This window comes from Ranitomeya imitator, chromosome 2, assembly GCF_032444005.1.
Source record: "Ranitomeya imitator isolate aRanImi1 chromosome 2, aRanImi1.pri, whole genome shotgun sequence".
Taxonomy (NCBI): domain Eukaryota; kingdom Metazoa; phylum Chordata; class Amphibia; order Anura; family Dendrobatidae; genus Ranitomeya; species Ranitomeya imitator.
In genome coordinates this window covers 492,617,386-492,689,474 of record NC_091283.1, presented here as the reverse complement: position 1 = coordinate 492,689,474, position 72,089 = coordinate 492,617,386, and the positions used below count along the sequence as shown (strand labels likewise).

General features: G+C 45.7%; 1 protein-coding gene across 1 annotated transcript; it reads left to right on the top strand.

Moving 5' to 3' along the window:
• The first annotated feature begins 36,168 nt into the window (after nucleotides 1–36,168).
• On the top strand, nucleotides 36,169–60,844 carry LSM12 (LSM12 homolog). Its single transcript, XM_069751458.1, has 5 exons — nucleotides 36,169–36,353; nucleotides 43,236–43,369; nucleotides 51,537–51,646; nucleotides 59,492–59,618; nucleotides 60,119–60,844. The coding sequence occupies exons 1-5, from the start codon at nucleotides 36,233–36,235 to the stop codon at nucleotides 60,209–60,211; spliced, it is 585 nt and encodes a 194-aa protein (XP_069607559.1). The 5' UTR covers nucleotides 36,169–36,232; the 3' UTR covers nucleotides 60,212–60,844.
• The last annotated feature ends 11,245 nt before the right edge of the window (nucleotides 60,845–72,089 follow it).

Here is a 72,089-nt window from a genome sequence, read left to right as displayed (position 1 = left end):
TTGGAGCGGGGAGAGTTTTGCAAGAGGGAGACCGATTAGTAGAGAGTTACAATAGTCCAGACGAGAATGAATAAGTGAAACAGTCAGAGTTTTTGCAGAGTCGAAATTAAGAAAAGGGCGAATTCTAGAAATGTTTTTGAGATGCAGGTAAGAAGAGCGAGCCAGTGATCGGATGTAGGGGGTGAATGAAAGGTCAGAATCAAGGATGACCCCAAGGCAGCGGGCATGTTGCTTTGGAGTAATGGTGGAACCGCACACGGAGATGGCAATGTCAGGCAAAGGTAGGTTAGTAGAGGGAGAGAACACGAGGAGTTCAGTTTTTGACAGGTTTAGTTTCAGATAGAGGGAGGACATGATGTTAGAGACAGCGGTAAGACAATCACTGGTGTTTTCTAAAAAGGTCGGTGTGATATCGGGAGCAGAAGTGTATAATTGGGTGTCGTCAGCATAGAGATGGTACTGGAAACCAAATCTACTGATTGTTTGTCCAATAGGGGCAGTATACAACGAGAAGAGTAGGGGGCCTAGGACTGATCCTTGAGGAACCCCAACAGTAAGGGGAAGGTGAGAGGAGGAGGAACCAGCAAAACATACAGTGAAGGATCGGTCAGAGAGATAGGAGGAGAACCAGGAGAGAACGGTGTCCTTGAGGCCGATGGAGCGGAGCATAGTGAGGAGGAGCTGATGATCCACAGTGTCAAATGCTGCAGAGAGATCCAAGAGAATTAGCATGGAGTAGTGACCATTAGATTTAGCTGTTAGTAGGTCATTAGAGACTTTAATGAGGGCAGTTTCAGTAGAGTGTAAAGAGCGGAAGCCAGATTGAAGAGGGTCGAGAAGAGAGTTATCTGAGAGATAGCGGGTAAGACGGGAGTGGACCAGGCGTTCGAGGAGTTTAGAGATGAAGGGAAGATTAGAGACAGGTCTATAATTAGCGGCACAGTTTTGATCGAGGGATGGTTTTTTAAGTAATGGATGTATGATGGCATGCTTAAATGAGGAGGGAAAAATACCGGAAGTGAGGGAAAGGTTGAATATTTTTGTTAGGTGAGAGGTGATAGCCGGGGAAAGGGACTGGAGGAGATGTGACGGAATGGGGTCACTGGTGCAAGTGGTCGGGCGCGAAGATGCAAGGAGCCTGCTTACTTCTTCTTCTGTAACTGCTTCAAAGTCAGAGAGTGAACTAGATGCAGTGGGGGAGGGAGGACAGTGCATGGTATGAAGAGATTGGGAGATGATTTCCTGTCGAATGTGGTCAATTTTTTCTTTGAAGTAATTGGCCAGATCGTCAGCACGGAGATCCGTGGTTGGGGCCTGCTCTCTTGGGTTGAGTAGGGACTGGAACGTGTCAAAGAGACGTTTAGGGTTATTGGACAGGGAGGTGATGAGGGTGTTGAAGTAGGTTTGTTTGGAGAGGTGAAGGGCAGAATTGTATGTCTTTAGCATGAACTTATAATGTATGAAATCTTCGGGTAGATTAGATTTTCTCCACAGACGTTCTGCGCACCTGGAGCACCGCTGCAGGAAACGTGTTTGCAGCGTGTGCCACGGTTGTTGCCGTCTGTGCCGAGTTGTTTTATGTATAGGAGGAGCAGCTTCATCCAGAGCACTTTGCAGGGTTTCATTGTAATGCTTCAATGCAGAATCAGGACATAAGATGGAGGAAATAGGGGCCAATGAGGACTGCAAGTTCATCATAAGTTTCTGGGTGTTAATGGCCTGTATGTTTCTATAGGTGTGGAAAGTGGGGGTGACCTGAGCGGGATGGCAGTTCTTGATAGAGAATGAAAGAAGGTTGTGGTCAGAGAGCGGGAGAGGGGAGTTTGTGAAGTCATCCACTGAGCAAAGTCGGGAGAAGACCAAGTCAAGGGAGTTTCCATCTTCATGTGTTGGAGAGTTAGTATGCTGCGAGAGGCCAAAAGAGGAGGATAGAGATAAAAGGTGAGAAGCAGATGGGGAGAGGGGAGAGGCAATGGGGATGTTGAAATCACCCATGATAAGGGTAGGGGTGTCACAGGAGAGAAAGTGTGGAAGCCAGGTGGCAAAGTGATCCAGGAACTGATGAGAGGGGCCGGGAGGACGATACACCACCGCCACTCGCATGGAGAAGGGGACGTAGAGTCTGACCACATGGACCTCAAAGGAAGGGAAGACAAGTGAGGGTACTTGGGGGATAACTTGGAAAGTACATTTGGGTGAAAGGAGCAGACCAACGCCTCCACCTGCTCTGTTGTCTGATCTTGGGGTATGAGAAAAGTGCAGTCCACCATATGAAAGAGCAGCAGCAGCGGTGGTGTCTGACTGCTGGATCCAGGTTTCAGTAAGAGCCAGGAGATTAAGAGAATTAGAAAGGAAGAAGTCATGAATGAAGGAGAGTTTATTACACACAGAGCGAGAATTCCAAAGGGCACAATTGAAAGAGACAGCAGGCATGCAGGGAATATTAATAAGGTTAGAGGGGTTTCTGGGTGTAGCAATTGGGAGGTTTGACTGGCTATAACATGGGGGGCCGGGGTTTGGAGATATAAAGAGCAAAGTGCATAAACATAGAATAGATTGGGTGCCTGGATAGAAAATTTCTGAACAAGTTGTGACAAATTGCATATATTAAAGTACAGGTAATGAGAAGATGAATGTCCCAAAACAGAGTGCATTATGCACAAGGTATATATATCCTATGTAAAGTGCATTGCATATATATCTATGGGCCAATTAATACAAAAGATGACCAAGTGGTATGCCTGAGTCCCATATAGGTAAGCATCCAATGTAAAGTGCATGTGCATAAGCAAATATATCTTTATAGGCTAGTTGGTACCAAAGATAACCAAGTGGTATGCACAAGCCCCATATAAGGAAATATCCTATGAAAGATGCATATAAATATGCATATACTGTACACTGCACAAAAAAATAAAGGGAACACTTAAATAACAGACTATAACTTCAAGTAAATCAAACTTCTGTGAAATCAAACTGTCCACTTAGGAAGCAACACTGTTTGACAATCAATTTCACATGCTGTTGTGCAAAAGGAATAGACAACAGATGGGAAGTATTGGTAATTATCAAGACACCCTCAATAAAGGGGTGGTTCTGCAGGTGGGGACCAGAGACCACATCTCAGTACCAATGCTTTCTGGCTGATGTTTTGGTTACTTTTGAATGTTGGTTGTGCTTTCACACTCGTGGTGGCATGAGACGGACTCTATAACCCACACAAGTGGCTCAGGTAGTGCAGGTCATTCAGGATGGCACATCAATGCGAGCTGTGACAAGAAGGTTCGCTGTGTCTGTCAGCGTAGTGTCCAGAGGCTGGAGGCGCTACCAGGAGACAGGCCAGTACACCAGCAGACGTGGAGGAGGCTGTACGGGGGCAACAAACCAGGAGCAGGACCGCTACCTCAGCCTTTATGCAAGGAGGAACAGGAGGAGCACTGCCAGAGCCCTGCAAAATGACCTCCAGCAGGCCACAAATGTGCATGTGTCTGCGCAAACGGTTAGAAACCGACTCCATGAGGATGGTCTTTGTGCCCGACGTCCACAGATGGGGCTTGTGCTCACAGCCCAACACCGTGCAGGATGCTTGGCATTTGCCACAGAACACCAGGATTGGCAAATTCGCCACTGGCGCCCTGTGCTCTTCACAGATGAAAGCAGGTTCACACTGAGCACATGTGACAGATGTGACAGAGTCTGGAGACGCAGTGGAGAACGATCTGCTGCCTGCAACATCCTTCAGCATGACCGGTTTGGCAGTGGGTCAGTAATGGTGTGGGGTGGCATTTCTTTGGAGGGACGTACAACCCTCCATGTGCTCAACAGAGGTAGCCTGACTGCCATTATGTACCGAGATGAGATCCTCAGACCCCTTGTGAGACCATATGCTGGTGCGGTTGGCCCTGGGTTCCTCCTAATGCAGGACAATGCTAGACCTCATGTGGCTGGAGTGTGTCAGCAGCTCCTGCAAGATGAAGGCATTGAAGTTATGGACTGGCCCACCAGTTCCCCAGACCTGAATCCGATTGAACACATCTGGGACATCATGTCTCGCACCATCCACCAATGTCACGTTGCACCACAGACTGTCCAGGAGTTGGCGGATGCTTTAGTCCAGGTCTTGGAGGAGATTCCTCAGGAGACCATCTGCCGCCTCATCAAGAACAGCAGTGTATGAAATACTTATTTTCCCCACTCTATAAGAAAAACGTCAATTTCTCTACTGTAGAATAAAACATTGTATCGCAGATATCAAGGTATTATGTTATTCAGCTTCCTATGACCTCCAAGCCCATATAGACGGCTTCAGAGTTTACCCCATTGTGATTCCCTTTTAGGCTAGGTTCACATTGCGTCAAGTACATGGCGTTAAACGGATCCGTTAAACGCATGTACAGAAAAGGAGCCAAATTTGTGTAAAAATCGTCATCACGGTAACGCTTGCGTTAACGCATGTGATCGCGTTTTTCTCATTTGGATGTCCGTTAGCGAAGTATCCGTTTGTCTGCGTTTGTCACTGTCAATAAAGTTGTTCTTTTTTTTTTTTCTTTTGTCAGCGTCGGGTGTGGGTGCATACACATTCTCCATTTTGAAAGCATTGAGTGAACTTTTGCTAGCAAGATGTTTGTGTCTGAGCTCGTTAGATTTTGCTTGATGCGGTTGCGACTTCGGCAGAGAAAGCGTAGTTCGCAAAGGAGATATTGGATCCACGAAGTGAATTTCTTGCGGAATACATATGGTGCCTTTCACACCCTGTATGTTCAGCTAGTGGGATAGTCCTCCTTTAATGGCCGAAATCAGATTTCCTGTCACATGACCACATGGACCACCCTCAAACGCTAATAAAACGTGTGGTTCTATTTGGAAATTTTTCATGATTTGCGTCTGGCTGCGTTTTCCATAGCCTTCTATGGCAGAATGAATGCTTCCGTTAGTATTGCGTTAGCTTGGCTGGACCCGAAAACGCTGCAAGCCGCGTTCCAAGGTCCGTCAGAAAAAAAACGTTTTGTGACAAACACATGCCAATTTTGGCGTGCGTCACGATGCGTCAGACAATGCAAGTCTATGGGCGCGTTAGTATGTGCGTTATATTGCGTTTTCAGTACTTAAAAACGTGTCCGTTAGACGGACTCACCTAGCGCAATGTGAACCTAGCCTTAGCTGCACTGGGTTTGTCTTGTGACATACAGGAGTCTGGAAGGAAGTAGCCAGCGTGGACTCAAAACTACCTGAATACTCAGGTTGTGTAAAATCTTGAGCTGGTCTAAAAAATCCTAGAGAAGTGACATCAGAGGTAAGTTCTGTGTTGCCTGTGTTTAATAGCTTCAGTTCTCTGTGAAAGTCAATGCATAGCAAGAAAATTAGCTAGTTTACCTATTGAAATTAGTAATTAATTAGCCATCCGTTTCACCTACAGCTATCTTCCAGCAGGATATAAGGCTAATGCAAAGACAAAGGAATCCGGCACTCCAAATATACAAAGAATGGTGATTTATTTGTAGTGCAATACAAATATGTAAAATTTCAGTCTTAAACTCCAGACCTTCATCAAACAGGATGCTGTAATAGAAGGGGTGAATAAGTTAACCCCATCATGACCCAGCCTATTTTGACCTTAAAGACCTGGCCATTTTTTGCAATTCTGACCAGTGTCCCTTTATGAGGTAATAACTCAAGAACGCTTCAACGGATCCTAGCAATTCTGAGATTGTTTTTTCGTGACATATTGAGCTTCATGTTAGTGGTAAATTTAGGTCGATAATTTTTGCGTTTATTTGTGAAAAAAATGGAAATTTGGCGAATTGTTAGAAAATTTTGCAATTTTAAAATTTTGAATTTTTATTCTGTTAAACCAGAGAGTTATGTCACACAAAATAGTTAATAAATAACATTTCCCACATGTCTACTTTACATCAGCATACTGTAATTTTGGAAACAAATTTTTTTTTTGCTAGGAAGTTATAAGGGTTAAAATTTGACCAGCGATTTCTCGTTTTTACAACAAAATTTACAAAACCATTTTTTTAGGGGCCACCTCACATTTGAAGTCAGTTTGAGGGGTCTATATGGCTGAAAATACCCAAAAGTGACACTATTCTAAAAACTGCACCCCTCAAGATGCTCAAAACCACATTGAAGAAGTTTATTAAGCCTTAAGGTGTTTCAGAGCAGCAGAATCAACATGGATGGAAAAAATGAACATTTAACTTTTTAGTCACAAAAATGAACTTTAGCCAACAATTTTTTTATTTTCCCAAGGGTAAAAGGAGAAACTGGACCCAGGAAGTTGTTGTACAATTTGTCCTGAGTATGCCGATACCCCATATGTGGGGGGGAATCACTGTTTGGGCGCACGACAGGAAGGGAAGGAGAGCCATTTGACTTTTTGAATGAAAAATTGGCTCCAATCTTTAGCGGACACCATGTCGCGTTTGGAGAGCCCCTGTGTGCCTAAAGATTGGAGCTCCCCCACAATTGACCCCATTTTGGAAACTAGACCCCCCCGAAGGAACTTATCTAGATGCATAGTGAGCACTTTCAACCCCCAGGTGCTTCACAAATTGATCCGTAAAAATGAAAAAGTACTTTTTTCACACAAAAAATATTTTAGCCTCAATTTTTTCATTTTGACATGGATAACAGGATAAAATGGATCCTAAAATTTGTTTGACGATTTCTCCTGAGTACACAGATACCTCACATGTGGGAGTAAACCACTGTTTGGGCACACGGCAAGGCTCGGGAGGGAAGGAGCGCCATTTGACTTTTTGAATGAAAAATTAGCTCCAATCGTTAGCGGTCCCCATGTCGCATTTGGAGAGCCCCTGTGTGCCTAAACATTTGAACCCCCCACAAGTGACACCATTTTGGAAACTAGAAGCCCCAAGGAACTCATCTAGATTTGTGGTGAGCACTTTGAACCCCCAAGTGCTTCACAGAAGTTTATAACGCAGTGCCATGAAAATAAAAAAATAATTTTTCTTTCCTCAAAAATTATTTTTTAGCCCGCAATTTTTTATTTTCACAAGAGTAACAGGAGAAATTGGACCCCAAAAGTTGTTGTCCAGTTTGTCCTGAGAACGCTGATACCCCATATGTGGGGGTAAACCACTGTTTGGGTGCATGGCAGAGCTCAGAAGGGAAGTAATGACGTTTTGAAATGCAGACTTTGATGAAATGGTCTGTGGGTGTCATGTTACGTTTGCAGAGCCCGATGTGCCTAAACAGTAGAAACCCCCCACAAGTGACCCCATTTTGGAAACTAGACCCCCCAAGGAACTCATCTAGATGTGTGTTGAACTTGAACCCCCAAGTGCTTCACAGAAGTGTATGACGCAGAGGCGTGAAAATAAAAAATCATTTTTTTCCTCAAAAATGATTTTTTAGCCCGCAATTTTATTTTCACAAGGGTAACAGGAGAAACTGAACCCCAATAGTTGTTGTCCAGTTTGTCCTGAGTACGCTGATACAGTATATGTGGGCATAAACCACTGTTTGGGCACACGTCGGTGCTCGGAAAAGAAGTAGTGACGTTTTGAAATGCAGACTTTGATGGAATGGTCTGTGGGTGTCACATTGCGTTTGCAGAGCCCCTTATGTACCTGAACAGTAGAAACCCACCACAAGTGACCCGATTTTGGAAACTAGACCCCCCAAGGAGCTTATCTAGATGTGTGGTGAGCACTTTGAACCCCCAAGTGCTTCACAGAATTTTATTACGCAGAGCCGTGAAAATAAAAAATCATTTTTTTCCCACAAAAATAATTTTTTAGTCCCCATTTTTTTATTTTTCCAAGGGTAACAGGAGAAATTAAACCCCCAAAATTGTTGTACAACTTTTCCTTACGCTTATGTCCCATATGTTTGGGTAAACCACTGTTTGGGCGCACGTCAGGGCTCGGAAGGGAGGGAGCACCATTTGACTTTTTGAATGCAAGATGGGCTGGAATCAATGGTGGCGCCATGTCGTGATTGGAGACCCCCTGATGTGCCTACACAGTGGAAAACCCTAAATTCTAAGTCCAACACTAACCCCAACATACCCCAAACCCTAACTCTAACCATAACGGTAATCACAAACCTAACCCCAACACACCCCTAACCAAAACCCTAACCCCAACACACCCCTAACCCTAATCCCAACCCTAACCACAAACCTAACCCCAACACACAACCAACCCTAATCCCAACCATAACCCTAACCACAAGCCTAACCTCAACACACCCCTAACCCTAATCTTAACCCTAACTCCAACCCTAATTCCAACCTTAACTCTAGTTCCAGCCCTAACCCTAAGGCTATGTGCCCACATTGTGGATTCGTGTGCGGATTTTTCCGCACCATTTTTGAAAAATCCGCAGGTAAAACGCACTGCGTTTTTCCTCGCGGATTTACAGTGTTTTTTGTGCGGATTTCACCCGCAGATTCCTATTGAGGAACAGGTGTAAAACGATGCGGATTCCACACAAAGAATTGACATGCTGTGGAAAATACAATGCAGCATTTCCGCACGGTATTTTCTGCACCATGGGCACAGCGGATTTGGTTTTCCATAGGTTTACATGGTACTGTAAATGTGATGGAAAACTGCCACGAATCTGCAGCGGCCAATTCATAGCCTAATTCTAACCCTAATTGCAACCCTATCCCTAATTCTAACCCTAATTGCAACCCTAACCCTAGTGGAAAAATAAAAATATATTTTATTTATTCCATTTTTTCCCTACCTATGGGGGTGATAAGGGGGGGCTTTATTTACTATTTTTTTTATTTTGATCACTGTAATATAACCTATCCCAGTGATCAAAACCTGGAATTAATCTGCCAGCCAGCAGATTCAGCGGGCATACTGCGCATGCGCTCGCCATTTTGGAAGATGGCGGTGCCCATCGCTGGAGACGGATGGACACCGGGACTTGGTAAGTATGGGGGGGGGGTGGGATTGGACAGCGGGGGGGCGAGAGGAGACCGGGGGCCGGCGGAGGGGAGGGCAGCGGCGCACAGAACGGAGGGGAGGAAAGACTGACAGCGGCGGCAGATCGCCGCTGTCAGACCGTGGAGGGGGCAGATCGCGGTCTCCAGCCATGGCCGATGATATTACAGCATCGGCCATGGCTGGATTGTAATATTTCACCAAGTTTCATAGGTGAAATATTACAGATTGCTCGGATTGGCTGTTTCACTTTCAACAGCCAATCAGAGCGATTGTAGCAGGTCGGGTGAAATTTTAGTTAACCCTTTCACCCGATCTGCAGGAACGCGATCCTGCCATGACACCACATAGGCTTCACAGGTCAGATTGGCACCGACTTTTATGACGTCTACGTGGCGTCACAGGTCGAGAAGGGGTTAAAGAAAAGCACTATGCAGAGAATGGGTAGTTGCCCTGATGACTGGCAGGATGTTACTTTTTGTTGAATTGTTGCAGGGAGATGTACCAACCAAAAATTTTATCATTTCAGTTTTTATTTTATCATGCTTACCATACTGATTAATATTATATTTTCAGAGATTGGACTTTTCTGGACATGGAGATCCCAATTTTTATTTTTCCTTAATATTTGAACTTAGAAAAGGAGGGTGGTTGAAAACTTTATACTTTTTAAATAAACATTTTACTTCATTTTCCTTTTTTTAGTCCCCATGAAGGACTTAAGCTGCGATCTCTTAGTTTATTTACTGCAATACATCGTTAGAAGTTATGCCGAGTTTTATGGGAGTACATGGGCGGCAGCAATGACAGGGGCCTTCAGTAGACCCTCGGCTGTCACAACACTCCATTGGCACCAGACCATGTCACAGCTTGGGGACGATGGGTGCCAGAATGGTCATGTCATGCGATTATTCCACTTAAATGCTACTGTCATGGCACCCACCATGTATGAGCCCGCTCCATACACCAACACCTGACATAGGACATACATGTAAGGCGAGCGTCACACTCAGCGTAGTGAAATACGGTCCGTTTTTTACGGCCGTAATACGCAGAAAAAATCCAAAAACAGTGTTCCGTGTGTAATCCGTTGGCAAGGTGTGGTCACGTATTTTGCGCATGTAATGTTGCGTATGTAATCCATATGACATCCTTAATGCGTTTTTTCCACGCAACCTGACAAAATGGACATTTAACGGTTTTGGAGCATTGAACAATAAAATACACTGGCGCTAAAACTCTATGTGTAGGCTCCACAAGTGCCGCTTGTATCCCAATCGGATAATGTGCCCAATCCGACAGAAAGAACCAAAAAGAACCAATATACAACAGTGGGAATACCGCGCTACAAGTGGCTAAAGCTGATGGACGTGCAGGATACTGCTATATCATATAGGAACTGCTAAAGTTCCTGCGCGGCAGTTGCTATTGACTATACAGGTGACTGCTTAGGCTCTATACTTGTATGTATTAGATCGCACCCATTAATAGCAACTGCTAATGATCTATACCTTACTTGGTGTAGCCGTGTAGATGTCGATGCACTGGTGAGCTGTTAGCTTCAGACCCAGATGCCGAACCTGCGCTCCACCGGAGAGAAGTCACGTCCTTGTAGAAGGTGAATGTGCAGGTGTCAGCAACAGCCGTTAGTGGTGGCTGTGAGTATAGCAGGCGAAGACTGCTTGGATAGCGTGTAGAGCCAGAGTGCGTGACACTTCATAACGCGTAGGTTAGGATTGACCCTACTGAGTCTCACTAGGCCAAGTGACGTCACTCACTGCTCGGCGGTGTCGGCCATCTTCCGCGTGTATCCAGGGACGCCTCCGGCCATGACGTCTCTGGCTCTACACGCTATCCAAGCAGTCTTCGCCTGCTATACACTCCTGGATCGTTCTTGTGACCTGTCTTCCCATCAGAAGCTAAGTTCCTGTTTTTCTTTGGTTTGCTATTTTTCTGTCCCGCTTGCTATTTTTATTATTGTCTTGCTTGCTGGAAGCTCTGGGACGCAGAGGGAGCGCCTCCGCACCGTGAGTCGGTGCGGAGGGTCTTTTTGCGCCCTCTGCGTGGTCTTTTTGTAGGTTTTTTGTGCTGACCGCAAAGCAACCTTTCCTATCCTCAGTCTGTTCAGTAAGTCGGGCCTCACTTTGCTAAATCTATTTCATCTCTGTGTTTGTATTTTCATCTTTACTCACAGTCATTATATGTGGGGGGCTGCCTTTTCCTTTGGGGAATTTCTCTGAGGCAAGGTAGGCTTTATTTTTCTATCTTCAGGGCTAGCTAGTTCCTTAGGCTGTGCCGAGTTGCATAGGGAGCGTTAGGCGCAATCCACGGCTATTTCTAGTGTGTGTTATAGGATTAGGGATTGCGGTCAGCAGAGTTCCCACGTCCCAGAGCTCGTCCTTAATTATCAGTGACTATCAGGTCATTCTGTGTGCTCTTAACCACCAGGTCCATTATAGTCCTGACCACTAGGTCATAACAGTACAGGTGGCCCAAAGTACTAATGCATCTCAATAGAGGGATAAGAGAAGTTCTGAGACCATTTTTTTTCTTTGCAGTGTGTTTTGTCTCTCTTTTCCCCTTTACCTCTGGGTGGTTCTGGACACAGGTGTAAACATGGACATTCAAGGTATATCCTCTTGGATGGATAATCTCACTACAAGGGTACAAAACATTCAAGATTTTGTGGTTCAGAATCCGATGTCAGAGCCTAGGATTCCTATTCCTGATTTGTTTTTTGGAGATAGATCTAAGTTCTTGAATTTCAAAAATAATTGTAAATTGTTTCTTGCCTTGAAGCCTCGCTCCTCAGGTGACCCTGTTCAACAAGTAAAGATCATTATTTCTTTGTTACGTGGTGACCCTCAAGACTGGGCATTTTCCCTTGCGCCAGGAGATCCGGCATTGCGTGATGTTGATGCGTTTTTTCCTGGCGCTTGGATTGCTTTATGACGAACCTAAGTCAGTGGATCAGGCAGAGAAAATCTTGCTGGCTCTGTGTCAGGGTCAGGATGAAGCGGAGATATATTGTCAGAAGTTTAGAAAGTGGTCTGTGCTCACTCAGTGGAATGAATGTGCCCTGGCAGCAATCTTCAGAAAGGGTCTCTCTGAAGCCCTTAAGGATGTCATGGTGGGATTTCCCATGCCTGCTGGTCTGAATGAGTCTATGTCTTTGGCCATTCAGATCGATCGACGCTTGCGTGAGCGTAAAGCTGTGCACCATTTGGCGGTACTATCTGAGCATGGGCCTGAGCCTATGCAATGTGATAGGACTTTGACCAGAGCTGAACGGCAAGAACACAGACGTCGGAATGGGCTATGTTTTTACTGTGGTGATTCCACTCATGCGATCTCCGATTGTCTTAAGCGCACTAATCGGTTCGCTAGGTCTGCCACCATTGGTACTGTACAGTCTAAATTTCTATTGTCCGTTACTCTGATTTGCTCTTTGTCATCCTATTCTGTTATGGCATTTGTGGATTCAGGCGCTGCCCTGAATTTGATGGACTTGGAGTATGCTAGGCGCTGTGGTTTTTTCTTGGAACCCTTGCAATATCCTATTCCATTGAGAGGACTTGATGCTACGCCTTTGGCCAAGAATAAGCCTCAGTACTGGACCCAATTGACCATGTGCATGGCTCCTGCACATCAGGAGGATATCCGCTTTCTGGTGTTGCATAATCTGCATGATGTGGTCGTTTTGGGGTTGCCATGGCTACAGGTTCATAATCCAGTATTGGACTGGAAATCTATGTCTGTGTCCAGCTGGGGTTGCCAGGGGGTACATGGTGATGTTCCATTTTTGTCTATTCCGTCTTCCACTCCTTCTGAAGTTCCAGAGTTTTTGTTGGATTATCGGGATGCATTTGATGAGCCCAAATCCAGTGCCCTACCTCCTCATAGGGATTGCGATTGCGCAATTAATTTGATTCCTGGTAGTAAGTTTCCTAAGGGCCGATTGTTCAATTTATCTGTGCCAGAACACGCCACTATGCGGAGTTATATAAAGGAATCCTTGGAGAAAGGCCATATTCGCCCGTCGTCATCACCATTAGGAGCAGGGTTCTTTTTTGTGGCCAAGAAGGATGGTTCTTTGAGACCTTGTATTGATTACCGCCTTCTTAATAAAATTACAGTCAAATTTCAGTATCCTTTGCCGTTGCTGTCAGATTTGTTTGCTCGTATTAAAGGGGCTAGCTGGTTCACCAAGATAGATCTTCGAGGGGCGTATAATCTTGTGCATATTAAACAAGGCGATGAATGGAAAACAGCATTTAATACGCCCGAGGGCCATTTTGAGTACCTGGTTATGCCATTCGGGCTTTCCAATGCTCCATCGGTATTTCAGTCCTTTATGCATGACATCTTCCGAGAGTACCTGGATAAATTCCTGATTGTGTATTTGGATGATATTTTGGTCTTTTCGGATGATTGGGAGTCTCATGTGAAGGTCAGAATGGTGTTCAAGGTCCTTCGTGCGAATTCCTTGTTTGTGAAGGGGTCAAAGTGTCTCTTTGGAGTTCAGAAGGTTTCATTTTTGGGGTTCATTTTTTCCCCTTCTATCGAGATGGACCCTGTTAAAGTCCAGGCCATTTATGATTGGACTCAGCCGACATCTGTGAAGAGCTTGCAAAAGTTCCTGGGCTTTGCTAATTTTTATCGGCGCTTCATCGCTAATTTTTCTAGTGTTGCTAAACCGTTGACTGATTTGACCAAGAAGGGTGCTGATGTGGTCAATTGGTCTTCTGCAGCTGTGGAGGCTTTTCAGGAGTTGAAGCGTCATTTTTCTTCTGCCCCTGTGTTGTGCCAGCCAGATGTTTCGCTCCCATATCAGGTTGAGGTTGATGCTTCTGAGATTGGAGCAGGGGCTGTTTTGTCGCAAAGAAGTTCTGATGGCTCGGTGATGAAGCCATGTGCTTTCTTTTCTAGAAAGTTTTCGCCTGCTGAGCGTAATTATGATGTTGGTAATCGAGAGTTGTTGGCCATGAAGTGGGCATTCGAGGAGTGGCGTCATTGGCTTGAAGGAGCCAAGCATCGCGTGGTGGTCTTGACAGATCACAAGAATTTGACTTATCTTGAGTCTGCCAAACGGTTGAATCCGAGACAGGCTCGATGGTCGTTATTTTTCTCCCGTTTTGATTTTGTGGTTTCGTACCTTCCGGGCTCTAACAATGTGAAGGCTGATGCCCCGTCAAGGAGTTTTGTGCCTGACTCTCCGGGTGTTCCTGAGCCGGCGGGTATTCTCAAAGAGGGGGTAATTTTGTCTGCCATCTCCCCTGATTTGCGGCGGGTGCTGCAAAAATTTCAGGCTGATAGACCTGACTGTTGCCCAGCGGAGAAACTGTTTGTCCCTGATAGATGGACTAGTAGAGTTATCTCTGAGATTCATTGTTCAGTGTTGGCTGGGCATCCTGGAATCTTTGGTACCAGAGATTTGGTGGCCAGATCCTTTTGGTGGCCATCTTTGTCACGGGATGTGCGTTCTTTTGTGCAGTCCTGTGGGACTTGTGCTCGGGCTAAGCCCTGCTGTTCTCGTGCCAGTGGGTTGCTTTTGCCCTTGCCGGTCCCGAAGAGGCCCTGGACGCATATTTCTATGGATTTTATTTCGGATCTCCCCGTCTCTCAAAAGATGTCGGTCATTTGGATGGTTTGTGATCGCTTTTCTAAGATGGTCCATTTGGTACCTTTGTCTAAATTGCCTTCCTCCTCTGATTTGGTGCCCTTATTTTTCCAGCATGTGGTTCGTTTACATGGTATCCCTGAGAACATAGTTTCTGACAGAGGTTCCCAGTTTGTTTCGAGGTTTTGGCGATCCTTTTGTGCTAGGATGGGCATTGATTTGTCTTTTTCCTCGGCTTTCCATCCTCAGACAAATGGCCAAACCGAACGAACTAATTAAACTTTGGAAACATATCTGAGATGCTTTGTTTCTGCTGATCAGGATGATTGGGTGTCCTTTTTGCCGTTGGCTGAGTTCGCCCTTAATAATCGGGCCAGCTCGGCTACTTTGGTTTCGCCGTTTTTCTGCAATTCTGGTTTCCATCCTCGTTTCTCTTCAGGGCAGGTTGAGTCTTCGGACTGTCCTGGTGTAGATACTGTGGTGGATAGGTTGCAGCAGATTTGGACTCATGTGGTGGACAATTTGACATTGTCCCAGGAGAAGGCTCAACGTTTCGCTAACCGCCGGCGCTGTGTGGGTCCCCGACTTCGTGTTGGTGATTTGGTTTGGTTGTCGTCTCGTTATGTTCCTATGAAGGTTTCCTCTCCTAAGTTTAAGCCTCGTTTCATTGGTCCGTATAAGATTTCTGAGGTTATCAATCCTGTGTCATTTCGTTTGGCCCTTCCTGCTTCTTTTGCCATCCATAATGTGTTCCATAGGTCGTTATTGCGGAGATACGTGGTGCCTGTGGTTCCATCCGTTGATCCTCCTGCCCCGGTGTTGGTTGAGGGGGAGTTGGAGTATGTGGTGGAGAAGATTTTGGATTCTCGTATTTCGAGACGGAAACTCCAGTACCTGGTCAAGTGGAAGGGTTATGGTCAGGAAGATAATTCCTGGGTTTTTGCCTCTGATGTTCATGCTGCCGATCTGGTTCATGCCTTTCATTTGGCTCATCCTGGTCGGCCTGGGGGCTCTGGTGAGGGTTCGGTGACCCCTCCTCAAGGGGGGGGTACTGTTGTGAATTCTGTTGTCGGGCTCCCTCCTGTTGTCATGAATGGTACTTCGGCTGGTTCTGTCCATGGACTTCCTCTGGGTGTTTCTGAGTTTCCTTCCACAGGTGACGAGGCTAAGTTGTTAGTGGGCTGCTCTATTTAACTCCACTTAGATCTTTGCTCCATGCCACCTGTCAATGTTCCAGTATTGGTCTAGTTCACTCCTGGATCGTTCTTGTGACCTGTCTTCCCATCAGAAGCTAAGTTCCTGTTTGTTTTTCTTTGGTTTGCTATTTTTCTGTCCAGCTTGCTATTTTTATTATTGTCTTGCTTGCTGAAAGCTCTGGGACGCAGAGGGAGCGCCTCCGCACCGTGAGTCGGTGCGGAGTGTCTTTTTGCGCCCTCTGCGTGGTCTTATTGTAGGTTTTTGTGCTGACCGCAAAGCAACCTTTCCTATCCTCAGTCTGTTCAGTAAGTCGGGCCTCGCTTTGCTAAATCTATTTAATCTCTGTGTTTGTATTTTCATCTTTACTCACAGTCATTATATGTGGGGGGCTGCCTTTTCCTTTGGGGAATTTCTCTGAGGCAAGGTAGGCTTTATTTTTCTATCTTCAGGGCTAGCTAGTTCCTTAGGCTGTGCCGAGTTGCATAGGGAGCGTTAGGCGCAATCCACGGCTATTTCTAGTGTGTGTTATAGGATTAGGGATTGCGGTCAGCAGAGTTCCCACGTCCCAGAGCTCGTCCTTAATTATCAGTGACTATCAGGTCATTCTGTGTGCTCTTAACCACCAGGTCCATTATAGTCCTGACCACCAGGTCATAACACTTATGTACACTAGGCAAATCTTGATTAATTTCAATGATATTCCTGTGTTTTTTATTAAACATACTTGCGCTTTCTCATGTTTTATCAACACTATTGTTACATAATTACCGTATATTCTCGAGTATAAGCCGAGATATTCAGCCCAAATTTTTGGGCTGAAAGTGCCCCTCTCGGCTTATACTCGAGTCATGGTGGGCGGCAGGGTCGGCGGGTGAGGGGGAGAGGGCGCTGAGGCATACTTACCTGCTTCCGGGGCTCCTGGCGCTGTCCCTGCAGTCCCACGGTCTCCGGGTGCCGCAGCTCTTCTCCTGTTCAGCGGTCACGTGGGACCGCTCATTAGATAAATGAATATGGACTCCACTCCCATAGGGGTGGAGCCGCATATTCATTTCTCTAATGAGCGGTAACGGTAACCGCTGATAGAGGAAGAGGCTGCGGCACCCGGAGACCAGCTGTCCGGGAGGAGCGGGACGCCAAGAGCAGGTAAGTATTTCATATTCACCTGTCCGTGTTCCACACGCTGGGCGCCGCTCCATCTTCCCGGCGTCTCTGCACACTGACTGTGCAGGTCAGAGGGCGCGATGACGCATATAGTGTGCGCGCCGCCCTCTGCCTGATCAGTCAGTGCAGAGAGACGCCGAGACGGGATGCTGAGGAGCTGCAAGAGAGGTGTGTATGGCATTTTTTTGTATTATTGCAGCAGCAGCACCAATGGCACAGCTTTATATGGTACATCTATGGGGCAATAATGAAAGGTGCAGAGCACTATATGGCACAGCTATGGGGCAATAATTAACGGTGCAGAGCACTATATGGCACAGCTATGGGGCAATAATGAACGGTGCAGAGCACTATATGGCACAGCTATGGGGCAATAATGAACGGTGCAGAGCACTATATGGCACAGCTTTCTATGGTACATCTATGGGGCAATAATGAACGGTGCAGAGCACTATATGGCACAGCTATGGGGCCATAATGAACGGTATGGAGCATCTATTTTTATTTTTGAAATTCACCGGTAGCTGCTGGATTTTCAACCCTAGGCTTATACTCGAGTCAATAAGTTTTCCCAGTTTTTTGTGGCAAAATTAAGGGGGTCGGCTTATACTCAAGTATATACGGTAATATGATTTTTGGTGTCCTTTCAGGTTCCTGTCAACTGGATTGTCTTATGCGGGACTACACCTGGAGTTTCTCATTGGTCGCTCCACAATTTCTGGCATTGTGCGCTCAACATGTAGTGAAATATGGTCGAGACTACATGAACTTGTCATGCCTGAGCCAAAAATGGCAGATTGGCTCAAAATAGCCCGTGGGTTCAATGACACTTGTGACTTCCCACACTGCATTGGAGCCCTGGATGGGAAACATATCAGGGTGCGTAAGCCGCCGAACTCTGGCTCCCAATTCTACAATTATAAGCAGTGTTTCTCTGTAGTTTTTAGCTGTAGTTGACAGTAACTACAGGTTTATAATTGTAGACATTGGGGCCTATGGGCGAACAGGAGACTCAAGGGTCTTCAATTCGTCCATTATGGGTCGGCGGCTACGTGAAAACCAGTTAGACCTCTCACCACCACAACTCCCAGGCTCCAATGCTGAAGCAGTGCCATATGTTCTTGTGGGAGATGAGGCCTTCCAATTGACAAGGAATGTCATGAGGCCTTATCCCAGGCGCAACCTGGATCACCGGCGGCGTGTTTTTAATTTGAGGCTTTCCAGGGCGCGTAGACTGGTTGAGTGTGCCTTTGGGATTCTGTGTGCAAAATGGCATCTCCTCCTGTCTGCCATTCAGCTGAGTGAGGCTACCATTAATGAAGTAATTAAAGTGTGTGTTGTTTTGCACAATTTTACTAGACTTCATGATTGTCCGTCATCTGTTATTGGTGAAGAAATGTTCCCCAATGTGAGTAGGCCTACACCACATATCCCTCCTCCGTGCCGTCCCATTTCTGGAATAAATTATTTTCAAAATATATTATCACCATAAAATATTTTTTGCCTAGAGAAACTGTATTCTGTGTGTTGTATTTACTTACCGTATATACTCGAGTATAAGCCGAGATTTTCAGCCCATTTTTTTGGGCTGAAAGTCCCCCTCTCAGATTATACTTGAGTCATACCCTGGGGTCGGCGAGGGAGCGGGGGCTGTGTAATTATACTCACCTACTCCTGGCGCGGTCCCGGCACGTCCCTGCGTCTTCCAGCGCTGCAGCTTCTTCCTGTACTGAGCGGTCACATGGTACTGCTCATTACAGTAATGAACATGCGGCTCCACCTCCCATAGAGGTGGAGCCGCATATTCATTACTGTAATGAGCGGTAACTGTGACCGCTCAATACAGGAAGATGCAGCGCTGGAAGAAGCAGGGACTGCACAGCGCCAGCAGTAGGTGAGTATACGGGGACGGGAGCGCAGCGCTGCGCGATATTTACCGCTCCTCGTTCCGGTGCGGCTCCGTCTTCATCGTCCTCTGGCTGTAACGCTCAGGTCAGAGGGCGCGGTGACGTAGTCAGTGCGCGCCTTCTGCTGAACGTCAGTGCTGAAGACGGAGCCGCACGAGGAGCAGGTAAATATTGAAAGTGTCGGGGGTCCTGAGCGAAGAGAGGTATGTGATTTTTTTTTTTCGCAGCAAAAGCATATGGGGCAAGTGTCTGTACGGAGCATCTTATGGAGCCATAACGTTTGTGCAGCACTATAATGGGGCAAGTGACTGTACGGAGCATCTTATGGGGCCATAACACTTGTGCAGCACTATAATGGGGCAAGTGACTGTACGGAGCATCTTATGGGGCCATAACACTTGTGCAGCACTATAATGGGGCAAGTGACTGTATGGAGCATCTTATGGGGCCAAAACGCTTGTGCAGCATTATATGGAGCATCTTATGGGGCCATAACGCTTGTGCAGCATTATATGGGGCAAGCGACCGTATGGAGCATCTTATGGGGCCATAACACTTGTGCAGCACTATAATGGGGCAAGTGACTGTATGGAGCATCTTATGGGGCCAAAACGCTTGTGCAGCATTATATGGAGCATCTTATGGGGCCATAACGCTTGTGCAGCATTATATGAGACAAGTGACTGTATGGAGCATCTTATGGGGCCCTTATTACTCTTTATGCAGGATTATATGGGGCATATTTTAATATGGAGCATCTAATGGGGCCCATCAAACTTTATTGAGCATTATATGGGGCTCCTGATTCAATATGGATATTCAATAACACATAACCTACTGATGTCTCAATTAATTTTACTTTTATTGGTATCTATTTTTACTTTTGAAATTTACCGGTAGCTGCTGCATTTTCCACCCTAGGCTTATACTCGAGTCATTGTTTTCCCAGTTTTTTGTGGCAAAATTAGGGGGGTCGGCTTATACTCGAGTATATACGGGTAATTACCAGATGTTTAAGAAAAGAGCATATGTCTGTGATGTAAAAATGATTGACACCCAAACGTCAATTGGCTTTTGACAACATTTTTTACTTAGTGCAAAAGCCTTTTGTTCTTAACTTTAAACCATATTTGTTTCATATGTTTTTTTCTTTTTGTTTTGTTTTTCTGAAAACCACAACAGAACAAAGTTCAATTACAGCACAAATGTAAACAAAACATGGTTATGCTGCAAAAAAATAAACAAAAACTTGTGCTTACAGATTTCTGTAAGTTGGTGGAGGTGATGGCAGCTCAGGGTCCTACTCAGGTGGCCTTTGTTGGGCCAATTGTCCTTCACCCTGTGTGGATGCTGTGTGTTGCATTTCCAAATACAGGCCTTGGTAATATTGGCCAGTTGTGCATTGGCCATAAGGGAATTGTCTCTGCCCCTCATGCTGCTGAACATATTGGCTGGATTCATAGCCACCCCCAATATGGCCATGCCGTCCAAACCTAGGTTGGGACCAGCCTACAGCACTGGCTCTGGAAAAGTGGCCACATTGGGAAGGTTGGTTGTAGGCTGCCATATGGTACGGTGCTGGCCTTGGTTGATTTTGGGTGGGGAGGGGTTGAGGTGTAGGCACACGTGGAGGAGGTGCTTCAAATCCTGATTGATCATGCACCTGTTGAGGTCGTGGAAGACGCAAGAGGTTATGTGGTGAAAGCTGCCTTCTTTCAATAAATTAAAAAACCTCATAGGGGTCATTTGGGGGAGGTGCATAAATCAATAGGATTTGAATACACCCTCTCACACGTAGCCTCACCTCACGGGGAAGAGGACGAAGGTACCGGGCAAGGCTGCGAGCAAAGGCCTCCTCTCCATCATCCGTGGCTGCCCTAGTCAAATAATTGAGGACCCCAGCGTCCACATCCCTCCAACTGGCTTGCAGCTCTCTCCTTCTGCAGCCTCTGCGTAAAGCCCCAGCTGCCTGTGGGGAGGACACCAGTGGGACAGTAGGGCTGTTGTTGTGCCCATGCTCTTCCTGGCTTCCAGGATCAGGTGCTGCTGAGGGTGGTGGTGCTGCATCTTCGACACTTGCTGCTATCTCTTGTGATGCAGAAGCCGATGGACCTGGAAGGATGGAGGTAGAAGAGGCCAAAGATGGGCCTGCCACCTCTTCTTCAACACTAACGAGATCAATCACAGCCTCCGAATCCGACCCGGTCTCCCTCTCAGTGAGGTTGGACTGTGTTCTGTTATTAAACAATAAAGCAAAACAAAAAATATTAATAGTTGAGTCATTTGATAACATAAGTTTATTATACATCTGTGACCTCGTCTCCCAGTAATTACCTACACACAACCTCCGATCCTCACAGGATCTTCTTCTCTACTCCCCTATTATCTCCTCTTCCCACAATCGTATACAAGATTTATCTCGTGTCTGACAACCTACTCTGGAACTCTCTACTACAACACATCAGACTCTCGCATACCATTGAAACCTTCAAAAAGAGCCTGAAGACCTACCTCTTCCGACAAGCATATAACCTGCAGTAACCACTGATCAACCAAACCACTGCACGACCAGCTCTACCCTCGCCTACAGTATTCTCACCCATCCCTTGTAGATTGTGATGCTTCGCGGGCAGGGTCCTATCTACTCCTGTACCAGTTATGACTTGTATTATTTAATATTATTGTACTTATTTTTATTATGTATACCCCTTCCTTAAAGCGCCATGGAATAAATGGCACTATAACAATCAAAAATAATAATAACAATAAGACTATTAATAATAATTGTGTTGTGATGTTTTTACTTACGGTCTTAGATCCATATTGGGATCCAAAAAGGAAAGTTGATCGTAGTATATGTACTTTTGCTTTTTTGGTGGAGCTGCTGACCCACTTCTTGCCCGCTGCTGCCTTTCCCGGCGATATTGGTCTCTGATGCTGCGCCATCGTGTTATAACATCCTCCACTGCAATGACATGGTCAAAAATATATTCTATAAGCTAATTCTGCACATTGCTTAAAACAGTTGGCATTGATTGATCATAGTTTAACGATGCAAAAAAAATGCCTTCTTAAATGAATTTCCTAAAGTTTAAATTGCTTAAATGTATATATATATATATATATATATATATATATATATATATATATATATATATATATATATAAATATATATATATACACAATAAAATGAAACAACACAAGGACAGGGTCCACTCCCCTCTGTACCAGTCTGGCGTTAATAAAAATAGTACCCAACGCAACATCTATATTATGTATGTACGTAAACACTTTCTCATGTTCAGCATCTTTGTTTTTGTCAAAAAAATATAAAAAAAATACCAGACTAAGCCCCCAAAAAATATGCATGAAATCATGTAGGTCAAGCATTTTTCAAGGTTAATGTCGCAACATGAGTGTACTTACAAAGTTGTGTCTGCTCCGCACGTGTGCGTTGGTCAAAATCTGGGAATAGGAGCCCACAGATGGTCCTCCAAGCTGCCTCTTTCCTGGCCCGGTTGGAGTAGTTTGGATCCCGCTGGTCCCAGATTTCTGGCCTTTCCTGGACCAGGATGAGGAGCATATCCACGTTAATGGATGCCATGCTGCTTGCAACTCCGTGGAGGCAAGCGCCAGACTTCCGGGATGTGTGTCTGGCTTTTTCAGCTAATTAGCATGTCTGTGCTTCCTGACTGAGGGCTTGGCACATTTCCTTGCACCTGGAGATGTCTGGCGTATTTCTCGCAAGTCACACTGCTGGTCCGTGTGTAATCCGTATTTTTCTCGCCCCCATAGACTTTCATTGGCGTATTTTTTGCGCAATACGCTGACAAACGCAGCATGCTGCGATTTTCTACGGCCGTACAAGACCGTATAATACGGATCCGTAAAATACAGCAGATAGGAGCTGGGCCATAGAAAATAATTGTACCGTATGCAATCCGTATTTTCTGCGCCTCTCATACGTCCGTAAAACTCGCTAGTGTGACGCCGGCCTATGGCTGAGTTCAGGTGGCCATAATGAAAGTCGGGCCAGCAACGACATGACTAGCTGTGTGTGCTAGTCCAGTGCAGCCTTTTTTTTGCTTGCATTATACTGATCAGTAAAATAGACCAAAGTTGTGCATTTTTTTTTACATTTAGACCATCAATCTGTGTGGAAAATCAACCACATGCACACTGGCTATAGTGGATTCGTGGCACCCACGTACAGCGGACAGACCGTCTGTAGACTTGACTGAATGAATGCTAATAGAGGTTAACAGAATTGGAGTGTCCATAATGAGGCTGAAGTTGGTTTCTTATTCGTTCAGTTTCTTATTCGGAGCTGAAGTTGGTTTCTTATTCGTCAGTTTCTTATTCAGCAATTTTTTCTTTTCTGTTTTTTATAGGTTTAACAACAAAAAATAATCATCACAATAATAAAAGACAATGCAGCGAGGAGCCCTGATGTGAATACGCTTAAAACGGCTACAAAAACAATAAAACTGGCACAAAAATGGGCATCAAAGTGGGCACCAAAAAGCGCTGAATAAAGGGTTAAATGCCTTTGGGCCGCTGATCTCACACTGCAGACATATAGAACAGGGCGCCCCAAATCAAAACCTGTTATTTCCAGCCTGGCCCAAATGGGTTCTGGGCATCAGAACTGGCATCAAAGAGGGCAGACAGTGAATTTTGGTCATTTGAATAAGTAACTGATGTTTTTAAGGGGTTAAATGCCTTTGGGCCACTGATCTGACACTTAAAATACACAGAAAGTGATGCCCTGCATCAAACCCAGGTCCCTTCAGCCTGGCCCAAATGGGTTCTGGGCACCAGAACTGGCATCAAAGTGGGCAAGCAGCCCATTTTCACAGATTTGAATAAGAAACTGATGTTTTTAACCCCTTAGCGACCGCCGATACGCCTTTTAACGGCGGCCGCTAAGGGTACTTAAACCACAGCGCCGTTAATTAACGGCGCTGTGGAAAAAGTGAATAGCGCCCCCCAGAGTCGGATTTTCTCCGGGGTCTCGTTTTTAACCCACCCCGCATTTGCGATCGCCGGTAATTAACCGTTTACCGGCGATCGCAAAAAAAAACAAAAACGAGATCTCTTTTTAATTTCTCTGTCCTCCGATGTGATCGCACATCGGAGGACAGAGAAAAGGGGTCCCAGGTAGCCCCCCAATACTCACCTATCTCCCCCGATGCTCCTCATGTCTCCCGGTGGACGCCGCCATCTTCAAAATGGCGGGCGCATGCGCAGTTTTACTGACCCGTTTTGCGATCGCCGGTAATTAACTGTTTACCGGCGACCGCAAAAAAAAAAAAAAGTAAAGTGTAATTCTCTGTCCTCTGATGTGATCGCACATCAGAGGACAGAGAAATAGGGGGATTCGGGGACCCTACAATACTCACCTGTGTCCCTGGATCCTCTTGCTGCTCCTCCTGGCCGCCGGCAGAAGAAAATGGCGGGCGCATGCGCAGTGCGCCCGCCATCTGTCTCCATCTGCCGGCTGGCAGGAGAACAGCAGTTGGGGCTAAAATTAGGGTTAGGGGTAGGGTTAGGGCTAGGGTTGGGGCTAAATTTAGGGTTAGGGTTGGGGCTAAATTTAGGGTTAGGGTTGGGGCTAAATTTAGGGTTAGGCTTCTTTCACACTTACGTCGGTACGGGGCCGTCGCAATGTGTCGGCCCGACATACCGACGCACGTTGTGAAAATTGTGCACAACGTGGGCAGCAGCTGTAGTTTTTCAACGCATCCGCTGCTTAATCTATGTCCTGGGGAGGAGGGGGCGTAGTTACGGCCACGCATGCGCGGTCAGAAATGGCGGATGCGACGTACAAAAAAACGTTTCATTGAACGTTTTTTTGTGCCGACGGTCCGCCAAAACACAACTGATCCAGTGCACGACGGACGCGACGTGTGGCCATCCGTCACGATCCGTCGGCAATACAAGTCTATGGGCAAAAAACGCATCCTGCGGGCACATTTGCAGGATCCGTTTCTTGTCCAAAACTACGGATTGCGACGGAATGCCAAACGACGCAAGTGTGAAAGTAGCCTTAGGGCTAGGGTTAGGGTTGGGGCTAAAGTTAGGGCTAGGGTTGGGGCTAAAGTTAGGGTTAGAGCTGGGATTAGGGTTTGGATTAGGGTTGGTATTAGGGTTAGGGTTGGCATTAGGGTTACGCTTGGGATTAGGGTTAGGTTTGGGATTAGGGTTAAGGTTAGGGTTGTGATTAGGGGTGTATTGGGATTAGGGTTAGGTTTGAGGTTAGGGTTGAGATTAGGATTAGGGGTGTGTTGGATTTAGGGTTTTGATTAGGGTTGACATTAGGGTTGTTTTGGGGGTAAGGGTTGTGATTATGGTTAGGGTTAGTGATTAGGATTATGGATCAGGTTGGGATTAGGGTTAGGGGTGTGTTGGGGTTAGGGTTGGAGCTAGAATTGGGGGGTTTCCACTGTTTAGGTACATCAGGGGGTCTCCAAACACGACAGCCAATTTTGCGCTCAAAAAGTCAAATGGTGCTCCCTCCCTTCTGAGCTCTGCCGTGCGCCCAAACAGTGGGTTATCCCCACATATGGGGCATCAGCGTACTCGGGATAAATTGGACAAAAACTTCTGGGGTCCAATTTCTCGTTCCCCTTGTGAAAATAAAAACTTGGGGGCTACAATATCTTTTTTGTGAAAAATTTTTTTATTTTTACGACTCTGCATTCTAAACTTCTGTGAAGCACTTGGGCATTCAAAGTTCTCACCACACATCTAGATAAGTTCCTTGGGGGGTCTAGTTTCCAAAATGGGGTCACTTGTGGGGGGTTACTACAGTTTAGGTACATCAGGGGCTCTGCAATCGCAACATAATGCCCACAGACCATTCTATCAAAGTCTGCATTCCAAAAAGGCGCTCCTTCCCTTCCGAGCTCTGCCGTGCGCCCAAACAGTGGTTTACCCCCACATATGGCGCATCAGCGTACTCGGGATAAATTGGACAACAACTATTGCAGTCCAATTTCTCCTGTTACCCTTGTGAAAATAAAAACATGGGGGCTACAATATCTTTTTTGTGGAAAAAAAAATATTTTTTATTTTCACGACTCTGCATTCTAAACTTCTGTGAAGCACTTGGGCATTCAAAGTTATCACCACACATCTAGATAAGTTCCTTGGGGGGTCTAGTTTCCAAAATGGGGTCACTTGTGGAGGGTTTCTACTGGTTAGGTACATCAGGGGCTCTGCAAACGCAACATAATACCCACAGACCATTCTATCAAAGTCTGCATTCCAAAACGGCGCTCCTTCCTTCCGAGCTCTGCCGTGCGCCCAAACAGTGGTTTACCCCCACATATGGGGTACCAGCATACTCAGGACAAATTGGACAACAACTTTTGGGGTCCAATTTCTCTTGTTACCCTTGTGAAAATAAAAACTTGGGGGCTAAGGGTATGTTCACACGTTCAGGATTTCCATCCTTTTTTTTTCAGGACAGTTTTTTTTAAAAAACTGCAGCTCTTGGCAGAAAACGCAGGTCCTTTTTTTGTCCTTTTTTGATGCGTTTTTTGATGCGTTTTTTTATCCTTTTTTTATGCAGTTTTCTATGCAGAGACTGTGTGTTTCCTAGGAAGCTTTTTAGGGCTAAAATGGCTGAAAATACCCTAACCCTACCCCTAACCCTACCCCTAACCCTACCCCTATTCTAACCTTAGTAAAAAAAAAAAAAAAAAAATCTTAATTTTTTTATTGTCCCTACCAATGGGGGTGACAAAGTGGGGGGGGTGTCATTTACTATTTTTTTATTTTGATCAATGAGATAGGTTATATCTCAGTGATCAAAATGCACTTTGGAGCGAATCTGCCGGCCGGCAGATTCGGCGGGCGCACTGCGCATGCGCCCGCCATTTTGCAAGATGGCGGCGCCCAGGGAGAAGACGGCCGGACGGACACCGGGACGCCGGGTAAGTATAAGGGGGGGAGATTAGGGCACGGGGGGGGGGCATCGGAGCACTGGGGGGGGCATCGGAGCACGGGGGGGGGGGGCATCGGAGCACGGGGGGGCGGGATCGGAGCACGGGGGGGCAGCCACACTCCGCCCACGCACTTCCGCCCGCTCCCCCGCACTTCCTGCTGCAGCGGTTCTGCACATCAAATCGCAGTAAAACCCGCAGATATATTTTTGATCTGCGGGTTTTACTGCGATTTTGACCTCACAATGGAGGTCTATGGGTGCAGAACCGCTGCGGTTCAGGAAAAAGAAGTGACATGCTCCTTCTTTTTTGCCGCAGCTATTCTGCGCGGCTTTTTAAACGAAATTACGGACCATGTGCACAGCAGTGACTGTTTTCCATAGGGTTACATTGTTATGTACCCTGCATGGAAAACTGCTGCGGAACCGCAGCGGCAATACCGCTGCGGTTCCGCAGTAAAAAACGCACTGTGTGAACATGGCCTTAAAAATCTTTTTTTGTGGAAAAAAAAAATATTTTTTATTTTCACGGCTCTGCATTATAAACTTCTGTGAAGCACTTGGGCATTCAAGGTTCTCACCACACATCTAGATAAGTTCCATGGGGGGTCTAGTTTCCAAAATGGGGTCACTTGTGGGGGATTTCTACTGTTTAGGCACATCAGGGGCTCTCCAAACGCGACATGGCGTCCGATCTCAATTCCAGCCAATTCTACATTGAAAAAGTAAAACAGCACTCTTTCTCTTCCAAGCTCTGCGGTGCGCCCAAACAGTGGTTTACCCCCACATATTGGGTATCGACGTACTCAGGAGAAATTGCACAACAACTTTAGTGGTCTAATTTCTCCTGTTACCCTTGTGAAAATAAAAATTTGTGGGCAAAAAGATCATTTTTGTAGAAAAAATGCAATTTTTTTTTTCACGGCTCTACGTTATAAACTTCTGTGAAGCACATGGGGGTTCAAAGTGCTCGCCACACATCTAGATAAGTTCCTTAAGGGGTTTAGTTTCCAAAATGGTGTCACTTGTGGGGGGTTTCCACTGTTTAGGCACATCAGGGGCTCTCCAAACGCGACATGGCGTCCAATCTCAATTCCAGCCAATTCTACATTGAAAAAGTAAAACGGCACTCCTTCTCTTCCAAGCTCTGCGGTGCGCCCTAACAGTGGTTTACCCCCACATATTGGGTATCAGCGTACTCAGGAGAAATTGCACAACAACTTTTGTGGTCTAATTTCTCCTGTTACCCTTGTGAAAATAAAAATTTGTGGGCAAAAAGATCATTTTTGTAGAAAAAATGCGATTTTTTTTTCACGGCTCTACATTATAAACTTCTGTGAAGCACATGGGGGTTCAAAGTGCTTACCACACATCTAGATATGTTCCTTAAGGGGTCTAGTTTCCAAAATGGGGTCACTTGTGGGGGGTTTCCACTGTTTAGGCACATCAGAGGCTCTCCAAACGCGACATGGCGTCCAATCTCAATTCCAGCCAATTCTACATTGAAAAAGTAAAACGGCGCTCCTTCACTTCCAAGCTCTGCGGTGCGCCCAAACAGTGGTTTACCCTCACATATGGGCTATCGACGTATTCAGGAGAAATCGCACAACAACTTTTGTGGTCTAATTTCTCCTGTTACCCTTGTGAAAATAAGAATTTGTGGGCGAAAAGATCATTTTTGTGTAAACAAATGCGATTTTTTATTTTCACGGCTCTCCTTTATAAACTTCTGTGAAGCACTTGGGGGTTCAAAGTGCTCACCACACATCTAGATAAGTTCCTTAAGGGGTCTAGTTTCCAAAATGGTGTCACTTGTGGGGAGTTTCCACTGTTTAGGCACATCAGGGGCTCTCTAAACGTGACTTGGCGTCCGATCTCAATTCCAGCCAATTCTGCATTGAAAAAGTCAAACGGTGCTCCTTCACTTCTAAGTTCTGCGGTGCGCCCAAAAAGTGGTTTACCCCCACATATGGGGTATTGGCGTATTCAGGAGAAATTGCATAACAAAATTTATGGTTACATTTCTGTTTTTACACTTGTGAAAATAAAAAAAATGGTTCTGAATTAAGATGTTTGCAAAAAAAAGTTAAATGTTCATTTTTTCCTTCCACATTGTTTCAGTTCCTGTGAAGCACGTAAAGGGTTAATAAACTTCTTGAATGTGGTTTTGAGAACCTTGAGGGGTGTAGTTTTTAGAATGGTGTCACACTTCATTATTTTCTATCATATAGACCCCTCAAAATGACTTCAAATGTGATGTGGTCCCTAAAAAAAAATGGTGTTGTAAAAATGAGAAATTGCTGGTCAACTTTTAACCCTTATAACTTCCTAACAAAAAAAAATTTTGTTTCCAAAATTGTGCTGATGTAAAGTAGACATGTGGGAAATGTTATTTATTAACTATTTTTCATGACATATCTCTCTGATTTAAGGGCATAAAAATACAAAATTTGAAAATTGCAAAATTTTAAAAATTTTCGCCATATTTCCGTTTTTTTTCATAAATAATCGCAAGTAATATCGAAGAAATGTTACCACTAACATGAAGTACAATATGTCACGAAAAAACAATCTCAGAATCAGCGGGATCCGTTGAAGCGTTCCAGAGTTATAACCTCATAAAGTGACAGTGGTCAGAATTGCAAAAATTGGCCTGGTCATTAAGTACCAAATTGGCTCTGTCACTAAGGGGTTAAGGGGTAAATGCCTTTGGGCCACTAATCTCACACTTAAAATACACAGAAAGTGATGCCCTGCATCAAACCCAGGTCCCTTCAGCCTGGCCCAAATGGGTTCTGGGCACCAGAACTGGCATCAAAGTAGGCAAACAGCCCATTTTCACAGATTTGAATAAGTTACTGATGTTTTTAAGAGGTTAAATGCCTTTGGGCCACTGATACAACACTTAAAATACACAGAAAGTGATGCCCTGCATGAAACCCAGGTCTCTTCAGCCTGGCCCAAATGGGTTTTGGGCACCAGAACTGGCATCAAAGTGGGCAAACGGCCCATTTTCACAGATTTGAATAAGTAACTGATGTTTTTAAGGGGTTAAATGCCATTGGGCCACTGATACCACAGTGCATACATATAGAACAGGGAGCCCCACATCAAAAACAGTTCTCTTCAGCCTGACCCAAATAGGTTCTGGGCATCAGAACTGGCATCAAAGTGGGCAAACAGCCCATTTTCACAGATTTGAATAAGTAACTGATGTTTTAAGGGGTAAATACCTTTGGGCCACTGATCTGACACTTAAAATACACAGATATTGATACCCTGCATCAAACCCAGGTCCCTTCAGCCTGGCCTAAATGGGTTCTGGGCACCAGAACTGGGATCAAAGTGGGCAAAGAGCCCATTTTCACAGATTTGAATAAGTAACTTATGTTTTAAGGGGTTAAATGCCTTTGGGCCACTGATACCACAGTGCATACATATAAAACAGGGAGCCCCACATCAAAAACAGGCCTCTTCAGCCTGGCCCAAATGGGTTCTGGGCATCAGAACTAGCATCAAAGTTGGCAAATGGCCCTTTTTCACAGATTTGAATAACTAACTGATGTTTTGAAGGGGTTAAATGCCTTTGAGCCACTGATACCACAGTGCATATGTCAGGAAATAGGAAGAAGTCCTGATTACTTCAATTACACATACAGCGCTCTGAACTGCAATTTCCTTTGCCTGCCAGCACAAGGCTGGAATTGTAAGCCACTCTTTCTCCCTCCTCCCACTATACAGCAGTAATGTAAGACGAGCCTGCCAGCTTCATTGAAGAATTTATATGGCCCTGTGCTGCTGTCACGATAATGCCAAAAAATGTTATATTGTAAATGTAGTTTCAGAAGGACATGGTGAACTACACACACACACTCACAATTCAGCTGCGACCCCTTGCTCTGCCGCCTGCCCCCCCCTGTTATGATCTGGTGGCCTAGGAGCAGCATGAGACGGACTCTGGAGAAGGTGGTCCCTGTACTGACCGCAAACCATGAACCTAGCAGCGCAACTAGAAGTAGCCGTGGGGGGTACCTAACACTCCCTAGACCCCTCGGCACAGCCTAAGATCTAACTACCCTTAAAGACAGAAACAGGAAACCTATCTTGCCTCAGAGAAAATCCCCAAAGGATAGATAGCCCCCCACAAATATTGACTGTGAGAGGAGAGGGAAATAACATACGCAGATATGAAATCAGATTTTGGCATAGGAGGCCATGCTAGCTAAAAAGAAAGAATAGAACAGAGTACTATGCGGTCAGTATAAAAACACTAGAAAATATCCACCGCAGAAAATACGGATCACCACATCTGACTAAAGACATGGGGGGTATATCTGCATCTCCAGAGAAATAGCCAGGCTGCAAAAAATCCTTCACAGACTAAGCTGGACAAGACAAAAACATGAAAATGCACAGAACTTTAAGGTCCACAGCAGGTGGACAGCAAAAACAAAGCCAGGACTTATCTTTGTAGAAAAGCACAGCAAACTGGAGAGACCAGCAGGGAAGTGAATCCTTCCAGAACAATGGACAACTGGCACTGACTAAAGGATTCTGCAAAGCTATATACCCCAGTCAGCCTTGCAATTAGTAGAAACACCTGTCCACTCCTGCAGTCCAGGCACAACTGCATTACCCTCTACAACCACCGGAGGGAGCCCAAAAGCTGAATTCACAACACCCCCCTCCCTCAGCTTCACTCCTACCCAAAACAAAGCCTATGATAGAGACTGGGCAACCTGATACTAATGGTGGGCAGGGTGTGGCTTTAAACTGCAGGTGACCAATCCTGCAAAGCCACCCGTTGTCCCTCCCCTCTCACTCAGGAATGCCTTTGTCTGAGACCTTGGAATAATGTAAAGAACTATCCGATCAGTGCATATCATTAACCAGCCCTTTAGTGATGTCACAAGCTCAGAAGTATAAGTCACTATACCCTTAGACCAGCCTTCAGTCTTGGCCCAAGAAGCGATCTAACACAGCTTGGCAAAGCTGTTCCATGCATCTGGATGTATTTATCCTCCTAAGCCACAGGCCAGCCAAGATGATACCATGACATAACCTGTAAGTTCTCTTTTCTCTTACTCACAATATGACATTTTTTGGCAGTATCGTGACAGCAGCACAGGGCCATATAAATTCTTCAATGAAGCTGGCAGGCTCGTCTTACATTACGGCTGTATAGTGGGAGGAGGGAGAAAGAGTGGCTTACAATTCCAGCCTTGTGCTGGCAGGCAGAGGAAATTGCAGCTCTGAGCGCTGTATGTGTAATTGAAGTAATCAGGACTTCTTCCTATTTCCTGACATATGCACTGTGGTATCAGTGGCTCAAAGGCATTTAACCCCTTCAAAACATCAGTTAGTTATTCAAATCTGTGAAAAAGGGCCGTTTGCCCACTTTGATGCTAGATCTGGTGCCCAGAACCCATGTGGGCCAGGCTAAAGGGACGTGGGTTTGATGCAGGGCATCACTGTCTGTGAATTTTAAGTGTCAGATCAGTGGCCCAAAGGCATTTAACCCCTTGAAAATGGGCTGTTTGCCCAGTTTGATGCCAATTCTGGTGCCCAGAATGCATTTGGGCCAAGCTGGAAGAACCTTGGTTTGATGCAGGGCATCACTTTCTGTGTATTTTAAGTGTCGTATCAGTGGCCCAAAGGCATTTAACCCCTTAAAAACATCAGTTACTTATTCAAATCTGTGAAAAAGGGCTGTTAGCCCACTTTGATGCCAGTGCTGATGCCCAGAACCCATTTGGGTCAGGCTGAAGAGAACTGTTTTTGATGTGAGGCTCCCTGTTCTATATGTATGCACTGTGGTATCTGTGGACCAAAGGCATTTAACCCCTTAAAAACATCAGTTACTTATTCAAATCTGTGAAAATGGGCTGTTTGCCCACTTTGATGTCAGTTCTGGTGCTCAGAACCCATTTGGGCGAGGCAGGATGGACCTGGGTTTGGTGCAGGGCATCACTGTCTGTGAATTTTAAGTGTCATATCAGTGGCCCAAATGCATTTAACCCCTTAAAAACATCAGTTATTTATTCAAATCTGTGAAAATGGGCTGTTTGCCCACTTTGATGCCAGTTCTGGTGCCCAGAACCCATTTAGGCCAGGCTGGAGGGACCTGGGTTTGGTGCAGGGCATCACTGTCTGTGAATTTTAAGTGTCATATCAGTGGCCCAAATGCATTTAACCCCTTAAAAACATCAGTTACTTATTCAAATCTGTGAAAATGGGCTGTTTGCCCACTTTGATGCCAGTTCTCGTGCCCAGAACCCAGTTGGGCTAGGGTGATGGGACCTGGGTTTGATGCAGGGCATCACTTTCTGTGTATTTTAAGTGTCAGATCAGTGGCCCAAAGGCATTTAACCCTTTAAAAACATCAATTACTTATTCAGATGTGTGAAAATGGGCTGTTTGCACACTTTGATTCCAGTTCTGATGCCCAGAACCTATTTGGGCCAGGCTGGAGGGACCTGGGTTTGATGCAGAGCATCAATATCTGTGTATTTTAAGTGTCAGATCAGTGGCCCAAAGGCATTTAACCCCTTAAAAACATCAGTTACTTATTCAAATATGCAAAAATGGGCTGTTTGCCCAGTTTGATACCAATTCTGGTGCCCAGAACGCATTTGGGCCAGGCTGGAAGAACCTTGGTTTGATGCAGGGCAACACTTTCTGTGTATTTTAAGTGTCGTGTCAGTTGCCCAATGGCATTTAACCCTTTAAAAACATCAGTTACTTATTCAAATCTGTGAAAATGGGCTGTTTGCCCACTTTGATGCCAGTTCTGGTGCCCAGAACCCAATTGAGCCAGGCTGATGGGACCTGTGTTTGATGCAGGGCATCACTTTCTGTGTATTTCAAGTGTCAGATCAGTGGCCCAAAGGCATTTAACCCTTTAAAAACATCAGTTACTTATTCAAATCCGTGAAAATGGGATGTTTGCACACTTTCATGCCAGTTCTGATTCCCAGAACCCATTTGGGCCAGGCTGAAGAGACCTGTTTTTGATGTGGGGCTCCTTGTTCTATATGTGTGCACTGTGGTATCAGTGGCCCAAAGGCATTTAACCCCTTAAAAAGATCAGTTATTTATTCAAATCTGTGAAAATGGGCTGTTTGCCCACTTTGATGCCAGTTCTGGTGCCCAGAACCCATTTGGGCCAGGCTGAAGGGACCTGGGTTTGCTGCACAGCATCACTGTCTGTGAATTTTAAGTGTCATATCAGTGGCCCAAATGCATTTAACCCCTTAAAAACGTCACTTATTCAAATCTGTGAAAATTGGCTGTTTGCCCTCTTTGATGCCAGTTCTGGTGCCCAGAACCCATTTGGGCCAGGCTAGAGGGACCTGGTTTGATGCAGGGCATCACTTTCTGTGTATTTTAAGTGTCAGATCAGTGGCCCAAATGCATTTAACCCTTTAAAAACATCAGTTACTTATTCAAATCTGTGAAAATTGGCTGTTTGCCCACTTTGATGCCAGTTCTGATGCCCAGAACCCATTTGGGCCAGGCTGGAAATAACTGGTTTGGATGTGGGGCGCCCTATTCTATATGTCTGCAGTGTGAGATCAGTGGCCCAAAGGCATTTAACCCTTTATTCAGCGCTCTTTGGTGCCCACTTTGATGCCCATTTTTGTGCCAGTTTTATTGTTTTTGTAGCCGTCTTTAAGCGTATTCACATCAGGGCTCCTCACTGCATTGTCTTTTATTATTGTGATGATTATTTTTTGTTGTTAAACCTATAAAAAACAGAAAAGTAAAAAATGCCGAATAAGAAACTGACGAATAAGAAACCAACTTCAGCTCCGAAAAAGAAACTGAACGAATAAGAAACCAACTTCAGCCTCGTGTGTCCATACACATAAGGGCAGGTGTAGAAAACTGTACTTTCTGTGCTCAGATGTGGAGAATTAAAAAAAGGTTTCTCTATTCAGCCTGTCCGTGAAAACTGACATCTGAGTGCGGTCCGATCTGACCCATAGACATGAATGGGTGACTGCCATTATCGGAGGCATACCGTGCATGCTGCGATTTATTTCCTCGGTCCGTGGAAAAGATCGGACATGTGCACAGCCCCATTGAATAACATTGGTCAGAGTGCGACCTGATGCTTTGATCGCACTCGGATCCAAACTACGGTCGTAGAGCCTGAACGGTGAATAATGAGCAGTTGTCGGCCGTGACATAAAGTTTCACTATTTCACAAACGATCTTCCTGTGAAATAAGGTTCAGTCAGCCACCAACCTAATGGCCGCCGTTATGTGCAGCGTCCAGACTCAGATCCTGCAGAAATACAGAAAAATTACCAGTAAAACCGAGGGAAAAAGACAAGCAGCCACTAATAGTTGGGCAAAGTGGTCTTCACGCCTGGTGGTCCCACAACGTAACGCTGTATCGCAGCCCACCTCTTGTCAGGGCAGTTACGTGGCCCCGCCGCTCTACAGACACACTATGGCCTCTTTCACACTTCAGTCTTTTGGCGTCAGTCTAAAACCGCCATTTTCCTCAAATAACGGATCCGTCATTTTTTTTGACGGATCCGTTATTTTCCCATAGACTTGCATTAGTGACGGATTATGACGGATGGTCGTCCGTTCCATCCGCCATGCGACGGATCCGTCGAAATTTGGCGGACGTTTTCTGAAAATAGACGGACATTGGAACGTTTTTTGTCAACGCCGAAATGGCGGATCGCGACGGATCCGTCGCGTCCGCCATTCCATAGAATGGGCGCCTATGGGCGACGGATCCGCCGCAACCGTTTTTTCGGCGGATCCGTCGCCCCAATCCGTTTTTTCAATTGCGCATGCTCCAAAAAGTAGATACTTCTCCCAGACAACCCCCAAGTAACGGATCCGTCAAAAAAACGGATCCGTTAGAACCGTTTTCGCAACAATTGTGACGGATCCGTCAATCCGTCACTATGTCGGTAGTGACTGACGCCAAAAGACTGAAGTGTGAAAGAGGCCTATGTGGTAATATGGCTGCTAATTAGCTTTTACTATGACCATATGCTGCCCTCCCAAGAAACCTGCGGAGCCAGACCCTTCACACAGTACAACCATTAGCCATGCACAGCGGCCCGTCGTCCCAATTCCCTCACATCCCGCAGGACTGTTCATTTACGGTTGTTCACGTGCAATAAAGTTTATTGAAGCATTGCCCTCTTTCAGAATGGCGACGGCAACCGCCCGCACGGAAGTGGGAGTCGATTACTAAAGAAGTCGACGTCCTGGGACCACCTCACCCAACAGCTAGTCCCGGCGTCAAGATGGCGGCGAGCTAATGGAAAGCAGTGCCACTTCCAACATGGCGGCGGTCACTTCCAGCAAGAGGGGCGTGGTTATCGCGTCATCAAGGTAATTACCCAGCGGCCTCTACGGCTCACGTTGGCTGGTAAGGTTGCGCGCTGAGGTCGCTGCGGTTAAGCACGTCACGCACAGGCCGGCTGGAGGAAGATGGCGGCTCCGGGGGAATATTTCAGCGTTGGCTCCCAGGTTTCATGCCGGACGTGCCAGGAGACGCGGCTGCAGGGAGAGGTGGTGGCGTTCGACTACCAGAGCAAGATGCTGGCGCTAAGTATCCTTTCAGTGACGGAGGGGCCGGGGGCGGAGAGGGAGAGCCGGAGGCTGGGGGAGGGGGCGCAGTAAGGTGCTGCCTGTGGGGGAGCTGACAGCGTGCAGCCAGCAGGTGGAGGCACCGGGCAGGGAGCGGGCGCTGCATCCATGCTGGAGGTGCCCTGCGGGTACGGCCCTGTACTAGGGGGCATTTCCGTGTGTTCTGTCAGTCCTGTGCCTGGCAGGTGGGGCACTGCCCACTCTTGTGTTATCAGCACTGCAGGGCACAGTGTGGTGGCTGCTGGGTCTCCATGGCCGGGTACAGCGGATTATTAGAATTCATGACTCTGATGCAACATTGTATCCGGTGTGTGCAGATTGTTACATAGCGCCATCAGCATCGCTGTGCCCAGTGGGGACACAATCTACACCCAAGAAATCGCAGGGGGAACGTGCAAACTCCTTGCAGATGTCTTTGGTGGGATTTGAGCTGGGACCCCCAGGACTGTAACAGTGCCGACCAGTCAGGACTGACTTCCATCAGTGCTTCCCCTGCGTGCAGAGAACACCCCCAAACTAATGGGAACTTGTCAGACCCATGATGCCAGGAGTGCGCTGAGTTTCTCATAGTTGTAAATTTGCAGTTTTAATACCTGACTTAGAATCTAATTATTATTTTTTTTATTTCAATCTGTCTGCAACAAAGACAAGCAGCCCTGTAGGCTGTACACGTGTAATCCATGAAAAACCCATCCCCCCCCCCCCCCGAAACACATTAAACTACTTAAAATGATATATAGGAATCTTATCCCCTGTAAAAATCTTAGCAGCAGCTTGTACACTTTAGCGGCTGAGAGAACCAGTTTCGGTGCACCATTGGTTGTGACAAGGACTCGCTGCACCATTATGCTGTTCAGTTTGCATTCTGAGCACTTTATCTGATTGATAGGACAGTCTAGTGAGCAGAAGCCTCAGACAGGAGCCAGGTATGAGGACAATGCCTGCAGGAACGGTGTGATCACGGCTTGAGATCAGGTAGCACTGGCTGTGGAAAATGAGCACCGGATCAGAGAGAGTGCTCAGACTGCAAATTGAGGTGGTCGTAACTGAGCTATTGGCCACGGCAAGGGTGCACTAAGGGTATGTGCACACATTCCGGATTCCATGACCTGTATTTTATCTTGGGGTTTTCTGTGGATTTTGTGCGGGTTTTGCCTGCGTCTTTACACCTGCGGATTCCTATAAAGGAACAGGTGTAAAACACTGCGGAATCTGCACAAAGAATTGACATGCTGCAGGGAAATAAACCACTGCGTTTCCATGTGGAATTTTCCACAGCATGTGCACTGCGGATTTGGTTTTCCATAGGTTTACATCAGTGTTTCCCAAACTTCAGTCCTCACAGACCCCACGGGTCATGTTTTCAGGATTTCCTTAGTATTGTGCAAGTAGTGGACGTATCAAGGTATCAGGAATTGTCTCACCTGTGCAACGCTATGGAAATCCTGAAAACATTACCCGTGGGGTCCGTGAGGACTGGAGTTTGGGAAATACTGGTTTACATAGTACTATACACCGCATGGAAAACTGCTGCGAATCCGAGGGCCAATTCCGCAACGTGTGCACGTACCTTAAAGCTCCCTCATCTGCAGATTAATCACTGTAGTTTTCTCATCTATTTAAAATGTCATTCCGGTATGATCTTTATAGGGGCTAAGTCCCCTATATAGCTGTTTTAATGTGTTGTTTTTTTCTCTGTCGCCCATGACGGCACCACGGAGAGAGGGGATCCGTCCACCAAGGACAGGAAACCTACGAATAAAAAGGCGGTACCACTCTCCTGCATCAGTTGGTTTCCTGTCCTTGATGGGAGACCTACGGACTTACCAGATCGACGTTGGAATTCCGGGGCCAACCAGTCCGACTCAGGCAGCTGGGGTCCCTCTGCCTCGGCTGGGGTGGTGACCCGAAGCGCCACTGCTGGGGGCTAGTGGGCCTCTAGGGTGTGCGGGGGAGGTGACAAGGAGTTCGCGGTCACCTCCCCAGGTAAGATGCAGCGGCAACATCCAGGGAGGTCCCTCTGTGGTTGCGGGAGGCGCGGCCCTCCCCAAGAAGCGTCAGTCTGCACACTGCACCGCCATCGGGCGTGCAGAGCCGCGCGTTAGGGACTGCATAGGACCGGGGGCGCCGGTCAGCAGCGCCATATCTGCACTCCGGGCGCCATCTTGAAAGTTCGGCGCATGCCCGGGATTGCGCTGGTCTCGCGAGGCGGCAGGAGCTTCCGCGCAGGCGCCGGCGGTGTCTGCCGCTCGGGCGCCGTAGAAGCTCGTCTGCGTAGGCGTCGGCGCTCCTCGCCGTCGGCTGGGAGCTACTGCGCAGGCGCAGAGAAAAAAAAAAAAAGGCCTCCCCGCAACATTGCGAGAATCAACTGGCAATAGTGATACATTCCTTAAAGGAATTGGGTTGGCTAATAAACATAGAAAAATCCAGACTAATGCCTTCTCAGGTCCAGGAGTACCTAGGTCTCACTCTAGACTCCAAAAAAATGGAATGTCGGCTCCCGGGGAACAAAATACAGAAACTAAAAAGTTTAGTATCAAGAGTTCAATCTCTCCCCTCCATAACACTCCGTCAGGGTATGTCCCTCTTAGGCTCCATGACCTCTTGCATCCCCGCGGTCCAGTGGGCCCAGTTACATTCAAGAGATCTCCAATGGCAGATATTGTCGGAGCAAATCCATCTAGGAGGGCATTTAGACGGGCGGTTAACTCTATCTCCTCCCACCAATCACTCTCTGACATGGTGGACATCGCAGGAAAATCTTTCCCAAGGAGTCCCATGGGTAATTCAGATCTCGAAGGTCCTGACTACAGACGCAAGCCCCTCAGGGTGGGGGGCTCATCTGGGCGATCTAGTAGCCCAGGGCATCTGGTCTCCGACACTAGCAAACAAATCCTCCAATATGAAGGAACTTCTTGCGGTCAAATTTGCCCTTCAGGAATTCTTGGGGGTCCTTCACTCTCACCACGTAAGAGTGATGTCGGACAATCGGGTGGTGGTATCTTACCTAAATCATCAGGGGGGCACCCGTTCCAAAAATCTAATGGAAGTGACCAAGTCAATCCTACAAATAGCCGAGAGCAACCTCCTATCCCTAACAAGCCTGCACATAAAGGGAGTAGACAATTACAAAGCAGACTTTCTCAGTCGGTCCAGCCTAAAACAGGGAAAATGGGAACTAAATCAGGCGATATTTACCCAGATCACAGAAAAATGGGGTGTTCCCAAAATAGATCTCTCTGCGAGCCATCTAAACAAAAAAGTAGTCTCCTTTTGCTCCCTATCTCCCCTGGGGAACCAGGTAGTAGTGGACGCGTTTCTGATGTCTTGGGGTCACCATCTAGTCTATGCCTTCCCTCCTCTTATCCTGATTCCAGCAGTGCTGCGGAAGATTCGGGAGGACGTGGCGCTGGTCATTTTAATTGCCCCGTTCTGGCCGAAGAGACCTTGGTTCTCATGGATGAGGAAGATGTCAATATCCGACCCTTGGGTATTACCAGACCTCCAGGATCTATTGTCACAGGGCCCAGTCTGTCATCCGCAGGTCAAGAACTTGCACTTGACAGCTTGGCTCTTGAAAGGAAACTACTAGGAAGCAGAGGGTTCTCTCCGGGGTTAATCTCAACTTTGTTACAAAGTAGGAAGCCGGTTACAACGAAACAGTACGGCAAGATATGGAAAAAGTTTCTGTCATCATCAGGTGCGAAAATAGGGAAAGAAATTCCCCTTACTTCCATATTAGAGTTCCTACAAAACGGGTTGCAGAGGGGTTTAGCCACTAGTACCTTAAAGGGACACTGTCACCTGGATTTGGAGGGAACAATCTTCAGCCATGGAGGCGGGGTTTTGGGGTTTTTGATTCACCCTTTCCTTACCCACTGGCTGCATGCTGGCTGCAATATTGGATTGAAGTTCATTCTCTGTCTTAAATAGTACATGCCTGCGCAAGGCAAGATTGCCTTGTGCAGGCATGTACTACGGAGGACAGAGAATGAACTTCAATCCGATATTGCAGCCAGCATGCAGCCAGTGGGTAAGGAAAGGGTGAATCAAAAACCCCAAAACCCCGCCTCCATGGCTGAAGATTGTTCCCTCCAAATCCAGGTGACAGTGTCCCTTTAAGAGTTCACGTGGCAGCAATGGGAGCCCTATTTAATTTTGATTTTGCTTCAAACAGGTGGGTCTCTAGATTCATAAGAGCAGCAGGAAGATCAAGGCCTCTTCGGGTAAAAGTTGTTCCTCAATGGGACTTAAACTTGGTCCTTAAAGCCCTGACTAGACCACCATTTGAACCATTACACGAAACTTCAATAAAAAACCTATCTCTCAAAACCGCCCTGTTAGTCGCCCTCACTTCTGCCCGTAGGGTTAGCGACTTACAGGCTCTTTCAGCTAACCCTCCTTACACACAATTTCTAGAGGATGGGGTCATTTTAAAAATAGACCCAGCATATCTCCCGAAAGTGGCTTCAAAGTTTCACAGGTCTCAAGAGATATCTCTCCCCTCCTTCTGTCCCAACCCTAAAAATAAGGAGGAACAAACATTACATACACTAGATGTAAGAAGATGTCTCTTACATTACCTAGAAGTCACTAGAGAGAGTAGGGAGGATCCCTCTCTGTTTGTGTGTTTCCAGGGTCCCCGGAAGGGGAAAAAGCATCTAAAGCCACCATAGCAAGATGGATCACGGACGCCATCAGTCTTTCATACTCGGCAAGTGGAATGTCCGTTCCCGGGGAGGTTAAGGCTCACTCGACAAGGGCAGTGGCAACTTCCTGGGCGGAGAAGGCCGGAGCTTCCATTGACCAGATATGTAGAGCTGCTACCTGGTCCTCACCATCCACATTCTATAGGCACTATAGATTGGACCTAATCTCCTCTTCAGACCTTGCCTTCGGTACAAGGGTTCTGGAAGCGGTGGTCCCTCCCTGAATGTACTATCTATGCAATTCTCTCCGTGGTGCCGTCATGGGCGACAGAGAAAAATATAGTTCTTACCGATAACGGTATTTCTCTGAGCCCATGACGGCACCCGTACATTCCCTCCCTTCACTTGTGGGTGCACACATCAAAATAGTGCCATAGTCTATTCATAGTCTTTAAAGTCACGTGGTATCTCGTTATACTAAACAGTTAAAATTAACAAATGTTTTTAGTAGTCTCCCATCGTTCTCTATGTAAAACAACTGATGCAGGAGAGTGGTACCGCCTTTTTATTCGTAGGTTTCCTGTCCTTGGTGGGCGGATCCCCTCTCTCCGTGGTGCTGTCATGGGCTCAGAGAAATACCGTTATCGGTAAGAACTATATTTTTTATTTGGCAGGTGGTGACAAACTCACTTTAACTTGGCTATCAAAGTATGTAAGGGCAGACCGGCAGTACTACACACATTGGCAGGTAATGAAAACACACCTACAGAAATAACATGGGTCCCACACACTTGATGCACAGTTGGGAAAAGATATTGGACTATACCCATGTATGTACCAGGACAGTGACGTTCTATACGAAAGTATATATAAAAACTCAATATTTTATTTCAAAAAATCTTAAGTGTCAATATAATACAAGACATTAGTATATGTAGAAAAGGGGAGACCCTAGTACAAAAACATCCAAGTCACAGGCACATAAGTGTATGTATCACCATGGTATATATGTATGAGCATCCAAGTTGGCACACAATGGTAAAATATATTGCTAACTCCTATATGGACAAGTGTCCTCCATGCAAAAAATAATAAGCAGGGAAACCAATATATAAGGCATATCAGATGCAGGATTTCTTACCCATGGTGAGGTGACCAGTGCCGGTGACTCTGGAGAACCCCCTGACGCGCGTTTCGCGTTGCTTTTTCGAAGAGGGAATGAGCACATTGGCAGGTGTGGTGCTGTTTCTGGAAGAACACTGATAAGTAGTGATGAGTGATTGTACTCGTTGCTCGGGTTTTCCTGAGCACGCTCTGGTGACCTCCGAGTATTTTTTAGTGTTCGGAGATTGTTTTCATCACCTCAGCTGAAAGATTTACAGCTACTAGCCAGCCTAAGCATATGTGGGGGTTGCTAGGGAATCAACACATGTATTCAAGCTGTTTATCAGCTGTAAATCATCCAGCTGAGGTGATGAAAACTTAATCTCCGAACACTAACAAATACCCGGAGGTCACCCCAACAACGATCACACTCGCTCATCACTACTGATAAGCTTTTCAAAGACTAACCCTTCTAATTAGGATATTAAAAAGTCATATCTATAAACCTGTTAGGTGCTTAAAGTGTAATCGCTGGGAGTCTACACCCTCACAGGTCATTAGTGGTTATGCAGAGACCCCTTTGTCGGGGAGTTAGGATAGAGCAGTCATAAACGGACTCTGCCGCCCATTTCCAAGCTGCCCTAGATGAATTGCTGCTCAGGGCTATTACACAGGGCCTCCGGGACAGCTGGTGACTACTTTTGATCTGATGCATTGGTCCAGATACATGTTGGGCCCTGTGGGCCAAATATCATGCCGATTCAGTTTTGGGGAAAGTTGTGATTGCTTTAAAGTAGTGTTTCCCAAGCTCCAGTCCTTACAGCCCCCCACAGATTCTGTTTTCAGGATTTCCATAGTGTTACACAGGTGAGTGAATTCCTGATGCCTTGATGATGCTTCCATCACCCCTGCAATAATAGGGGAATCCTGAGAACATGACCTATTGGGACTGTGAGGAGTGGAGTTTGGGGAACTTGGCTTTAGAGCCTCCTGTGGGTGAATGAAGCTGCTCCTTGCCCTTCACATTTGTTAATTTCCAGACTGATCTTGTTTAGTATGTGTCGTACCTTCCTTAACCACCGCATCTGCAGAGTGCCCCTCGACAAGTGGAAAACCCAACCATGCTGACATCCTCCTGCTCAACCTGCAGTATGTATCTGATGTAGAGGTGCTGAATGATCGCACACAGACCCCTCCGCCTCTAGCCTCCCTCAACATTGGCAAGGTAAGTGGTCTTCTACTTGTTTCTACTGCTTGCTCATCTAAAAGCCTCAGGGGCCGATATATCAAATTGTTTAGGCCAGAAAACTGGCAACAATACTTTGTATAGTTGCATCTCCAACAAAATGGCTGAACCTGTGGAGGAGCTGGGGCGGGACAGGGCGTGGCTGTGTCTGGCTATCAAATCCTTGGGGGATGGGATTGGCACTTATTGCGCCAAAAAATGTTACTCCTGTCCCTGACTAAAGTAACATTTTTGGTGATGTGCATTTTGCTTATAAGTCGTGGTGCATCTCATGTTTTACATAACTGGAAAAATATGTCGTGACCTGAATAATCCCTAATCCTTCTACACCTGTTTGGGCTTCAGCTGACGTCTGCTAGCATAGAAGCAGTGGGTGTATTGAACTGGGGCTGTGCGTAATCATTTTACAACCATAAAAAGGCTGAGAAAGTGATGGCAAAATTGCTGACGGAGCCACTTCACGGAAGCCTCCTGCTGGTGTTTTTCCTGAAGTTGTATCACCTTGGGATAATTCTACAAGTGCTGCGGCATATAAAGGACGTCTTATGCACTCGCCCTATTATGCATGATCCGTCCAGCCATATTGTAGCTTAACGGAGTTAAACTTTTCCAGTTACCTGAAAAAAGATATCAGCTGCACTTGACTAATGTGTGTAGAACCGCTATAACATAAGTAAACCTACTTGTTGATTGTTTCAATGTAACAATTGAAGACTATAAAAATATTACAAACGTCTTAGTGAAGCTCATTACATATTGTGCTTGTACCCTTACCCTACGCCTACAGTATATGTTGGGAGCTTTTCCCAACACATACTATAGCGTTACCATAGACTGCCACCAAACACAGGCCAAAAAGTGTTTTTTAGCTTCTGTCTAACAGGCATGTGCTGGAAAGAGTGTAGGAATGCACAGCAGACTGTTCTCGTGTGTAGAAGCAATCCCTTACCAAGTGGTATGTTTCTTTACAATAGGTCCTATGGTGGATTAGCCACTGTCTGAGAATATGTGCCCAACAATGGCCACAGACATAATGTGTACCTAGTCTAACTCAATCAGTGGATAGCCAGCCATTTAGCATTTGTCAGGTGTTTGTACAATAGAGATGTAGGTTTTTTGCCTTTCACCTTTCCTTGTAGAGGGCTCAGTCATTTACATTGAATGCCTTTTTATTGTTCAGGGGTGCAGATTCTGGGCTCTGCCCCTGACTTTATGATAAAGTATTTACTTTGGACTTCGAGGTACCCAGACACATTAGGCTAAAGGCCCCTTCACATTAAGCGACGCTGCAGCGATACCGACAACGATCCGGATCGCTGCAGCGTCGCTGTTTGGTCGCTGGAGAGCTGTCACACAGACCGCTCTCCAGCGACCAACGATGCCGGCCCTGCGCTTAGTTACCCGATGTTTACCCTGGTTACCAGTGAAGACATCGCTGGATCGGTGTCACACACGCCGATCCAGCGATGTCTCCAGGGAGTCCAGCGACGAAATAAAGTTCTGGACTTTATTCAGCGACCAACGATCTCCCAGCAGGGGCCTGATCGTTGGTCGCTGTCACACATAACGATTTCATTAACGATATCGTTGCTACGTCACAAATAGCAACGATATCGTTAACAATATCGTTATGTGTGAAGGTACCTTAAAGGTACCGTTACACTAAACGATTTACCAACGATCACGACCAGCGATACGACCTGGCCGTGATCGTTGGTAAGTCGTTGTGTGGTCGCTGGAGAGCTGTCACACAGACAGCTCTCCAGCGACCAACGATGCCGAAGTCCCTGGGTAACCAGGGTAAACATCGGGCCGCGCTTAGTAACCCGATGTTTACCCTGGTTACCATTGTAAATGTAAAAAAAAAAACCACAACATACTCACATTCCGGTGTCTGTGACGTCCCTCGCCATCAGCTTCCCGCACTGACTGTGAGCGCCGGCCGTAAAGTACAGCGGTGACATCACCGCTGTGCTTTACGGCCGGCGTTCACAGTCAGTGTTGGAAGCTGACGGCGAGTGATGTGACAGACACCGGAATGTGAGTATGTTGTGTTTGTTTTTTTTTTTTATACTTTTTCAATGGTAACCAGGGTAAATATCGGGTTACTAAGCGCGGCCCTGCGCTTAGTAACCCAATGTTTACCCTGGTTACAAGTGAACACATCGCTGGATCGGCATCACACGCCGATCTGGCGATGACAGCGGGTGATCCAGCGACGAAATAAAGTTCTGGCCTTCTAGCTCCGACCAGCGATGTCACAGCAGGATCCTGATCGCTGCTGCGTGTCAAACACAACGAGATCGCTATCCAGGACGCTGCAACGTCATGGATCGCTATTGTTATCGTTCAGAAGTTGCTCAGTGTGAAGGTACCTTAACCCCTTAGCGACCGCCGATACGCCTTTTAACGGCGGCCGCTAAGGGTACTTAAAGCACAGCTGTGGAAAAAGTGAATAGCGCCCCCCAGAGTTGGATTTTCTCCGGGGTCTCGGCTGCCAGGGGGGTAGCCGAGACCCCAGAGAACATGATTCGGGGGTTTTTGTACCGACCCCGCATTTACGATCGCCGGTAATTAACTGTTTACCGGCGATCGCAAAAAAAAAAACAAAAAAAAAACGCGATCTCTTTTTAATTTCTCTGTCCTCCGATGTGATCGCACATCAGAGGACAGAGAAAAGGGGTCCCAGATAGGTGAGTATCGGGGGGCTATCACCCCCGGTGCTCCTCGTGGCTCCCGGTGGGCGCCGCCATCTTCAAAATGGCGGGCGCATGTGCAGTGCGCCCGCCGGCCAGCACCGGGAGAATCTTTGGGTTCTCGGCTGCCGGGGGTAGCCGAGACCCCAAAGAACATGATCGGGGTCGGTTTTACCGACCCCTGTTCTGCGATCGCCGGTAATTAACTGTTTACCGCCCAAACAGTGGTTTACCCCCACATATGGGGTATTGGCGTATTCAGGAGAAATTGCATAACAAAATTTATGGTTACATTTCTGTTTTTATACTTGTGAAAATAAAAAAAATGGTTCTGAATTAAAATGTTTGCAAAAAAAAGTTAAATGTTCATTTTTTCCTTCCACATTGTTTCAGTTCCTGTGAAGCACGTAAAGGGTTAATAAGCTTCTTTAATGTGGTTTTGAGAACCTTGAGGGGTGTAGTCTTTAGAATGGTGTCACACTTCATTATTTTCTATCATATAGACCCCTCAAAATGACTTCAAATGTGATGTGGTCCCTAATAAAAAAAAGGTGTTGTAAAAATGAGAAATTGCTGGTCAACTTTTAACCCTTATAACTCCCTAACAAAAAAAAATTTTGTTTCCAAAATTGTGCTGATGCAAAGTAGACATGTGGGAAATGTTATTTATTAACTATTTTTTTTGTGACATATCTCTCTGATTTAAGGGCATAAAAATACAAAGTTTGAAAATTGCAAAATTTTTAAAATTTTCGCCATATTTCCGTTTTTTTCATAAATAATTGCAAGTAATATCGAAGAAATGTTACCACTAACATGAAGTACAATATGTCACGAAAAAACAATCTCAGAATCAGCAGGATCCGTTGAAGCGTTCCAGAGTTATAACCTCATAAAGTGACAGTGGTCAGAATTGCAAAAATTGGCCTGGTCATTAAGTACCAAATTGGCTCTGTCACTAAGGGGTTAAGGGTGACTTCAGCCACATGTCGCACATCTCCCTGAGAAAGCTGCCCTACAGCAGCCATACTGTGAGGTTGTCCCTTCCTGCATCCTTATCTTATTTGGGTGTTTGGACCCTTGCTATGGACCTCACTCACACAAGGATTATACTACACTGATTAGCTATATGTACACTTTATCCATGGTGATTTTTCCATTCTTTCTTGGTGGCAATTGTCTTGCTATATAGTGCATTTGTTTAAATTATCTTGTACTCTCTGGATGTTTTTGTCTCATTACCCTCTTGGGATATATTGATATTTGAACTTCTTGTTACATATTAGTATACATTATTTGATGTATTGTACTTTAGAGATATTATTTAATTGATTATATTATACAATGTATTCACTTTAGATTCACAGTGAGTTTCTGTGATCTGTCTGCCCCTTAACACATTTTTTTACTGTTTTATTATACTCTGGGGGCTCCATTATTGACTATTTTTGGAAGCCGTTGTTGGCTATTTTGTGTTTTTAATTATTCTTTCTAAAATATAATTTCGTACTTAATTGGTTGTATTGTACACTGGTGTGCATATCATTACGGTCTAGCTTTTCTTTCCCTAAAGGTACCTTCACACATAACGATTTCGTTAACTATATCGTTGCAACGTCACGTTTTGTGACGTAGCAACGATCCCGCTAACGATCTCGTTATGTGTGACAGCGACCAACGATCAGGCCCCTGCTGGGAGATCGTTGGTTGTTGGGGAATGATCAGGACCTTTTTTTGGTCGCTGATCACCAGCTGTCATCGCTGGATGGCGGTGTGTGACGCCGATCCAGCGATGTGTTCACTTGTAACCAGGGTAAATATTGGGTTACTAAGCGCAGGGCTGCGCTTAGTAACCCGATATTTACCCTGGTTACCATTGTAAAAGTGAAAAAAAAAAAAACTACATACTCACATTCCGATGTCTGTCACGTCCCCCGCCGTCAGCTTCCCTGCACTGACTGTCAGCGCCGGCCGTAAAGCAGAGCACAGTGGTGACGTCACCGCTGTGCTCTGCTTTACAGCCGGCGCTGACAGTCAGTGCGGGAAGCTGACGGCGGGGGACATGACAGACATCGGAATGTATGTAGTGTTTTTTTTTTTTTTTTTTTTTTTTTTTTTTAACTTTTACAATAATAACCAGGGTAAATATCGGGTTACTAAGCGCGGCCCTGCACTTAGTAACCCGATGTTTACCCTGGTTACCCGGGGCCTTCGGCATCGTTGAAGACCGTTTCAACGATGCCGAAGTCTTTCCCCTGATCGTTGGTCGCTGGAGAGAGCTGTCTGTGTGACAGCTCCCCAGCGACCACACAACGGCTGGTCGTGATCGTTGGTAAGTTGTTTAGTGTAACGGTACCTTAAGTGTAGATTTAACATCACTATTTTGGTCTGTTTAAATTACTTGACTGAACTGAATAGTCTCAAAAGTACGGAGGACCATGTTCAACCACAAAATCTGTAAACTAGCAACAAAAGTCCCCAACACAACATAAATAATCAATAATGTTTTTATTGAAAATACAAATTTTAAAATGTTTTAAAGAGATAACTGAAAAACAGGATGGAAAGAAACATACACTGGACGGAACATGTATGATGACCGTATCCTGGGTATAAAAATACCACATGTATTACATCCAAGATAAAGAATTTAATATCATTCGCTTGAAGCACAGTTCAATATTTCATATAGGTAAATACAGAGTAAAGTGCATAGTGCTCATAGTCAAGAGTCTCAAGACAGATATAAAAACTTATCACACATATATCTGTGAGTTCTTCCCTCCCTGATTGGCCTAAGGAAAAAACGTGTAATAGTATAAAGTGCATAATTCCCTAATGGCAATCAGGGACACTGTCATGCATATCAAAGATCAAGGGAACTAATAAGAGCAGCGAAAGTAAAAACCACAGATGTATATGAATACCAAGAGTTCAGTTACGTCCAACGTACCCCTTGATGCGTGTTTCGATGGCAGTCTTCCTCAGAAGGGGTGCATACCTTCTGAGGAAGACTTTGCCCTTAAAACGCGCGTCAAGGGGTACATTATTGATTCTTTACATTGTGTTGGGGGACGTTTGTTGCTAGTTTACAGATTTTGTGTTTAGATTACTTGTTGATCATCTGTGGTACAATGACCTGTTTACACTGGATAACTAAGCTTCAGATGCTCGCTGATCAGTAATGGCTCATTCCATGCTCTGACCAAGTGGGTGTTGCCCACTGATTTTCCATTGGCGTGTTTTTCGCTCATTCGCATTACCTGGTGGGCATAGCCCCCTGTAAAGACCATACAAATGAACTCTAAAGAGCCCATATCTGTGTAAACATACAGTAACGTAACCCTTTCGACATCCGCCGTAAATGTACGGATCCACGGTAGGTGCATTCCCAAAAACCTCTGTACATGTATGGTGGGGTGATCGTGTCTGTTCACTTGCACAGCAGGCGTTAGCTATAAATTTTAGCTGACACCCTGCAGAAACGCCCACGACTGGTGCTAGGACTTATCACTGGCTTTTAACCCCTCTGACGCTGCTTTCAATAGTGACAGAAACAAAGCTTGGCGTAGCAGAGGGTGGGAGCACCCTCTCTGCTCTGATTGGCACAACGCAATTGCGATCAGGGATTGTACCGATCAGGGCTGTGGAGTCGGTCCACTTTGGAGTTGGTATAAAATGGACAGACTCCTAAAATATATAATTGATACAGTAGTAGAATGCAGTACATGATGTAAATATTTTCATAAGAATTTAGGAAAGCTATTCCTGATCTAAGGATCTTGGCTTTTAGTTGGGATGAATCTGTGCTGCACTTTATGTACATGCTCAGTAGTGAGGCAGTGCCGTGGAGTCAGAAGTCAGGGAAATTGAGGTGTTTGAGTCGGAATCCACAGCCCTGGTGACGATGGTCTCCATGGTGACCCTAGGCTTAAAGATGGACACGGGGTCACCCAGGTACGATGGACTGTGAGCTCCTGTTCAGTGCAAGATCTCACACTCCTTCTCCCTGTGCACAATGCAAAAATCTAATACCCTGCTATGCAAAAACATTGCAAGGTATTAGATCAGTAATCAGGACAGTGAAAAGCTTACATTTGCTATGGAACAGTCCGATCTATAATTCTGTCCTACTAGTTGACCCTTTCAATGAACGCCATAAATAAAAAAAGGCAAAAAATGCTTTTTAATCATACTGCCGAACAAAAAGTGGAAAAAACGTGATAAAGACTAATGTAAATTTTAATAGTATAGATCACAAGAAACCACTTAAAAAAAAAAAAAATTAAAGCCAATTTTTCACCTTTTGTTGATTTGTTCTTTCTGCCTCCCAAATATTGCAGTAAGGTTCAGCTCACATTTATCCTGCGGTGAGCGCTTACACTGGGTTTTCCGTGTAAATCTCTGAAATACATGATTGAGACGGAACTCCGGTGGAAGATTCACTATAATGAAGCAGATAGAGTCTCAACGGACGCCGTCTGGCTTATGCTTTGCATAAGTGCGTTCAACCACAGTTCTGTGCTTTTGAAAGACACCACTGAACAGGGTGTTTCATCTGAATCGTGTAATTCTGAAATTTAGATGGAAACCTCGATGTTGGTGCTCAGCGGAGAGCGCCGGATAACTGATCCCAAACATTATGTAAAATGTTCCCAATAAAAGCTTCCACTCAGTCCACAAAAAACAAACCTCTGGTTCTTCATCTATCAATGGAAATATAGGGGGCTTCCATGTTACTGGTAGCACAAAAACACTGGAAAAGGGAAATGGCTCCTAGCACCCTAAAAAGAAATCCAGCGAGTTCTGCATTCCCCAAATCCCAATTATATAGCCACTGCAATGTACTGGGCACTACAATAAGGTGTTATCTGAGCATGTTCGTGCATTAATAGAGCATTTTGGGTGTGCTCGAATACTATGTTGGAGTCACCGTGGATGGCCTGTCAGCGGGATCCATTGAAGTGTTCCATAGTTATTACCACAAAGTGACCTTGGTCAGAATTGTAAAATTTGGCCTTGTGAAAGGGTTAAAAAAAAAAATTCTGAATACTTTGGATCAATAGCAACAATTCGCCCAAATCCTCCCCCTACCCCCCCCCCCCCCCCCCTCCATCTCTTGCTGTTGGACATTAGTTTCTTGTTAATGGTAAGTCATATATCAGTCACTTTATTAAGCCGGTTGTTTCACATACCCATGGGAGCAGCTTTGTTTATCAGATTCTGTAAGGGGATTGTGAAAAAATGCTTTACATCAAGTTTTACCCAAATCCTGAGTCTGCACTACTGAGATACACAATGTCAATATTGTACAGAGCTGTGGCATTTGTTGCAATATGCAGGTGACAAGAGCCTCAGAAGCCGAAGTTGTGCCATCTGTGAACGTTGAAGTAAACTAATGGCATCCTTCCAATTTCATGAGCGTTCTCATTGTATTTCTTTTTGTGCAGCTGGCAAGCAGAGCTCGATTGGAGAAGGAAGAGAAGATGAGCCAGGCCTATGCCATCAGTGCTGGTGTCTCTGTGGATGGACAGCAACTATTCCAAACCATTCATAAGACGTAAGTGGTCTAAGTAGGGAGGTAATTTATAAAAACTAGTCTAACCGTATAGCTGGAACCCAGAGAAAAGTCAGTCTTCATTATTCTGCCTCAGAGCTGTCAATCGTTGTGGGAATCCAGTACACTAAACTTTAAGGCTATGTGCACACGTTCAGGAATTCATGCAGAAAATTCCTATGAAAATCCGGACATTTCTGCCAGATTTCCGCATGAAATACGCATGCGTTTTTTTGCGCGGTCTTGATGTGGTTTTTGCGCGTTTTTCCCGGACATTTCCCAATGCATTAGACAGTGGGAAATCCGCGAAAAAAAACACAAAATTAATGAGCAGGTTCATTATTTTTCCGCAATGCGTTTTTCATGCGGAAAAACGCACATCATGTGCACAGAAATTGCGGATTCCATTATAAATGATGGGATGCTTAATGTATGCAGATTATTTGCGGTTTTATAGCGTTTTTATAGCACAAAAACGCTTAAAAACTGCAAATAATCTGCAACGTGTGCTTATAGCCTTAAGGGAATCTGTCGGTAGGATCAACCCTCCAAAGCTGTCTATATGGGCATGTAGGTCATAGGAAGTTAATAAACAGATACCAGGGTATCATTTTATTCAAATGCCATGAGCTGTTAACGTCTGTGAGTCAGATACAGGTCTCCCTGAAAATCTGCCTCCAGAGCTTATTTTCACTTATCACCAGTGTCAACAGCTTACAACATGATGGCAGACTTCTATATTAAAACTGACCAAGAGTCAAAAGACTAGTGAAGATGGCTCTGAAGCAGGACTTTTCAGCTTCTGGAAATGTATCTGGTGAATTACATGACTATTTCAAAGAATGAAAAGTTTGTGTATGGGATGTTAGCTGTGTTTGGCTAATGATGTAATTCTTCCCTCTGTTATATCCCTAGAAGTCCTCAGGTGTTTCAACTTCTGTCAGGGAGTGTACACTGTTATGTCGCTTATCCATGTCATGTAAATCAAAGCTTATAACCTGACATTAAATTCATCCATTGTTGTATAAATTATTCTTTTGAAAGCTGAATCCCTCCGAAATGTGGTTTAGGTTCAGAAAATTGGCATCAATGCAGAAATATTGATCATTTAATGGACACAGAGGGTATGTGCACACGCTGTGGATTCGGAGCAGTTTTCCATAAGTTTACAGTACCATGTAAACCTATGGAAAACAAAATCCGCAGTGCACAAGCTGCAGAAAAAAAAAAAAAAGCTCAAACGCAGCATTGTTTATTCCACAGCATGTCAATTTTGTGCAGATTCTGCAGCGGTTTACACCTGCGCCTCAATAGGAATCCGCAGGTGTAAAACCCGCAGGTGGAATCCGCACAAAAAACGCGGTAAATCCGCAGTGAGGATTTCCTGCTGATTTACCAAAATCATTGCGGAAAAATCAACACCTTTCCGCAACATGTGCACATACCCAGAATGGTCAGATTTGGGCAAGACGAAAGTTTTGTTGCCTGGTCATATAATGCACCCAATCCTAGTTTACATCCTCACTTGTGCTCAGTAAATGATCGGTTATTTAGTGTGTGTGTGTATGTGTATAAAAAGAAAGCCAGCACCCGAGACCTTCACTTGAACTGCAACTTGAGCAATGACAACATGCCAAAAATCCACCCTGTGACTAAAGCCTGGATTATCAAGATGCTCAAGACCAGATCCACTGCAGAGGTGGCTGGCACCTTTAATGTGTCTCAGCGTCAAGTACAAAGTATTAAAAAAAAGATTTGGAGAGACTGGAGATGTTTGACAAGCCCAGGTCCGGCAGACTCCGCAAGACAACTGCCCAGGAGGAATGTTTGTTGGTTAGAAAATCCAAAGCAAGCCCCTCTTACACTGCAGCAGAGCTCCAACAGGCCTGGTCACCTCAAGTCCCTGTGTCAACTAGAACAGTTTGTAGGATTCTTTCTCGAAATGGCCTCCATGGTCGAATCAGTGCCCAGAAGCCAGCACTAAACAAAAGGCAAATAAAAAAAACGTGTGGCATTTGCAAAGTCCCACAGCCTGCTAAACAGATGGACGCTGGAAAAGTGGCAGAAGGTGGATTTCTCTGATGAATCTTCAGTAGAATTACACCACAGCCACCGCAAATACTGCAGGAGACCTACTGGAGCCCGTATGGATCCAAAATACACCCAGAAAAGTTAAATTTGGTGGTGGAAAGATCATTGTCTGGGATTACATTCAGTTTGGGGGTGTGCAAAACATTTACGAGGTGGAAGGCTATATCAATAGCCTAAAATATCATGAAGTATTAGCTACCTCTTATATTCCAAATCATAAAAGGGGTCAAATTCTGCAGCAGGATGGTGCTCCATCTCGTACATCCATCTCTACAACAAAGTTCCTGCAGGCAAAAAAAGATCAAGGTGCTCAAGGACTGGCCAGCCCAGTCACCAGACATGAACATCATTGAGCATGTTTGGGGTAGGATGAAAGAGGAAGCTTGGAAGACAAAACCAAAGAATCTAGATGAACTCTGGGAGGCATGTAAGACTGCATTCTTTGCTATTCCTGATGATGTCATTAATAAATTGTATGAATCATTGTTGAACCGCATGGATGCAGTCCTTCAAACTCATGGAAGTCACACACAATATTAAATGACTCTAATAGCACCACAACTTCATTCACCAATGTTATGCAACATATATTTGTATTTAAAATTAAATAAATCTTTATTTTTATATAGCGCTAACATATTCCGCAGCACAGTTTGCACACTTTATCATCGCTGTCCCCAATGGGGCTCACAATTTAAATTCCCTATCAGTATGTCTTTGGAATGTTGGAGGAAACCGGAGTACCCGGAGGAAACCCACGCAAACACGGAGAGAACATACAAACTGTTTGCAGATCTTTTTAAGTTAATTATTTGTTTGAATATCGCATTACTTTCTGTGTTCGACAAAATTTTTGTCTTGCCAAAATCTGACCATTCTGTGTCCATTAACTGATTAATATTTCTGCATTGATGCCAACTTATTTTCTTAACCTAAACCACATTTCGGAGGGTTTCGGCTTCAAAAGAATAATTTATACAACCAATGGATGAATTTAACGTCAGGTTATAAGCTTTTATTTACATAACTTAGATAAGCGACATGACTTCTGTCAGGGAGTGTAGTAATAGGTCATCACATGATCCGGAAATATTTAATCCACCTGTTAAATCATAACACTTGCTGATACCAGAAAATCACTGAATCCTGTGAGAATGTTGGTACCCTTGTGATGCCCTCCTAGTGTCACCATAGGCATCGACTTAAACTGTTCAGAGATGCTGTCTGCCAGAGGATCCTTGGAGCTGTAGTTTAACCCCTTAGCGACCGCCGATACGCCTTTTAACGGCGGCCGCTAAGGGTACTTAAACCACAGCGCCGTTAATTAACGGCGCTGTGGAAAAAGTCCATAGCGCCCCCCAGAGGCCGATTTTCTCCGGGGTCTCGGCTGCCGTGGGTAGCCGAGACCCCAGAGAACATGATTCGGGGGGTTTTTAACCCACCCCGCATTTGCGATCGCCGGTAATTAACCGTTTACCGGCAATCGCAAAAAAAAAAAAAAAAAAAAGCGATCTCTCTTTAATTTCTCTGTCCTCCGATGTGATCGCACATCGGAGGACAGAGAAAAGGGGTCCCAGGTGGCCCCCCAATACTCACCTAGCTCCCCCGATGCTCCTCGTGTCTCCCGGTGGGCGCCGCCATCTTCAAAATGGCGGGCGCATGCGCAGTGCGCCCGCCGGCCGGCACCGGGAGAATCTTTGGGGTCGGTATTACCGACCCCTGTTTTGCGATCGCCGGTAATTAACTGTTTACCGGCGACCGCAAAAAAAAAAAAAAAAGTAAAGTGTAATTCTCTGTCCTCTGATGTGATCGCACATCAGAGGACAGAGAAATAGGGGGATTCGGGGACCCTAGCATACTCGCCTAGGTCCCTGGATCCTCTTGCTGCTCCTCCTGGCCGCCGGCAGCAGAACATGGCGGACGCATGCCCAGTGCGCCCGCCATCTGTCTCCATCTGCCGGCCGGCAAGAGAACAGCAGTTGGGGCTAAAATTAGGGTTAGGGGTAGGGTTAGGGGTAGGGTTAGGGGTAGGGTTAGGGGTAGGTTAGGGGTAGGGGTAGGGTTAGGTTAGGGGGTAGGGCTAGGGTTGGGGCTAAATTTAGGGTTAGGGTTGGGGCTAAATTTAGGGTTAGGGTTGGGGCTAAACTTAGGGTTAGGGTTGGGGCTACACTTAGGGTTAGGCTTCTTTCACACTTACGTCGGTACGGGGCCGTCGCAATGCGTCGGCCCGACATACCGACGCACGTTGTGAAAATTGTGCACAACGTGGGCAGCAGCTGTAGTTTTTCAACACATCCGCTGCCCAATCTATGTCCTGGAGAGGAGGGGGCGGAGTTACGGCCACGCATGCGCGGTCAGAAATGGCGGATGCGACGTACAAAAAAACGTTTCATTGAACTTTTTTTGTGCCGACGCTCCGCCAAAACAAAACTGATCCAGTGCACGACGGACGCGACGTGTGGCCATCCGTCACGATCCGTCGGCAATACAAGTCTATGGGCAAAAAACGCATCCTGCGGGCACATTTGCAGGATCCGTTTCTTGTCCAAAACGACGGATTGCGACGGAATGCCAAACGACGCAAGTGTGAAAGTAGCCCTAGGGCTAGGGTTGGGGCTAAAGTTAGGGCTAGGGTTGGGGCTAAAGTTAGGGTTAGTCTACGTTCACATTAGCGTCGCGTCGCCGTTGCGTCGGCGACGCACGGAAAAACGCGCGCGTTTTGCGACGCGTGCGTCGTTTTTGACGAAAATCGGACGCACAGAAAATGCTACATGTAGCGTTTTCTTGCGTCCGACGCTAGCGTCGGAAACGACGCACGTGGCGAAAAACGCCACCAAAACAACGCACGCGTCCCCTATGTTAACCATAGGGGCGCGTCGCCGCTGCGTCGCCGACGCAACAGCGGCGCAACGCTAATGTGAACGTAGCCTTAGAGCTGGGATTAGGGTTAGGGTTTGGATTAGGGTTCGTATTAGGGTTAGGGTTTGGATTAGGGTTGGCATTAGGGTTACGCTTGGGGTTAGGGTTAAGGTTAAGGTTAGGGTTGTGATTAGGGGTGTATTGGGATTAGGGTTAGGTTTGAGGTTAGGGTTGAGATTAGGATTAGGGGTGTGTTGGATTTAGGGTTTTGATTAGGGTTATGGTTAGGGTTGACATTAGGGTTGTTTTGGGGTAAGGGTTGTGATTATGGTTAGGGTTAGTGATTAGGATTATGGATGAGGTTGGGATTAGGGTTAGGGGTGTGTTGGGGTTAGGGTTGGAGCTAGAATTGGGGGGTTTCCACTGTTTAGGTACATCAGGGGGTCTCCAAATACGACAGCCAATTTTGCGCTCAAAAAGTCAAATGGTGCTCCCTCCCTTCTGAGCTCTGCCGTGCGCCCAAACAGTGGGTTACCCCCACATATGGGGCATCAGCGTACTCGGGATAAATTGGACAACAACTTCTGGGGTCCAATTTCTCTTGTTACCCTTGTGAAAATAAAAACTTGGGGGCTACAAAATCTTTTTTGTGAAAAAAATATTTTTTATTTTCACGACTCTGCATTCTAAACTTCTGTGAAGCACTTGGGCATTCAAAGTTCTCACCACACATCTAGATAAGTTCCTTGGGGGGTCTAGTTTCCAAAATGGGGTCACTTGTGGGGGGTTACTACAGTTTAGGTACATCAGGGGCTCTGCAAACGCAACATAATACCCGCAGACCATTCTATCAAAGTCTGCATTCCAAAACGGCGCTCCTTCCTTCCGAGCTCTGCCGTGCGCCCAAACAGTGGTTTACCCCCACATATGGGGTACCAGCATACTCAGGACAAATTGGACAAGAACTTTTGGGGTCCAATTTCTCTTGTTACCCTTGTGAAAATAAAAATTTGGTGGCTAAAATATCTTTTTTGTGGAAAAAAAAATATTTTTTATTTTCACGGCTCTGCATTATAAACTTCTGTGAAGCACTTGGGCATTCAAGGTTCTCACCACACATCTAGATAAGTTCCATGGGGGGTCTAGTTTCCAAAATGGGGTCACTTGTGGGGGATTTCTACTGTTTAGGCACATCAGGGGCTCTCCAAACGCGACATGGCGTCCGATCTCAATTCCAGCCAATTCTACATTGAAAAAGTAAAACGGCACTCTTTCTCTTCCAAGCTCTGCGGTGCGCCCAAACAGTGGTTTACCCCCACATATTGGGTATCGACGTACTCAGGAGAAATTGCACAACAACTTTAGTGGTCTAATTTCTCCTGTTACCCTTGTGAAAATAAAAATTTGTGGGCAAAAAGATCATTTTTGTAGAAAAAATGCAATTTTTTTTTTCACGGCTCTACGTTATAAACTTCTGTGAAGCACATGGGGGTTCAAAGTGCTCACCACACATCTAGATAAGTTCCTTAAGGGGTCTAGTTTCCAAAATGGTGTCACTTGTGGGGAGTTTCCACTGTTTAGGTACATCAGGGGCTCTCTAAATGTGACATGGTGTCCGATCTCAATTCCAGCCAATTCTGCATTGAAAAAGTCAAACGGCGCTCCTTCACTTCTAAGTTCTGCGGTGCGCCCTAACAGTGGTTTACCCCCACATATGGGGTATTGGCGTATTCAGGAGAAATTGCATAACAAAATTTATGGTTACATTTCTGTTTTTACACTTGTGAAAATAAAAAAAATGGTTCTGAATTAAGATGTTTGCAAAAAAAAGTTAAATGTTCATTTTTTCCTTCCACATTGTTTCAGTTCCTGTGAAGCACGTAAAGGGTTAATAAACTTCTTGAATGTGGTTTTGAGAACCTTGAGGGGTGTAGTTTTTAGAATGGTGTCACACTTCATTATTTTCTATCATATAGACCCCTCAAAATGACTTCAAATGTGATGTGGTCCCTAAAAAAAAAATGGTGTTGTAAAAATGAGAAATTGCTGGTCAACTTTTAACCCTTATAACTCCCTAACAAAAAAAAATTTTGTTTCCAAAATTGTGCTGATGTAAAGTAGACATGTGGGAAATGTTATTTATTAACTATTTTTCATGACATATCTCTCTGATTTAAGGGCATAAAAATACAAAGTTTGAAAATTGCAAAATTTTAAAAATTTTCGCCATATTTCCGTTTTTTTCATAAATAATCGCAAGTAATATCGAAGAAATGTTACCACTAACATGAAGTACAATATGTCACGAAAAAACAATCTCAGAATCAGCAGGATCCATTGAAGCGTTCCAGAGTTATAACCTCATAAAGTGACAGTGGTCAGAATTGCAATAATTGGCTCGGTCATTAAGTACCAAATTGGCTCTGTCACTAAGGGGTTAAAGGGACTGTTGGCACAGAATTGCTGTTTAAAACCAAGTACAGTCACTCAGTGCTTCATGGCGGGGCCAAACCTTTACCTACAGCTTCCCAACTGCTCGCTTTCCCTCAATCTCTACCCTTCTCTGGCTCTTTGAAGCAAGATCTATCAATCCTAGAGGGGGGGGGGGGAGATGGATGGAAAACAGCAGGTGGGAAGGTGTGTATAAATGATTGCCCCCTCTCAAGCACCAAGTGGTGGAACTTGGTTTGAGTAGTCATCCTGTGCTGACAGTCCTTTTAACATGTTGGGAATCACTGCTTTACTACTTCACTGCTTGTTCCGGAGTTGGACTGTTTTATGGTATTGCTCCTTATGTAAGGGGTTGCCACGAGTGGTGGTTTCACCTTTTCTCTATCTTGTGATCCTTGGAATTCTAGTGTTTGTGCATTGTGAACATTGTCCATTTTTCTTTTCCAGGATAAAGGACTGTAAATGGCAAGAGAAGAATATAGTAGTTATGGAAGAGGTAGTTATATCTCCACCGTATCAAGTGGAAAACTGCAAAGGCAAAGAAGGCAGCGCACTAAGCCATGTTCGGAAAATAGTGAGTTACTTCTCGGTTTAATTTTAAGTTTGTTATTCTGTGTTACTTGGTTTTTTAATAACGTTACATTTTTTTCTTGCTGGCTAATGATATTAATGATTATGCATGGGATGGGTCATCTGTATGGTATCTTCGGTGGTCTGACACTTCCAGTCGGATCAGCTGTTATCAGATCCCTTGGTGGCTGTATGTAGACTGGAGCTGAAAAGCACTGCTCCATATAGCGTCCTGGTCGCTGCTGATGACTGCAGTCAGCGCCTGCATTCTTGAATAGATGTGGAGCTGCAATTCTTGGCAGTAGCCCTACATTGTTGGATCAACTAATGAATGGAAAGCAATGCCCGCTGAGTGATCGCCACAGTGCCTTTACTCCCTCCTCATATACTAGTCCCTCCAGTACTGCTGCATGTAAATGGTGTCTTATATTAGCAACCATATCCTACTTGTCATAATTGTATGTGTTTTGCAGACCTTTTTCTAATTTTCATCTAAATTTTTAGGTTGAAAAACACTTTAGAGATGTGGAAAATCAGAAGGGGCTGCAGAGAAATGCAATCCAACCATCACAGAAGGAAACCAGCACATCCTCCTGAGTCCTCAGCCACATCGGCCTGGCTGCCCCTGAGCTGCCTGCTCTTTATTCCACTATGGTGGGATCTGTGCGAAGAGCTAAAGAGGAAGGGGTGGCCATCATAGGGTTCGGGGCAAGTAGGGGGGTGGAACGGGGTGGTATGGGTAGCTTTTATTTCCGGACTAGTCCCTCTCAACCCCTTCCTACAATGGCCTCTTTAATCCTGGATTTTGTATTGAGGGGGTTGAGGGGATGCAAAGCCTATAAAGGACCCCATGGGGAACCCCATTATTATTTTTTTCTCTCCCTCCCATTTGCCAGTCCGGCTCCAATTCAGGATTTTCCCAAGGTTGTATTTCTCCCACAACAGTGTTATTTTTTTTTCCCCCATTTTTTTGTTTTTGTAATATTTACTTTGTCTTTTATTTGTGTTTCTCTCATCTGTTATGTTGCTGTGGGAAATCTTCAACCCTTTTTCAGCCCCTGGGACCAGTCGGTGCTTGGCATAGCTCCCTTTGGCCATGAAAGGGTTATAAAATTGCCTGTAAAAAGGAGAACAAAACAAACTTTAAAATGAAGAAAAAACAAAAATAAAAAAATTTAAAAAAAAAAACAACAAAAAAGACAAAAAATAAAAGCGAAAAACAAAAGTAAATATTTGTCTGCATCGTTTCCTTGGTGGTTAGTAAATGGGATGATGTGAGGCTTATTTGGGGCATAGGTTGCTGCACATCCTGCAGGGAGGGCGGTGTCGTATGCATTCGTTTGATCCTTGGCCATCTTTTAGTTGTAAAATTCACTCCCATAATTTGCTTTCCTATCTAGGAATATGGAACGTATTAAATATGAATATTATGCAGTTTGTCTTCTGACATTTCACCCCTAGGAGGGGTATTCAGAAATTCAGTCCAACTTGCTGGGGCCCACATCTGTCCCCAATGGGGTCCTCATCAGGATTGCGGGGGGGGGGGGGGGGGGGGGGGGGGAGCGGTGACTGTGTGCATCTCTAGATGTATTTGGTGAGAGTTTAGAAAGGTAAGTAAGGGTTGATCTCTCCTTCCAGCTCTAGCTCACTACAGACTCTTAGGGTACCGTCACACTGAAACGACGCTGCAGCGATACGACAACGATCCCGATCGCTGCAGCGTCGCTGTTTGGTCGCTGGAGAGCTGTCACACCGGCAGCTCTCCAGCGACTAACGATGCCGAGGTCCCCTGGTAACCAGGGTAAACATCGGGTTACTAAGTGCAGGGCCGCGCTTAGTAACCCGATGTTTACACTGGTTACCAGCGTACACGTAAAAATACCAAACATTACATACTTACATTCCGTGTCTGTCCTCCGGCGCTGTGCTTTCCTCTGCACTGTCAGCGACGGTCAGCCGTAAAGCAGAGCGGTGACGTCACCGCTGTGCTTTCTGGCTGGCCGGTGCTCACAGCCAGTGCAGAGAAGCACAGCGCCGGAGGACAGACACAGAAGGTAAGTATGTAATGTTTGTTTTTTTTACGTTTACGCTGGTAACCAGGGTAAACATCGGGTTACTAAGCGCGGCCCTGCGCTTAGTAACCCGATGGTTACCAGTGAAGACATCGCTGAATCGGCATCACACACGCCGATTCAGCGATGTCAGCGGGAGATCCAGCGACGAAAGAAAGTTTCAGACGATCTGCTACGACGTACGATTCTCAGCGGGGTCCCTGATCGCAGTAGCGTGTCGGACACAGTGAGATCGTAAGGATATCGCTGGAACGTCACGGATCGTGCCGTCCTAGCGATCAAAGTGCCACTGTGTGACGGTACCCTTAGTTAAAGGAGTTGCCTTTCTTCATGTCATAATTATCAATGGAGACGAGTCCCACATTTCTTTCCAGAGCAGGAGGTCTCCCAGTCGGCTCAGAGCTCGCATTTCAATGAATGACCATAGCCAGTGTATGTGCGGTCACCTCACTTCTCACTGGTAGTCAGATGATGGCGGGATTCAGCACTAGACAGTGCAACATTGCTGTAACCCCTAAGTGACTGAGCCAAATTTTAAAAATCTGACCAGTGTCACTTTGTGATAATTCTAAAACGCTTTGACAAATTCCAGCGATTGAGTTTTGTTTGTTTTTTTCGTGACAGATTATACTTTATGATAATGGTAAATTTAGGTTATGTTTATAAAAAAAAATCAGAAATTTGGCAAGTAAAATAAAAAAATAGCAATTTTCAATCTTGGTGATTATCCCTTTAATCCAGATAGTCATAACTTAGCAAACCATTAATAAAAAATTCCCTCATGTCTGCTTTACATCAGCACCATTTGTAAAATGTTATTTTATTTTGTTAGCATTTTAGGAGGCTTACAAATGTAGCGGTAACTTCATTTTTTTTTTTTTTTTTTTTAATGGGAATTTACAAAATTATTTTTTTTAGGAATCTGTCCATGTTTGAAGTTTAAAGTGACTTTAAGGGTCCTATGTATTGGAAAACCCCCAAAAGTGATACAATTTTAAAAACCGCACCCCTCGACATTAAAATTTGCCGTCAGGTAGTTTATTAACCCTTCAGGTGATTTTCAGGAATTAATGCAAAGTGACATGACAGAATTAAAAAGTGTATTTTTACCACCTAAATGTCGCTGACTTTTGAACAGGCCGCTATATCCGTCAGACTCTAAGGCTACTATTTAGTCGTGGTTTGCTGTGACCACATCAGGACCACACCATTGTGACCTCAGGGTGCCGGTGGGGATAAAAAGGGAGAAGCCACACTCTTTTAACCATTTATATGATGTAGTCACTATTGACAGCAGCATCTAAGGGGTTAAACAGATATGGACCGTGCCAACACTGATCGTGGCTGATGCAGCAAGTTGTCAGCTACTGGATTGTTACCTGTATGGGGATGATAGTCTCTTATCTCCCGGATCAGTTAAAAGAAACCTTGCACACCTAGACGCCTACACACTCTGACTCTATCCTACCACTAGCATCCACATCCTAAAGGTACCTTCACACACAACGAGATCGTTAACGATATCGTTGCAACATCACGCTTTTTGTGTCGTAGCAACGATCCCGCTAACGATCTCGTTATCAGGACCTTTTTTTTTTTTGGTCACTGATCACCCACTGTCATCGCTGGATCGGCGTGTGTGACGCCGATCCAGCGATGTGTTCACTTGTAACCAGGGTAAATATCGGGTTACTAAGCGCAGGGCCGCACTTAGTAACCCGATATTTACCCTGGTTACCATTGTAAAAAAAAAACAAAAAAACTACATACTCACATTCCAATGTCTGTCACGTCCCCCGCCGTCAGCTTCCCGCACTGACTGTCAGTGCCATGCCGTAAAGCAGAGCACAGCGGTGACATCACCGCTGTGCTCTGCTTTACGGCCGGCACTGACAGTCAGTGCGGGAAGCTGACGGCGGGGGACGTGACAGACATTGGAATGTGAGTATGTAGTTTTTTTTTTTTTTTAGTTTTACAATGGTAACCAGGGTAAATATCGGGTTACTAAGCGCGGCCCTGCACTTAGTAACCCGATGTTTACCCTGGTTACCCGGGGCCTTCGGCATCGTTGAAGACAGTTTCAACGATGCCGAAGTCTTTCCCCTGATCGTTGGTCGCTGGAGAGAGCTGTCTGTGACAGCTCCCCAGCGACCACACAACGACTTACCAACGATCATGGCCAGGTCGTATCGCTGGTCGTGATCGTTGGTAAGTCGTTTAGTGTAACGGTACCTTTACTTCACGACACAGACAGTGCCACTGCTTTCTACAATGCCACTCTTGCATCAGCTATTGACACAGTTGCCCCTCTCGTCCATGGCAGAGTGCGACGTATCAATAGACAACCTTGGCACAATAACACCACTAAAAAGCTCCGGCAAGTGTCCAGGGTTGCAGAGCGGCGTTGGAAGAAAACACACCTGCAAGACGACTTCACTGCATTCACACACGCAACACTCGCTTTTAAATCTGCTCTCACCTCTGCTAAACAGGTCTATTTCACAACCCTCATATCTTCCCTATCCTACAACCCCAAACAGTTATTCAAAACCTTTAACTCCCTCCTCCGCCCCCCCACTGCCCCCTCCAACCTCCCTCATCTCTGCTGAGGACTTTGCCACACACTTTAAAAATAAGATCGACCAGACAAGGCAAGTCTTCATTGTTCAACCACCACAACCCCTTTGTATACCAGACCAATGCCCAAACCCCATAACCTCCCTAACCAACATCACTGAAGGGGTGCCTAATAGTCTCCTCTCCAAATCACCACCTGTGCGCTCGACCCCCCCCCCATCCCACCTCCTCCCCAACCTCACCACCACACTTATCCCATCCCTAACCCACCTCTTCAACCTATCACTATCTTCTGGCACTTTCCCTTCTGCTTTCAAACATGCCACAATCACGCCTATCCTTAAAAAGCCAACCCTCGATCCAACTGCTATGTCCAGCTATCGCCCAATATCACTGCTCCCATTCGCTTCCAAACCCCTGGAGCAGCACGTCCACTCTGAACTTTCCTCCCACCTCTCATCTAACTTGCTCTTTGACAATCTACAATCTAGTTTCCGCCCCCATCACTCAACTGAGACAGCCCTGACCAAAATCACTAACGACCTACTTACCGTGAAAGCTAATGGACAATACTCTGTACTCCTCGTTCTAGACCTGTCTTCTGCTTTCGACACGGTTGACCACTGCCTCTTACTACAGATCCTCTCCTTTGGCATCAAAGACCTTGCCCTATCCTGGATCTCCTCGTACCTTTCCAACCGCACATTCAGCGTCTCCCATTCCCACACTACCTCCTCATCCCACCCTCTCTCTGTTGGAGTCCTCCAAGGCTCTGTTCTAGGACCCCTACTCGTCCCAAGCCAAGTGTATAGATTGAGAAAACTCATAAAGTCCCATGGATTCCAGTACCACCTCTATGCTGATGACACTCAGATCTACCTCTCTGGTCCAGATGTCACCGCTCTGCTGTCCAGAATCCCAGAGTGCCTATCAGCCATATCCTCCGTCTCCTCTCGCTTCCTCAAACTCAATGTGGACAAATCTGAACTCATCATCTTTCCTCCATCCCATAGATCTTCCTTACCTGACCTATCTATCGCAATTAATGACATCATGCTTTTCCCCCGTACCGGAAGTCCACCTCCTCGGAGTAACCTTTGACTCTGCCCTGTCCTTCAAACTGAACACCCAAGCTCTTTCCACCTCCTGTCGCCTCCAGCTCAAAAATATCTCCAGAATCCGTCCTTTCCTCACCCGTCAATCTACTAAAATGCTTGTGCACGCCCTCATCATCTCCCGCCTCGCCTACTGCAACATCCTTTTTTGCGGCCTCACTGCTAACACCCTTGCACATCACCAGTCCATTCTTAACTCTGCTTCCCGACTAATTCATCTCTCTCCTCGCTACTCCTCTGCTTCCCCCCTCTGCCAAGCTCTTCACTGGCTCCCATTCCCTCAGCGTATTCAGTTCAAATTACTAACACTGACCTACACAGCTATCCACAACCTGTCTCCTCCATATATCTCTGAACTAATCTCCTGATATCTTCCCTCACGTGATCTCCGTTCCTCCCAAGACCTCCTTCTCTCCTCTACACTTATTCGCTCCTCACCCAACCGCCTCCAAGACGTCTCCCGAATATCCCCATCCTCTGGAATTCTTTGCCCCAACACGTCCGACTATCAACCACATTTGGATCCTTCAGATGGAACCTAAAAACCCATCTCTACAGGAAAGCCTACAGCCTGCACTGACCCCGCTGCCTCTTCATCACTACCGAAGCTACCGCCTCACCAACACCGGAGCTGCTGCAACCCTCAACCTACTGTCTCCTTCCCCATAATCCTGTAGAATTTAAAGGGAACCTGTCACCCCGAAAATCGCGGGTGAGGTAAGCCCACCGGCATCAGGGGCTTATCTGCAGCATTCTGTAATGCTGTAGATAAGCCCCCGATGTTACCTGAAAAAGGAGAAAAAGATGTTATATTATACTCGCCCAGGGGCGGTCCCGCTGCTGGTCAGGTCGGATGGGCGTCTCTGGTCCGCTGCGGCTCCTCCCATCTTCATTCCAAGACGTCCTCTTCTGATCTTCAGCCACGGCTCCGGCGCAGGCGTACTTTGTCTGCCCTCTTGAGGGAAGAGGATAGTACTGCAGTGCGCAGGCGCCGGAAAGGTCAGAGGCCCGGCGCCTGTGCACTGCAGTACTTTGTCTGCCCTCAACAGGGCAGAGCAAAGTACGCCTGCGCTGGAGCCGTGGCTGAAGATCAGAAGAGGACGTCTTGTAATGAAGATGGGAGGCGCCGGAGCAGACCTGAGACACCCATCCGACCTGACCAGCAGCGGGACCGCCCCTGGGTGAGTATAATCTAATGTCTTTTTCTCCTTTTTTCAGGTAACATCGGGGGCTTATCTACAGCATTACAGAAAGCCCCTGATGCCGGTGGGCTTACCTCACCCGCGACTTCCGGGGTGACAGGTTCCCTTTAAGCCCGCAAGGGCAGGGTCCTCGCCCCTCTGTATCAGTCTGTCATTGTTAGTTTGTTTACTGTAAGTGATATCTGTGACTTGTATGTTACTCCTCATGTAAAGCACCATGGAATCAATGGTGCTATATGAATAAATAATAATAGGGGTTAAACTGACAATTTTTGCAATTGCGTTTCATAAAGTATGTTGTACGAATACTTTTTTTTTTTTTTTAAATAAAGCACTCCGGCACTTTTCATATTAATCCACATGGGATTTACTTCCATCTTTCTGTGTTGGCATCCAGTATGTTGATCTAATGAGGACCGTGTGTAGTAACTGACCGCATTTCATTACGTCCCGAGTGCAAATGAATGTACCTGTGCGTCTGCAAGTGTGGAGGGGGCTCGGGAGCTGTGCAATTTCAATCACTGCTGCCACCTAGGTAATCCTTGACACCAGCTTCTGTCAATGACATGTAAACAGTGCAATTGCTAGTAGTGAGCTGCAAATTTATTTTATATATCTTCCTGGAGTACCCCTTTAAAGTGAACCTGTCGGCAGGGTTTTGTTAAGTAAACTACAGGCATTGTCAAGTTGGCGTTGGTATACTGATAAAATACCACCTGGTATGAAGAAATAATCCTGTGATTCTTGTGTAAAGGTACCTTCACACTAAGCGAGGTCGCTAGCGAGATCGCTGCTGAGTCACAAGTTTTGTGACGCAACAGTGACCTCAGTAGCGATCTCGCTATGTTTGACATGTAGCAGCGACCAGGCCCCTGCTGTGAGATCGCTGGTCGTGTCGGAATGGCCTGGACCTTTTTTTGATCGTTGAGGTCCTGCTGGGTAGCACACATCGCTGTGTTTGACACCTTACCAACGACCTCGTTGACGACTCAGACACCGACACATAGGCGTGCATTTGCGTAGCCTTTTCCGCACCCCTCCGCTCCGATTGGTGGTCGCTACTGCGTTCTGATTGGCGGTCATGCCTTCAACAGAAGGCGACATAGTAGCGCTTTCATCCTAGGTGTCAGAAGAACCGTTGAAGAATAGATAAATCGAAGAGGAGTCGCAGGCCGGAGAACTCTACAACGATCTGCAAACCACCACGCGGTCAGGAACAAAGGACGGAAGGGCTATTGTGTCGCCTCATAAGGCAAGGCCGCCACCAATCAGAACTGAATGGGCGCGGAAAAGGCAACGCAAATGCACGCCTGTGTGACTACAACGTCACACAGGACGTCCCTCATCGAGGTCTGAATCGTCATAATAGCTGCCATGTGACAGGGTCACAACGACCAACGACATCGTTGTACAGGTCGCTGCATCGCTGCTGCGTCGTTGGGAAGATCTCACTGTTTGACATCTCACCAGCGACCACATAGCGACGCAGCAATGATCCCTGACAGGTCGTATCGTTGTCGGGATCGCTTTAGCGTCGCTAAGTGTGATGGGGCCTTAATCAGTGTGGGAAGCTTTCAGCTAATGATATGCCCGTGCGCCGGGGCAGACTATAGGCAGAGTGTTATCTTCCTGCTCCTAAGACCTGCACACAGGCCGCCCTGAAGCACAAACATGTTCCACAGCCACCTCCAGAGACCCTGTAACAGAGCACGGAGTATAGGGGAGGAAGAAAAGCGAGTGAAGACTGATATTTTGAATGTAAAGGCCCCTTCACATTAAGCGACGCTGCAGCGATACCGACAACGATCCGGATTGCTGCAGCGTCGCTGTTTGGTCGCTGGAGAGCTGTCACACAGACCGCTCTCCAGCGACCAACGATGCCGGTAACCAGGGTAAACATCGGGTAACTAAGCGCAGGGCCGCGCTTAGTAACCCGATGTTTACCCTGGTTACCATCCTAAAAGTAAAAAAAAACAAACACTAGATACTTACCTACCGCTGTCTGTCCTCCAGCGCTGCGCTCTGCTTCTCTGCTCTCCTCCTGTACTGGCTGGGAGCCGGAAAGCAGAGCGGTGACGTCACCGCTCTGCTTTCCGGCTCACAGCCAGTACAGGAGGAGTGCAGAGCACAGCGCTGGAGGACAGACAGCGTTAGGTAAGTATCTAGTGTTTGTTTTTTTTTACTTTTAGCATGGTAACCAGGGTAAACATCGGGTTACTAAGCGCGGCCCTGCGCTTAGTTACCCGATGTTTACCCTGGTTACCAGTGAAGACATCGCTGGATCGGTGTCACACACGCCGATCCAGTGATGTCTCCAGGGAGTCCAGCGACGAAATAAAGTTCTGGACTTTCTTCAGCGACCAACGATCTCCCAGCAGGGGCCTGATCGTTGGTCGCTGTCACACATAACGATTTCATTAACGATATCGTTGCTACGTCACAAATAGCAACGATATCGTTAACAATATCGTTATGTGTGAAGGTACCTTAAGACACAAATGTTCTCTGCACTTGCTATTAATTATACCTATTGAGCAACCCTGTAAACAGAAGTAGAGGCACCTTTTACAGATCATTTAAAAAGTGCACCTCCAATTCTTGGTTTTAGGTCCCAGATTTTAGCATAAGTCTTGCTTACGAAAACCACCATGAGTGACAAGTGGGAGCGCTCTGCATAGGGAGTTCAGTTTTGGAGCTGAAATGTACTAGTTATCAGGATCCTGTGGATGGTGGTCCTTTAAAATTATGAAATTGGCACACTTTTCCTGATGGTCTTTATTATTATTGGAGTATTTTATAAAAAAAAAAGTTTAACCCCTTTCTGCCATCGGACGGAATAGTACATCCGATTCCAGATCCCCTGCTTTAATGCGGGCTATGGTGGTGAGCCCGCATCAAAGCCTGGGACATGTCAGCTGTTTTGTACAGCTGATGTGTCTGCAATAGCGGCAGGTAAAATCGTGATCCACACGCCGCTATTAACTAGTTAAATGCCGCTGTCAAACTCTGACCGGCATTTAACAAGCGCTTCCGGCTATCGGGCCTGAAATGTGCACATCACTGACCCCCATCACCTGATGGGGGGGGGGTCAGCCGTGCGTTGGCATAATAACCAGAGGTCTCCTGAAGACCTCTATGGTTGTTGATGCTAGATTGCGGTGAGCGTCACCCAGTAATCGGCGCTCATAGCAATGCTGTAATTCTACTACATAAAAGCGATCTGAGCATTGCCTCTATGTAGCAGAGCCAATCGAGTTATGGCAGCTTCTAGCCTCCCATAAAGGCTATAGAAGCACGGCAAAAGTAAAAAAAAAGAAAACAATAAAAAAAAAATATATATGAAAATAAAAGTTCAAATCACCCCCCCTTCGCTCCATTCAAAATAAAACAAATAAAAATCAAAACTAAACATATTTGGTATTGCCGCTTTCAGAATCGCCCGATCTATCAATAAAGAAAAAAAAATTGGCCTGATCTCTAAACGGCGTAGCGAGAAAAAAGTTCAAAATGTCAGAATTACGTTTTTTGGTCACCGCAATGAATTAAAATGCAATAACGGGCGATCAAAAGAACGTATCTCCACCAAAATGGTATTAGAAATGTCAGCTCGGCACACAAAATAAGCCCTCACCGATCCGAGATCCCGAAAAATGGAGATGCTACAGGTATTGGAAAATTGGGCATTTTTTTTTTTTTAAAGCAAATTTTGTTGTTGTTTTTTATCCACTTAGATAAAAAATAACCTAGATATGTTTGGTATCTATGAACTTGTAATGACCTGGAGAATCATAATGGCAGGTCAGTTTTAGCATTTAGTGAACCTAGCGAAAAGGCCAAACAAAAAAACAAGTGCGGGATTGCACTTTTTTTTTTTGCAATTTCACCGCACTTGGATTTTTTTTCCCACTTTCGAGTACATGACATGGTAAAACCAGTGGTGTCGTTCAAAAGTACAACTCGTCCCGCAAAAAATAAGCCCTCAAATGGCCATATTGACGGACAAATAAAAGTTATGGACATAAAAGGAGGTTGGTACCAGTCGGCATTGAGCTATATCGGTGACTAGGGTTGAGCGAAACGGGTCGGCCATTTTCAGAAGTCGCCGATTTTTGGCAAAGTCGGGTTTCATGAAACCCGACCCGACCCCTGTGTGGGGTCGGCCATGAAGTCGGCGATCTTCTGAATCTGGTATCGGAATTCCGATACCGATTCCCGATATGTTTAAGATATCGGGAATTGGTATCGGAATTCAGATTTAAGTGTAAAATAAAGAATTAAAATAAAAAATATTGCTATACTCACCCTCGGACGCGCCCTGGTACTAACCGGCAGCCTTTCTTCCTTCGAATCAGCGCTTGCAGGACCTTGCGGTGACGTCGCGGCTTGTGATTGGTCGCGCGACCGCCCATGTGACCGCTCGCGCGACCAATCACAAGCCGCGACGTCACCGCAAGGTCCTGCAAGCGCTGATTCGAAGGAAGGAAGGAAGGTTCCCGGTTAGTACCAGGGCGCGTCCGAGGGTGAGTATAGAGATATTTTTTATTTTAATTCTTTATTTTACACTTAAATATGGATCGCAGGGCCTGAAGGAGAGTTTCCGCTCCCTCAGACCCTGGGAACCATTGGAAACCCAATGCACCGCATTGGGTTTCGAGTTTCGGCCGACCCGATCCTATAAAAGTAAAAGTCGCTCAACCCTATCGGTGACACAATATATCATCACATCAGGCCTCCTGATGAGCCTAAGCAGACGAAACGTGAGGCGCTAAATTCATAAGGGCAGATGGTGTATGACGCTCTTTGAAACGCAGATGAGTATCAATGGTTTCCACATTTTTTGATATGAGGTATCTTACCGTGTGCATATATATATATGGTTTATCTGATATATCCGTGGTGAAGCAAGCTGTTATGGATATAGAGCATTTGTATCAAAGTGGTGATGTGCATTAATGGCTTATATCCTGATCGCATCAGATGTAAAGCAGTTGATACCCGGTACATGTGTATGGATACCTTTTGTCAAATTGTGCCTATTTTATTAAAATAGGCCTCTGATCTTTAAGGTCTAAGGCACAATATGCAAGCAGCATGAAACCTCTTTGTGATATGGTAGAGGTAGATATTTAATACCAGCCACTAGAGTGGTTACCAGGATCTGCTTATATTTGCTATCTATTACACCTGTCTTGCCCTGTTTGTGTTCATATTGTTTTTATGTCTTCTTGGGTCCTAGTCTTTCCCTTAGGACAGTACTTTCTTGTCTAGCAATAGAGGTCCTGTAGTCTGTGGGTAGAGGGGTTCATTAGCGGCTGTAGGGTTTAGTAGGGCCCCTAGGGTCAGCCATCGTGGAGCGGGGGCACCAATACGTTCCCCCCTAGGGTGTCAACCTCCGCTGGCAGGTAGGGCGTATCTAGGGTCCTATTTAGGGATTTCTAGTGTGACCCCATAGATTTTATTGGGTTGAACACTTTGTTTTGTTGGTTTTTTTGCAGTTGGGTCACTAATG

Coding starts and splice junctions, on each gene's coding strand:
- LSM12 (XM_069751458.1), top strand. CDS start 36,233: ATGGCGGCTCCGGGGGAATATTTCAGCGTTGGCTCCCAGGTTTCATGC. Junction 51,647..59,491: donor TTCCAAACCATTCATAAGAC/GTAAGTGGTCTA, acceptor TTTCTTTTCCAG/GATAAAGGACTGTAAATGGC. Junction 59,619..60,118: donor TAAGCCATGTTCGGAAAATA/GTGAGTTACTTC, acceptor CTAAATTTTTAG/GTTGAAAAACACTTTAGAGA.